Raw genomic sequence first — 72,089 nt, 5'->3', positions numbered from 1 at the left:
TCTGACTCGGACTCGCTCATCATAGATCCTTCGCCCACAGTAATCTTGAACATTTTGCCATTTGGAGCAGAGATTTTGAGATATTTCCTCCAGCTTTTGACCATCTTCTCACTTGGAGTAATCAGCTTAGATGGGTCAAAATCTTCGATTTGAGTGATCATTTGAACCATAGTATCTTCAGGAATGATCGGTGTTACTTCTTGGCCGAACAAGAGACCAAAAGCTGATGAATCAAGGCATTCAGGGGTAGCCTTATTTTGTATCGAAGGGGCATCCTCGAGGAAGTGACAGTCTTGAAAGATCTCGAACCCTGGATAGAGGACCCCTTTTGTAGTATCATAGAAGGGCTCTGGGAATTCAAAGTACAAGTCATCCTCTCCCTCCTTTATGAATTGTCCATTGAGTGTACGCTGATAGGGAGGTATTTTTAATTGATCATTACCAGCTCGACGGGCTCTTAGCTTAGCCTCTTGCTGCTTGTTGTCGTGCTTAGTCGATTTGTACCCCAGACCGCAACAGTTAGTCTGGCCATGGGTCTTGAAAGGAGACTCGGTAGGCGGTGCCAGAGTAGTGCCCAAGAAGCGCCTGCGCTTGATCATCATGCGCCTTGCCATGGGATTCATTTTTGACTCAATGGCCCCTACTTCAGCACTGAACCCCCAAAGGTCTTCATCGTTGTCATCGTGTTCTATCAATATCAGAGCCTTGTCGGCTATCTTGGTTCTTAGATGGGATGCATTTATAGTAATGACATTTCCTTGGACCTCCATTCGGACTTTCTGATGGAGTCAGGATGGCACCGCTTTGAGGTCATGGATCCAAGGTCTCCCCAAAAGGAGATTGAAGCTTGCTTTGATGTTGAGCACTTGAAAGCTCACTTTGCGCTCGATTGGGCCTGTTCGGAGTAGAAGAGTGAGAGTTCCCATTGCTTCCCGACGAGTGTTGTCATAGGCACGAACACCTTGGAAGGAACTAGAAAAGTCACTAGGAGTGAAACCCAAATTCTCAGCAGTGCGAAGAGGACACACATTGATAGCTGACCCATTATCCACTAGAGTCATGGGGATGATTTTGTCTTTGTATTCAAGGTTCAGATAGTGAGCCTTGTGATGGCTTACCCCCTCAGGTGGGAGGTCTTCATTTGTAAAGGTAATTCCTTCTTCCAGATTTGTAAGTAACCCGATCAGCTCGTCGGGAGTGACTTCTGGGGTGACATTCAACTTGACAAGAGCATTGATTAGAGCAGTGCGATGTTCCACGGAGGAAGCCATGAGTTGCCAAATGTTGACCTCTGCCTTTGTGCGCCTTAATCGCTTGATCAAAGGATTCTCCTCAGTGGGTAGAGGGATATTAGTTGCGGGTGTCGTCCTGCTGACTAGCTCTTGAATTTGACCGGATCTAGTCATGACCTGAACACTGTTTTCTGCCTTAGAGTCCAAGTACCAGTCGGCATTCACAATTTCTTGGCATTCATCGTCAGAGATGTTCTCAATGGGAGGGTCTTGATATGTGTCTTCATCGTCGCTGGCCCACATCCCACAAATGTCTTCTTGAGGCAATCCGGTAACAATCCCAGACTCCGAACCTTCACTTGGTTTCACAAGGTGCGGCACAGGCCTTTGATTATAAAAGATCTCCTCTACCTCGAAAGGACCCATAGCATGGAAAAGAGTTTCTTGATTGTCTTCTAGAGCCCTTATGCGAGCCTCAGCTTCTTCAACACGTTCATAGAGTTCCGCTACAGCCGTTGCTAGTGAAGTCATCTTGGATAGGGTTTTGAGAGAATGAGTCCGAGCCCCTAGTTACCACATGATTTGAATTTTAGAACTTGGACTTCCCGACACATGATATGATATGCATGCAATGAATGAGCCTAGACTTGACTCTAAGTGCCACTCCGAAGATTCGAGATTTTGGATTTTGTATTTGTATTCGGGATTTGCGACCCATTGGAAATATTTGAGAGGAGCTTCATTCTTTTTTGGAAGTTATCTCCTTGTAATAGGACTTGGAATATCGAGGAAGAAGATTCTGATCTATTGGAACTTGGACTATTTTAGGGGAATTTCAACCCATTTGAAAATTGGACTTGTAATATTTCAAGGGATTTTCAACCCATTGGAAATTTTTTAGGAGATTGGATTTTGTAGTATTTCAAGGGAGTTTCAACCCGAGAGATAGGCAATTGAATTTTGTACTATTTCAGGGGGATTTCAACCCGATCAAAATGGAATTGGATTTTGTATTATTTCAAGGGAATTTCAACCCGTCAATAGTTTAGGGGAATTTCAACCCATTGGATCTCGAAGTATTTTAGGGGGATTTCAACCCATAGTAGAATTTGGAATATTTTAGGGGAGTTTCAACCTGATAGAAAGGAAATTGGATTTTGTACTATTTTGGGGGATTTTCAACCTATTGGAATTTGAAAATTGGAATTTTATCATTTCAGGGGATTTTCAACCCGTGATAGAATGTAGAATTTGAATTTGCACTATTTCAAGGGATTTTCAACCCATTGGAAGTATTTTCGAATTTCGTATTTGGGAGTAATGGAAGGCAAGGATTTTTGATAGCTTGAAGATGAATTTGAAATTTGAATTTGACTCAGAGTTTGAACCTTGAAATGGGAAAGACACATTTTTGTATAGGGTATGAGGCTTTGAATTTTGAAAATCCCGACATTACGCCGCCATGGATTTGAGACATTGGATTTTGAATTTTGAAAGTCCGGCATCATGCCACCGTGGACTCGGAATTTTGAAGTGTTTAGTGATGGAATTTTGAACTTGAAATTGAATGAGGAAAATTTCGGCATTACGCCATCATGGATTTGGAATTTGAAGCTTTTGAGTATAGGACTTGAGATTTGAAAGATTGAATTTAGAATTTCGAACTTGAGGTTTGAAATATGGAAAGGAAAAGTCGGCATTAGGACGACATGAGTTTGGACATTTGTACTTGAGGTTTTGAGATTGAAATTGGCAACTTGAATTTGAGGTTTGAAGGATGGAATTGGACATTTGAATGCTTCGAACTAGAATTGAATTTTTGAACTTGGAAATTGAACGCTTGAACTAGAAAATCCGGCATTATAACGCCGTTGAATTGAATTTTGAATATGGAAATTGGAATTTGGACTAGAAAATCCGGCATTATGACGCTATTGGATTGAATTTTTGGACTTGGAATTTGAAATTTGGACTAGAAAATCCGGCATGATGACGCCGTTGGATTGAATTTTTGAATTTGGAATTTGAAATTTGGACTAGAAAATCCGGCTTTATGACGCCGTTGGTTTGAATGTGCGTGAGGCGTGTTTGAGGGTTTTGAATCAAATGGAGTGGCACTCCTAAAAGACCTTAAATGCATGAGATTTGAATGATGCTCCTAGGGGTTTGGTTTCCTAGTTGGAGGCTAATGGTTTTGGCAAAGCTAGAACTCGAGGTTAGCCATTCACGCGTGCAAAGACGCCCACACAATGCACAAATAGCACGTTTTCTCACTAGCATGGATATGAAATGTGACATGCAAAGTTCTCGACCTAAGGTCAGTCTAAGTTTTGTATGATGTCAGTGGTCGGCTTTGGGTGTCAAAAGGTATTCGACTAAGAGGCGGACCCGGAAAAACCTTGCACATCCACCCAAGGGACGTGTGTGTCGGCAGACGACTTCCATACTTGACATCGGGAATGTCAAGAAAATGCCAAGTTTCGGTAGGCGCGGAAATGGTCACACACTTTGGTCGGGAATCATATGGAGAGTCACCATTTCGTTGCCCCCGGGGCTAGCCCGCATGTAGAACACATCCGTATTGGGCGAGGTAGAAATTCGTTTTGCATAAATATGGTTTTCGAAAAATGCATGAAATGCCTAGAAATTGAAAATTGAAAATCGCATTTGAATATTGTATTTGAAAAGCTCGTTTTTCGACATTCGTTCTTTAGGTTTGGGAGCGTCCTTCAAATTCAAAACAGACTGACTCCCACTTGAAAACTTGAGCAACATGGGCAACAAGCCAATGTGAGCCAGTGTACTGGATGCAGGCAGTGGCATTTGGCGCAGGGGCCTGCGCCTGGCGCCCGTGGTGGCATCCAGAACTTAAGCAGATTAGTGGCTTACTTCTCAAAGTGTGCTCGTATTTTCGAAGTTGAAATCAGGAACTCCCCAGTGGAGTTGCCAGAATTGTAGGGGGTTTTTTCGTACTTTTTCCCGTAGTGCATTTCCCTTACGAGGGCGGTTTTTAGAAACCTTTGTATTTTTGGATTTTGTAGGAGTCGCCACCAAACATTTTTAAGGGTCCCGTTTGGAAAGACCAAAAAGTGACTCTATTAGGATAAGGCATTGAATCTTTGAAACGGATGGGTGAGATTCGGGCAAGGGAACGAGATGCTTATTCCGCGAGCTTTAGAAATAATTCAAATGCGTGGCATAACATTTTCGAAAATACCCTAGTTTAGACTATGTGGGTTTGAATTTAGAACAAATAGAATTTCAACTTTGTATCGTGGCCACTTTTCTTTAAAGTTAATTTAAAGGAACCTATGATCGGTTTGTCCAAGATATTATCTTCGTTAAGCGTGGTGTAACCTTGTATTTTGTATTTAGCATGTGAGGTGATGAAAGCAATAAACAAGTAGAGCAACATCACAATAGCAAATGAGTGCATAATTAGTAAAGTACAAGACCACCTAGAAATGTACTAGGTGGTGAAACTACATTGCCTAGAAGGACTAGGCAAGTAAAGTTTCGTAATTGAAAATGCGGAATTGAAATTGCATAATTGAAAGGCGTTATTGAAATTGCATAATTGAAAGTGCATAATTGAAAGGCATTATTGAAATTGCAATATTGAAGTGCGATATTGAACTTGAACATTAGCACCTGAGATCCGAACACCACGACTCCTTAAGAATAAGTGCGTCCGACACGGATTCAAAGCAAAAATCTCTTCTTTAGGTCAAGTTGCTCGACCTAAAGTGTCTTGGATTTTGAATATAGAAATATTGAACTTGAAATATAGAACTTGAAATGTTGAACTTGAAATATTAATCTTGAAATGTTGAACTTGAAATATTGAACTTGAAATGTTGAACTTGTATATTGAAAAATGGAGTCTTGAATCTCAAAGATTGGACCTTTTAATGTTGAAAAGGCTTCATCTTTAATTACTCCATATTTTGAAATGATCATAGTTTAGGGAAGTGATTACAAACAACCCTAAACATCATTGAATCTTGAAATTTGGAAACTTGAACTTGTATATTGAAAAATGGAGTCTTGAATCTCAAAGATTGGACCTTTAAACATTAGAAAGGCCTCATCTTTGATTACTCCATATTTTGAAGATGATTCTAGTTTAAGGAAGTGATTACAAACAACCTTAAACATCATTGAATCTTAGAACTTTGTATTTGTATCACATAAAGTGAGGATTTTGCAAAAGTTTATGATTGTTGTAAGTGACACTTTTAATAATAAAAGTGTCAACTTTACTAATCATATTGAAATAGAAATCATGAAAACATTGTAGATTAGGTTGGGATTCGGAAATACCTAGTTAGGTTTAGGCTAGAATTCCTTTCAGAGCTCTCAATTGCTTAGAACTTTGAAATTGTATGAGATTTTTGGAGAGTTTTTGTATTTTGATTTGAGTGACAATTTTTGTATTACGACGTTCTGTTTTCGATTTTCCCTCTCTAAATGCTCAGAATTAAGGGGTTTAAATAGGAAAATTTGTAGCTAAACGCCAGCTGACGCCAGCGTCCAGCGCAGCAACCAGCGACAAGCGCTGCGGACGTGGCGCAGAAGCTGCCAAACAAGGACGAAGATGCCGTCCATTTGTTTGGCTTGTAATGGTGTACCTTTGTACGAATTGTACAAAGTTGGCACGTAGTGTTTTCTTGGTGATTAAGGCTTGGTTTGCGTCTAAGAACAAGTCGTTTCGGGTTTTTGAATTCGGTTTTACGGGACGAGGACCGGCTTGCTCGGTTTTGTGGGTCGGCGCCCGAATTTGGATTGCTTAGTGTCATTTTGACTGGAAAAGGCCTTGTAAAACCAATGAAATGGTCCATTGGGCGAGATTGTACTTGGATTTTGAAATTGATTTTTGGAATTGTATTTTGTACCGAGTTCCGGAATGGGAACGGCCTCGGGTATTGGACTTTGGCTCTTGGACTATTGGAATGTGTTCTTAGAAATTGGTACTTCGCACGAAGTTGCTCCAACCACCTAACAAGGATAATGGTATCGTTATCATCCCAACGGGGAGACACGATTTAGGTGTCTACACATCCAAGGAAAATAATACACGTAAAAATTCACTCTACAAATTCCAAGGAAAAGGGTTCAACATGGTTTGTTTCCACAAACTCAAACACTTATGTTCTAGGGGGTCATCACAACCTTATGATAACATGCTCCAATGGGTACACAAAAAACTCCAAGGAATATTAATTATGCATATTTCCAACAATGCATAAGAAACCATTAACTATTATGTTACATACACAATATTCATGGTAATAAACAAGAACTTAGAATCATACATATACACCAATATTACCATGACAAGTTAGCGCTTGAAATGAAAACGTACAACGCTAATAATCTAATCACCATTAGAATAAAACTACTTACTAAATACCCTTAGTAAAGCAAGTACACAAAGTCACAAGCCCAAAATTCCTCCACCAAGGAAAATATGACAATGCACAAATAATTCACATTAGTCTTTAAAAGACTAAAAACATAAGTCTAATAAAACTAAGGTCTCCTCATGAAATTAAACATGCATAAAACCAAAGTAAACTAGAGAGTGCAATAACATGTTCATACATCATAAATAGTTCAAATCCTCTATTTTCTAGTAATCATTCCAACAAACATCATTTGACAATATAAAAATCAATTTTAATATTGTCTACTTCACAAAATATAATTTGCTGAAATGACTATTAGAATTGAACAAGTTAGAATAATAACTTATTAAAAGAAGTAGTTTAGAATGAACCTCCCTTGATATTAAATCAAGTATGTGTATTGTATGACATTCCAAAATCTTCAATCAATCCTCCATCACGATATCATGACCACCATTCATCAATCATCTTCCACAAGACATTACTTCTGACTTTTCTTATCCAGAAAAATCAGGTTCGTTCTTATAGTTGTAACAGGAGACCAAGATCATCAATTTACAATCCGACCGTTGAGAATAAAGACCATGATGTTCCGGACATTGTGTCAAAAGTTCAGGATAATTGGACCAAGGATGACCCTCGATCAGGGTCAATTTTTGAGACTTCTCCCAGAAAAACGTGAATGAAAAATATCTTTGGAAACCCTCTGACTTCCCTTTATCTTTCACTCAAACTCACTAATATAAATTTCCTCACAAATCATAAGAAATATTTAGCCATTAAAATATGTCTCGTTTTTAAATTTTTATAATAATTGGGTTTTCAAGTCAAAATACTAGAATAAGAATAAGAACATATTTAGGAAATCGTTGTGCCGTAGTAACCAAACCACTGCCTTGAAAACGAGATTCAGTGCAACCGGGGTGCACAATTGTATTTACCGATTCGTTCCCTAAGTTTTACACAACTCTCATCACACAAAGCCACTTTTGGATGATGAGATGGAGCCACATAAACTTATGCCCAAAAGAAGGAAAGGAGAGGAAAGGAATAGATGACAAATATGTATATCTCTTATATATGATTTTTCCAAGAATGAAAGAACATATATAATACTCCAATCAAGAAGTGATGGAAGCTATAAGTTTTTAGTAAAACCAACCACTAAAGGAAGTCCAAAGATCTAAAGAGATCAATGACAATAAAGAATAAAATAGTGACTCATAATCATGAGAGATTTAATTATCTCCATAAACATGGAGAATAACCACAAAGAACAATTCATCAAAATCAGTAAAAGGGAGGTTACATATGACTTAGTGGAGGAATCAAAACAATCCAAGGAAGCCAAAGGATTCAAAGGAACCAATGACCATCATCAATAGACTTAAGTATGATTATGAAGAGTTTAATAACCTTCTTAATCAAGGGGATCATCAAACAACTTAACTCAACATAATTGGAACAATTAAGTCACTCAACAAAAAGGTTGTTTACAAATGGAATCACAAGGAACCAAATCCAACGTCCAAAAGACGTCTTTTGGTATCCGCCCGGTCGTCCGCCCGATCGGGCGCCAACCGCCTGATCGGGCGAATTACTCGCCCATTTTCATATTATACGCGCGCCGGATCGAGCGCCATCCGTCCGATGACCATCGGGAGGACTTCTTTTTCAAGCTTTACTTCCAACACTTAGAACTCGTAGGAACTGACTCAAAAACGTGGAATGAAAAACATATTCTTCTATAACATTATTCCACAGCAAACCCTTATGGAATGCACAAGTCAGACACTTTTGAATGAAGATATAAGCCTCTATTTATAGCATGTACAAGACTTAACCACAATCCCACTTATTCCTCCACTAACAGTAAGTTTCCTAGATTATAGGCATTACCCATGATCAGTTAGTTGGGGTGAAACTTGAGGAGAAAGCAGCCAAAGTCTTGGGCACAACTTATACCAAATTTACAGTAAAACAGTTAGAGTAAAAATAGGAAGCATAAAGAAAATTAATAGTTGGAGAAAAAGGAACGCTTTATCAAACTATATTCCAAAAGATATTTTTTCAAAACTTACTTTTAATTTATTTTCTTGTGCAAAAAGATTTTACTGGAAACCTGTTCATAAATGTGACATAAATACATGACTTCACGTTTGTACAGGAACTTGGGTCTACAAGTTCCACCACTCACAAACTCATTATACGTAATTTAAAGTTTGACTCTTTATTTTCCAAAAGAAGGTAAGATAAAAATAAATACAAGATATAATTAAAATCAGAATCCTAAGTTAAAGTTGATTTAATTAAAAACTTATCTTTTATTTAAAAATAAATCTTATCTTAAAATAACTAGTGCATATTATCTAAAACACTTAACCAAGTAGAGATTTATTAAGAAACAAAACTCTAAATAAATCCCTACAGCTTACGATAATAATATGCAACATATTCAATTACTCTTTTTACTCCAAGTTCCATGAGTTTCTTTTGACACCTTGGTCCATTACCTTTCACGTTTCCATATACTTACATGAATCCTAGAAAATAAACTCATATTTCTTGTCTCCATGTTCCATGCTGCTCCGCATGTTGGTTGTTCTGACTCTGGAACTTCTCGTTGTTGTTCCTACTCAGGAACTCAGCAGTGTTCCCTTCAGGAACTTCTCTGTGCTCCAGCTTGTCTGGAGTTCCTCATTAGGAACTATTGTGCAGTTCCAGATCTGGAAGTTTATGCTTTTTTGCTATAAGCATCTCACAATCATCAACTTCCAATAAGATCTATTATTGATGACTTGGTCATAACCATTTATTAATGATCCTTGCACACATGTAACTTGAAAACCACGTTAGTTGATTACTTTAGTTTGTCATCATCAAAACCATATTGGCTCAACAAATTCCCCATTCTGGGTGATGACAAACCAAGGCCAAGTAATAATAAAAACTAACAGGAACTTAGTAGAAATATCATTATTTAGTAGAGAATAAAACATAAATAAACAACAATCATCTTATAAAGGTAGGAAATAAGTATCTTTGCTTTTTCTCTTCCCCCTTTGACATCATCAAAAAGTGTATTTTATTTCAAGGATTTATAAACAGTCTTCAAAACTTATTATGACACCACACCACCAAAAGCATATAGTTTATAGTCAAACACGGGTCAAAAGAAAATATTAATTTGCTCAAACGTCAATCAAGTAATATTAGTCATCCTCACGCATACATCAATAAATCACTCCAAGAAGCTAAAGTGTAGTTGTTAACAAGTGTAATCTCATTTTCACAAAAGTGCATCACATTAAAAAAATAAGTCAAATGTGCAATGAGTTCCAAAAGAAGTAGATAATTGACGGAGAAATTTATGAAGAGATAGACAGGCTAATGGGATGAATAGATTTATTCCTTTGTCATTTGTTTCTCAAGCATGCCTCCCTTTTCTTTCTTCTTATATTCTTCTTTAGCAGTACACAGTTTTCTTTTCTTCGTATAATTTCTTTGAAGCTTTTTGATAGTTCCTTTAATCAATTTTTCTGTAGGAACTTACGTTTATGGTGTAAGTTCCCTTGTGTATCATTAAAGAACTCGATATTTTTGAAAGATAATTCTTTGAGATACTAATAACTTCATTTTCATTTCAACTTGGAAACTTAACTGCTTGTATGAACTTGTTATCCCTTCTATTTCTTCCTTCACATAACTCTCCTTTTATTCCCTCTTTTTTCATTTTGATTTCTTTTTTCTTCTGTCTCCTTTTTTTTCATCTCTTTTAATTTTTCCTTTCCAAAATATACATGATAGCTCTATTAATCACCTGGCTCATTAGTTCACCCTCAACTATGTCTATATCAATTAAGTGACAAAGGAGGAATATTTCGTAGAGGATTTTTGTATAGTGATGAATTTTTTAGAATGTTTTGAAAAGAAAAAAAAAATCAATGTGCGATATGAATTGATTTTGTGATCTCTAATATGTAATAGAGATATGGTAGGAAAAGTGTAGGAAACATTTTTGTGAGGAACATGAGTTTAATTTGTGTATATCATGAAATAAATAAATTATCACAAATTTTTAGGTTTTGGACATTCTTAAGAGTGCACATGCTTCGAATGAAAAACCTTGTTTTGTTCCATAAGAAAATGGAACTTAACTTTTGCTTCTTTTTCCTTTTTATTAACGGATAAGTAGTTTGGAAACTAAGGATAAATTACAAAGACATTAGTGAGTCCTTAATTTAATTCTAGCTCATGACTACGTACAAGCATAGAAAAATTGCGGTGTCAATTTTATAAGAAAGACTATTCACATAAACTCTACACGTATAATACACAATTCAATGAGTTTTAAGGGAAATTCAAGGAAACTTTAACGAATTTCAAACTTATATAAGATTTTCCTACATTATTAATAAGCCTTTTAGGCCCTGTTTAGTTCACCTTATTTCAGGACCTTATTACTTATTTCAGATTTAATCAGATCAGATCAGACCAGACCAGAGCAGACCAGATCAGATCAGATCAGAAAAAATAAGTTCAGATCAGATCAGATTATACCAGATTATTATTATTATTATTATTATTATTATTATTATTATTATTATTATTATTATTATTATTATTATTATTACTATTATTGTTTTAATAAAAAAGAATGTTGTTGTCGGTGCAATTAAAATCTACTCCATCCATATTTATTTAAGGGATACACTTGCCTTTTTCAGCCGTATTTGTTTAAAAGATACACTTGCCATTTTTAGTAACTTATCAACACCACCATCTAATTAAATAATCTATCTAATATATCCTATGTCCCACCAACCTATTAAATTCAGAACCACACCCCACCTCCCACACCCTAAAATGGCATGGTCCCCACTTATTTTACCTATTAAAATATCTACCCAACCTCACTTGTTTTATTACTTTATTTCATTCAATTGTTCTTCTTAATACCCGTGCCCGGCCAAGTCTATCCCTTAAATAAATACGAAGGGAGTATTACTTAAGGCATAAAAAAACATTAACAAAACATTCAAATTCATCATGTCCAAATTAAAACCATTAAGTGCAGATCAGAAACGATATAATCTGGTCATGTCCATATCAAATCCGATTTTATAGATCAGAACCATTATATATCTAGACCAAAAATGATAGTATCAGATAATATCCAGATCATGTCCAGATCATGTTCAAATCTGCAAAGATCTTGTCTACATCAGAACCGATCCTTACATAACAAATATATTCAGATCAAAACTGATTTGTACAGATCATGTCCAAATCAGAATCGATATGTCCCGATTATAACTGGTCTAGATATCGACTCTGTACAGATTATGTTCAGATCAGAATTGATCTGCAAAGATCATATATGTCCATATCAGAATTGATTTGTACTGATCATGACCAGATCAGAACTGGTCTGTACAGATCATAACCAAATTAAAACTAATCTATACAGATCATGTCCAGATCAGAAATGATTTGTACAGATCATGTCCAGAATAGAACTGATCTGTCCAGAACAGAACTGATCTGTACATATCATCTCTAGATCAGAATTGATCTGTACATATCATGTCCAAATCAGAACTGAAATGTACAAACATGTCCTGATCAGAATTGGTATGTACAGATAATGTCCAGATCAAAACTGAACTATACAGATCATATCCAGATCAGAACTGATCATGTACAGAACATAACATATATGTACAAATCATGTCCAGATCAGAACCGATATGTACAGATCATATCCAGATCAGAACTTATATGTCTAGACCACAACCGATCTATCTAGATCATGTCTAGGTCTATCAAAATAAGGAATAGTTAAATCATGAGCAAAGTCAAATAAATAATAACAATATTATAAATTTGTGTAACATTTTTTTACACGTAAGTCGTTTAATATTAATAAATGTAGATTTTGTTTAAACTTAATTATGAAGAATCAGATCAAAACAGACCAGACCAGGCCAGATCAGACAATACCAGATCAGATCAGACCAGACCAGATCAGAAAAAATAAGATCAGATCAGAAAAAATAAGTTCTAATCAGATCAGACCAGACCAGATCAAATCAGGAGAAATAAGGTGAAATAAGGTGAATTTTTAAATTTTAGGCAACGTTATATACTGCATATTTGTTAGAGAATAAATTATATTGTTAATGAATTACTAGAAACAACTAGTGCCATGCTTTGTTCCCCCTCACTTAGGCATTCATAAAGTCTAGTTATTAGATCTAGGAACACTACTTTGCTTGGGTTTCATATTGAAATAAATAATAGATTGCTGAAATAAACATACCTCATATTCGACTGAAAGTCAAAATTTTCCATTAAACATAGTTGAGAATCTTGAGGTGTTCATTTTTCCAAAAAGTTCCTCTTCGGATTTTGATTCTTGTTCTCATGTATGGCGTTGAAGTAATGTGTTATCTAAAATTCCGCACCCTTGTGAGTTCCTAAGTATAACTCGTGGTCATAAATGATCCAACGAGTTCCTCGATGTGGAACCTAAATTCACAGTAACTAGGAAACAAACAGGTACGTCAAGTCTTTGACAGATTAGTGTGCACCTTTGTTTATTCATGTACCAATTTTTTAGTCAAGGGAACCAAACATGATTTGAGTCCCTTCTTGTTATTAGTAACAGTTAACAATATAATTAACACAACTACTACTAACAAGATATCAATATGCATTCATATAAATGATATTCAATGTATTCATGAAGCATATAAAATAATAATTCTTAGGCAGAAAAAATATGCAGTATATAACGTTGCCTAAAATTTAAAAATTTCAAGTTCCACAGATTCTTGTGTGCAGTTTCCCAAAATTCATTTCCTTGAATTAATTTTAATATACTGGAGTTTTAAAAATAAATGGAAAAATTGTCTATTAAAAATAGAGTTTAGATTTTTCAAATTCTATTTTAAAACAAAACAAAACAATAGTTTAATTAGGAACAGTGCAAGGAACACGTTAGAAATCAATGTATGCACACAAAGAAGATCTCAAGGATGAGATACATACCTCAAATATTTTGCCGTATATCCTAGCTTGAGTCACTAGTAGAAAAAACCCTTATTGCAGCGGGCTTTTAGACCCCTGTTGCAGCGTACATCGTATGCTGCAACTGGGGGGCCTGCAACAAGTCTGAACTTGTTGCAGCGTACAATGTTCGCTGCTAAAAGGGGTTTTTTGCAGCGTACATATGTATGTACGCTGCAACAAGTGCCAAAAAATTGGCAAAAATTTGGACTTGTTGCAGCGTACATATATATGTACGCTGCAAAAGACTCAACTTTTTGCAGCGTACATTTATTTGTACGCTGCAACAAGTCTGGAATTTTGCGAAATTTTTTTCCCTTGTTGCAGCTTACAATATATATGTACGCTGCAACAAAGCACTTTTGGCGGGAAAATTCTAATTTTGTTTAGGGATACCTAGAGTGCCTTGCACCAAATATAGAAACCTGTCAAAACAATAATAGAATAACGAAACCTGTATAACAAATATAAAAACAACAACTGGAGTTTTGTATACTATATATCCCAAAACCAAAGTGCACATATTACATTTAAATATATGTTCCAATTTCAACATAACATACATTTTAATATAAAATTTATTCTATAACAACTAAACTAACTCGATCAAGCGCGCTAAAGCCAATAATAAATACTTGCTGGTAAAAAACTTAGCCCATTGCTCACGAACCACATCAAATTCCTCGCATATGGCGCAATCCTCGGAGTGTAGACCTTTACAAAAACAGAAATTTAAATTAAACATTAGATTAAATACAAATTAAATATCACATTTTAACATTCAAGAAACTAATGACAATGTCCTAATAGTCTAAAATGAGTCCTTAGGTTCTTTAGTTCAAAGTTGGGAGCGAAAATGTCATTTTAGCCTAAATATGACCTATAACGACCCAATGACCCTATAGGTGCATAAATAGACTGGAACGAGTTTTAGATCGTTAAAATTATGCATATTAAACATGTAATAAGTTTTAAATGAGTCCTTAGGTTCTTTATTTTAAAGTTGGGAGTGAAAATGCCTTATTTTAGCCTAGATATGACCTATAACGATCAAACAAGCATTAAATGGGTATAAGTAGATTAGAATAAGTCCTAGAAACTCAAAACTAAGCTTATTAATCATATAATAATTTAAAAATGAGTCCTTAGGTTCTTAAGTTCAAAGTTGGGAGCGAAAATGTCATTTTAGCCTAAATATGACCTAAAACGACACAATGAGCCTTAAATGGGCATAAATGAATTGGAATAAGTCCTAGAAAGTTAAAACTAGAATATAAAACATTTAGTAGGTTTAAAATGAGTCCTTAGGTTCTTTAGTTCATAGTTGGGAGCGAAAATGTCATTTTAGCCTAAATATGACCTACAACGACCTAATGAGCCTTAAAGGTGCATAAATAGATTGGAACGAGTCTTATAAAGTTGAAATTATGCATATTAAACATGTATTAAGTTTAAAATGAGTGCTTAGGTTCTTTATTTTAAAGTTAGGAGCGAAAATGCCTCATTTTAGCCTAAATATGACCTATAACTATCAAACAAGCATTAAATGTGCATAAACAGATTAGAATAAGTCTTAGAAACTTAAAACTAAGCATATTAATCATATAATAAGTTTAAAATGAGTCATTAGGTTCTTAAGTTCAAAGTTGGGAGCGAAAATGGCACTTTAGCCTAAATATGATCTATAACGACACAATGAGCCTTAAATATGCATAAATGGATTGGAATGAGTTCTAGAAATTCAAAACTAAGCATATAAAACATTTAGTAAGTTTAAAATGAGTCCTTGGGTTCTTTAGTTCATAGTTTGGAGCGAAAATGTTATTTTAGCCTAAATATGTCCTATAACGACCAAACAAGCCTTAAATGTGTATAAGTAGTTAGAATAAGTCTTAGAAACTTAAAACTAAGCATATTAATCATGTAATAAGTTTAAAATGAGTCCTTAGGTTCTTTAGTTCAAAGTTAGGAGCGCAAATGCCTCATTTTAGCCTAAATATGACCTATAACGATAAAACAAACATTAAATGTGCATAAATAGATTAGAATAAGTCTTAGAAACTTAAACTAAGCATATTTATCATATAATAAGTTTAAAATGAGTCATTAGGTTCTTAAGTTCAAAGTTGGGAACGAAAATGTCATTTTAGCCTAAATATGACCTATAACGACACAATGAGCCTTAAATGTGCATAAATGGATTGGAATGAGTACTAGAAAGTTAAAAATAAGCATATAAAACATTTAGTAAGTTTAAAATGAGTCCTTAGGTTCTTTGGTTCATAGTTGGGAGCGAAAATGTCATTTTAGCCTAAATATGTCCTATAACGACCAAACAAGCCTTAAATGTGTATAAGTAGTTAGAATAAGTCTTAGAAACTTAAAACTAAGCATATTAAACATGTAATAAGTTTAAAATAAGTCCTTAGGTTCTTTATTTTAAAGTTGGGAGCGAAAATGCCTTATTTTATCCTAAATATGACCTACAACGATAAAACAAGTATTAAATGTGCATAAATAGATTAGAATAAGTCTTAGAAACTTAAAACTAAGCATATTTATCATATAATAAGTTTAAAATGAGCTATTAGGTTCTTAGGTTCAAAGTTGGGAGCGAAAATGTCATTTTAGCCTGGGGTTGGATAATTTTAAACACATACTAATTCCAAAATATGCTACATTTTGTCAAGAAATGATCAAAAATAGTTTTAACGATCCCACGACACCTCTCGGACACTCCTGCAAACTTGGAAATAGCTTTGGGCAACTCAAATGAAAGGGAATCGACAATAGCCTGTTAGAAACCATCAGAAGCCACACAGTTAAATTTATAAAGCTAGTTGTAATTTATAAAATGGTTGTTTTCTTTAGCACCATTGACCAAACCCATCAAAATCCAAAAAACAAACCCACAACAAAATTGGGTGCTTCAATCTTCAAAATTACACAAAACCCTATTCACACAAATTCACAAACAACCCTAAAAACCCCAAACTAGAGAGAATATAGTGAGATAAATACCTGATCAAGAGAAGGGTTTCAAAGGAAAGAGTGAATATGAGAGAGAACAACGATTGAATTGTTCTGGGTTTCTTTATCGTCAAAATCTGAAACAGCAGCATCATAAATTGAGCTGAGAAACTCAACAATCCCAGAAATTACTTATTCCGATTGACGAAAATCACCAGCTTCAACTGCCTGCAACAAAAACTCAGTAAAGTGTACATAGTAAACATTGTTAAAAGAGTTTTATTCAGTCATTTGCATAAATTTGATCATAAATTTTAGAAGTTTGAAAGAATTGCGGGAGGGGACCTTGGAGCAGGAGACGAGGGATTGTTGAAGGCGAAGAATGAAGGGTTGCGGAGTTTGCTCCACTGCTGCTGACATTGTTGAAGTTGTGTGGAAAAGAGGTTCCAGTATGCTAGTTTTAGCGCGATTTTGTTGCTCCTGGGTCTGGGTGGAGCAAAGAGGGATGAGTAACTAAGATATAAAAATAACAAGAAACAATTGCAAAAAAAAAAACATTTTCCATACCTTCTGCATCTCTGAAGCTTAAGCTCTCGCAATCTGAATACAGCAGACTCCAGCTGCTTAAGTGTATCAGTAATTATGCTATGTGATTCTTCAGACTACGACAAACTTGGATGAAGTTCTCTAACAGTTTCCTTAAAGTACAGAACACAATGAGCTCAAATCCTTCAAGTGTACGATGACCAGGTTTAGATGATCACTCTGCAAGTTCAAAGATTAAATTAATGAAAGTTTCAGAAAGAAAGGTTTCCTGATAGATAAATAACCTTAACTGAAGTTCTGATTCCTAAGAAAAGGGATGAAAGTTCTGATTCCCCAATAGACAGCTCTGACAGATATTTCAGTTCAATGTTTGTGCTTGGATTGGCATGAAACCTCTTCATGATCCAAGTCTGTATCTCCTTGAAGAGATATGGAGTCCGATTTTCCACCTTCCCATTGAAGAAGAACACAGTGTTTGTTTCTCAATTGAATGAATATTTTTCCAGGAAAACCAACCTTGAAAGGAACAAACAATTATTGTATCAATAAATGGAATTCCTAATATATATACATTTGGAGAACATTCTATTTCGTTCCAAAATTTGCTAGTGCAATCATGTCAAACATATGGGATTTCGAACATCTACTACAGCCAAACATGAAACAATTACAATGATACATCTTGAATGAGAAAACCAAACCAAAATACCAGCAGATCCCAGAGAAACTATTTATTACTGTTGGGTAACCAATTCAGATCCCAGAGAGAAAATTCAACAAAAGCAAATCAACCTAAGAAAAATCCCAGAAACATATGCAAAAAAGGGGGGAAATGCCTGAGAACCCAATAAAAACGGGAATATTCCAGCATTTTGAATATAATTTCCCTCAATATAATGAACAATATATATGACCATGGCAGAGGTGTTGATAGTGCTAAAATACTTTGTAACACAACTGCTCTAGCTTCCATACAAGAAAACTCTGAAGGGGAGAGAGTGGAAAAGCAAAGAAATTCAGAACCAAAACAAATATGGCTGATACTAATCCAGTAATCCCTACTGATTCATCAAAACTAGGTACTCTAACTTGTAAGTTTTCTACCATGATCACAAACGCAAAATAACCCAAGAATAACCCCACAGCATACTGAACATACTGAGTATTCGCAGCCATTTCAACAACATACTGAGCCTACCATCTACATCTTGCTAGAGAATCCAATCCTCGACCAGATATCATGAATCTTCAGGTTGCTGCGAATCTTAAGAACAGGAAAAGAATTTTCAGATATCAAAAGAAGATAAAATCTGAACACCAAAAACCCCTAAAAGTACCTAGACTTAGAAAATTCGTAAATTGACAGAAGGTAGGAATTTGAAACAACTAAAACCCCTAAAATTCGAATTTAAAATACCAAGACCCTAGACAATGCAGAAATTGAGAGAAGCGAATCTGAAACACCAAAAACCCTAAAAAAATCGAAAATTCTAAAAATCAAATTCAGCCCCAAATTATAGAAAAGAAAACCCTAATATACAATTAAATTCATCGAAAATTTTTAGTCACTAAGCCAATAATGGAACAACTTGTATAAATTCAAATTCTACAGAGAAAAAGGAGATGTAAAATTTGAAGAACTTACCTAGTACATATGGTGAGAGGTTGAGAGCATAACTGCAGGAAGGAGAGAGGAAATCATAAAGAAACGAAGTTCGTAGGAGGAGGAGGGAGTGAGGAAGTTCGTAGGAGGAGGGACTCGTCAGTGAATTTCGTAGGAGGAAAGAAAAGGATAGAGAGGAGGATAGAGAGGAAAGAAAAGAAAAACCAATATTGCAGCAAACTAATTTTTTACCCGGGCTATTGCAGGGGGCTTTTACTATGTACGCTGCAAAATGAAAGGTCTATTGCAGGGGGCTTTTACTATGTACGCTGCAACAAACTCTTTTGCAGGGGGCAATTAATTTGTACGCTGCAATAACCCTTTAAAGGGTTTGACCCGCGTTGACCTACAGGTTGTTGAAGCGTATTAATCTTTGTACGCTACAACAAGGGGGCTGCAAAAGGGGGTTTTTCTACTAGTGAGTGACTTTTATTTATCAAGAAAAAGTTTGCCTTTGTTTTTTCCTTGTTCCGGAACAAGATTGGGCTGGGTTCCTTTCTTCATGTTTCTTATTAGTGTTCCTCCTTCTCCCAGGAACTTTACTCAGCAGGGTTGCCTGCTTATCAGCGAGTTTCGGCTCTGATACCAACTGTTATTCGGATGGAACACTACAACAGGGGGGTGAATTGTAATATGGAATTTGCTAGCCAATTTTGCGGAATTATAAAGGAACTTAAAGCAATTAGAGAAACAATGAAGAGAGATTTTACGAGAAAACTTTCTAGGCCCAACTAGAGAGAAAACCTTGATCCACTAGGGATTTCAACTAAAAACCTTTTCACTATAAGGAAACAACTCAGTTACAATCCTATAAGAAACTCGGCAATTACTTGAGTTCCTCTAAGAACTCAAGTTCTAATAGTTGTTCCCTCAAATAACTACGCTCTCACTGTCTTCACTAGAAGTCTCTCTTGACTCTTTGGCTTCACCAAAAGTCTCTCTGATTCTCTCTTATAGACTTCACTCAAAGCCTACCCAACTACTTCATGAACTCACTCAAGTTCCTACCCCATACACATCGGGAACTCACTCAAGTTCCTGCCCAAAACTTGATACAAGAATTTACTCAAAGCCTTGACCAATTCCCTATTACAAGAGTTCACTCAACCCTTGACCAACTCTCAAAATATTGATGATTGATAGTTGATTAGTATTCCTCTAGTATATAGCACGTGAAAGAACAATAGGGAACATGTCACTCGTAGGAACTTGGAACTCGTAGGAACTGGCTCTAAAATGTGGAATGAAAAACATATTCTTCTATAACATTATTCCACAGCTAACCCTTATGGAGTCACACAAGTCAGACACTTTTGAATGAAGATATAAGCCACTATTTATAGCATGCACAAGACTTAACCATAATCCCACTTATTCCTCCACTAATAGCAAGTTTCCTAACTTCTAGGCATTTACCCATGATCAGTTAGTTGGGGAGACACTTGGGGAGAAAGCATTCAAAGTCTTGGTGTAATACCTCATGTTTTTCGAAATTTATAATTATATTTTAATGTATTTATAAAGTATTTTTACGAATTTTAGAAACTTAACTGCATTTAATAATATTTTAAATGTATTTTTATTTCAATAAAATAATTATTATCTTTATTAAACCCGAAACGAATTAAATGAATTTATTATTTTAATTCAGGAATTTATTGGTCCGTATTTTAAATAATTTAAATTAATTCCAAGCCCGATTTATTCGGTTGGTGAACCCAACAAAGTTTTTAAACATTAAATTCCAAAGCAAACCCAATTGTGCAAAGCCCAATGTCAAACCCTTAAACATATGGCCACTAGGGATTAGGAACCTATAAACACAACCCGTCTCATTAAATGATCCCCACTTAATTCATAATTTTCTCTCTCCTTTTGCTCTCTCTTTCTTTCGGCTCTCTCCTTGCCCGTCTCCCTTGGTCGTGCCAGACAACCCTTGCTGTTGCACTGTGCCTCGCAGCCCCTCACGCTGTTGCTGCCTCTCGCGCACAGCCCGCACACCCAAACAAACTCCCTCGCTCTCTCGTCTCGCCTCTCTCCCTCCCTCGCTCTGTCGCACAGCACTCGCCCTCGCTGAGTGTTGTTGTGCTGCTACTTGTTGTTGTGTGGTTGTTGTTGTCCCTCGATGCAAGCCCCCACTCACTCGCCTCCCTCCTTCACTCGTGCTCGTTCGAGCATCCTTGCTTCCCCTGCTTGCCTTGTTGTTATCCGTACCCGCACCGCACACAACCCACACGCACACAATTTTATGTTGTGTGTATTAATACAACACATTCTAGAGGCCGGTTAATTCTTTTTGTGAGTATAAGAAATATTGTTCTTGTTCCGATTAATTTTTTTTGTGCCCAATCACATTCAATTTGTGATTGTATCGTTCTAGAGGCCGGTTTGGTATAATTCTCTTCTTCCTTTCCTATTCTATTTCAATTCCGTATTTTAAAATTATATTATTATTATTATTGATTTTGGATTATTAAACCGCTGGGAACGATTATGAACACCGTATTGCGATGTTTTATGTGTCTAGATTCATGAGGAATGTTTTAATTTAAAGAATCATAATTTTCAGATTTAATAAAGTAATAAAGTGTTCATTTTTAATGTTTTAAAGTGATTTTTATTATTAAATAGGGTTAGGGTTTTAATTCCAATTTAACGATTGATTGATTTAAATAATGTAACGCTAGTTTGAATTATGAAAATCAAGTATAATTTTCAGATTTAATTCAAAGCTTAAAAGTGTTGTTTTTAATGATTTTAAAGGCGAACTATTAATATTTTCGTACTAGGTCTTTAAATTTTCAAGTAAGACTATTATTTTAATTAGGAAAATTTGGTAATATTAATCCAACTTTTGACCGATTTTCTTTTATTAAGCTCACTTATGACATATTTTTTAATAATCCCACATTTACTACAAGGTAACTTTTATTGGACTCAACAGGTCATAAACCTGTTGTAGGCGGTGATATGTCCCTACGTGGCAATACTCTCTCTTTCTCTTATCCCTCAATTTATTCATTCATCCATTCATCACCATCTCGTTGAGTTTTTCACCGGTTACCGGTCACTTAAGCCCAATAAAAGTCGTTGGGTAGTAAAGGTAGGATTATTGAAAAAATATGTAGTAGGTGGGACTAATAAAAGAAAAGCAGCCAAAGGTTGGATTAATATTACCAAAATTTCCTTTTAATTATGGGCAACCTATTTCTAATATTAAATCAAAGGTATTAGAATTTATAAAAGTTGCTGGAAATTTAGTAAGCATGGATAATGACTAAGTTTTATTATTTTAATTATAGGAGGTGATTTCTAGCCTTGAGTCGTGATTCGCAAAGTGGCCCGCGAACTTAGATATTCGAGGTACGTACATGCCTAGGGTGATCACCAATTGCATGAGGACTACATGATGTTTATTATTTGTGAATCATGTGACTTGTATTATTATTGGATTCATGTTAGATGTCGTGAACAAGAATGTTATTGGATATTGTTGAATTATTAATCCTATGTGAACAATCATGTTGTGATTATGTATAATCGTTGAATTGTGTCAAGCATGTTTTTCAAGTTTATATGCATGTATGGATGTTTCACATGCAAGGATTATGTTTATGATATTGTACTTGATGTCTAGCATACTTTGAGCCAAGTATTCGTGCCTTGTTGCACTATATATACTGCCCCAATTGAACTAAGGTCTATTCGTGCATTGTGCACACCCGATTTGTTAACTGGCAATGTCGGGTTATCTCAATAGTATATTGATAAGAAACAATGAGAGTAATATCACTTGAGTCATGTGCTTGATCACAAGTCCTAAAGAATTAAAATGAAGTGTCATTGTTTGGTTGCGTGTATTTTATGTTTTGTTGTGTGTCTTGAGTTCACCTTGTAGATAAAATATTAATTAACGTAAAGTGCAACCAGAACGAGCTTCAAAACTCTTGGAACGTATATACCTTGAGTATGAACAATGGGGGGAGTCTTGCCGGAAAACTTGTACTCCTTGAATGATACAAGACGTTGTTTCATTATTTCTTTCAAGCGCGGGACGACAATCGATATGGCCCGACAATCGGTATGGCCCGACACTTATTTATTATTTTGGTGTTTGGTGGGATCCCAACACGCTTCCTTTTATGGATATTTTCTTTTACCCGTTTGAAGCTAATTCTTAATTAATATGTGAGTCAAGAGTTGTGTCAAGTGTCGAGTCTTGTCTCCATGATTACTTGTTTATTAAATGGCTTTTGCATGTGGATTCTTTAATTGTTTGAGTGAAGGATTTTAGCCTAGGATTTCATTCTAGCTTATTCGTACTCAGCTTTCGTTGACTTCGTGCTTCATGTTTCCTTTGGTCATGAACTTTGCCTTAATGACCCTATGATGGCCCATTGTTGCATTTGCATTGTTGGGGAGTAGATTTTAATAACACGTTTGTAGAGATAACATGCGAGGGAAGTTATCGAGCATGGGATTGTGTTTGAGAGATGTTTTCCCTTCCGCATTTATAAACTCTATTATTTTTATAGTCATGACTACTTAAACTATTTTAATTGTTAGTTAATGGATTTTTAAATGTTTTAGTGTGGGCGGTAATGGTTCCGGTTTGTATGGAGGCCATTAATTATTTATATGTTTGAAAGTTAGTTACATTCCGCTGCGTAATTCTGGTAATTAGCCTTAACCGTTATAACGGTGGCAGTAATATCTTAGTAATTCCTTTATTTTAAGTTGGAAAATAGTTTATAAAAGAAATGAATTATTAGGGTGTTACACTTGGACACAACTTATACCACGTTTACAGTAAAACAATAAGAGTAAAAATAGATAAAGAAAATAACTACTTGGAGAAAAAGAAACGCTTTATCAAAATATAATTCAAAAGATATTTTCCAAAACTTACGTTTTATTTATTTTTTATGCAAAAATATTTTACTAAAAGCCTTTTCATAAACGTGACATAAATACATGAGTTCCCATTCGAACAGGAACTTGCGTCTTCAAGTTCCTACACTCACAAACTCATTATACGTATTTTATATTTTGACTCTTTATTTTCCAAAAGAAGGTAAGATAAAAATAAATAAAAGTTACAATTAAAATCAGAATCCTAAGTTACATTTGATTTAATTAAAAACTTATCTTTTATTTAACACTAAATCTTATGCTAAATTAACTAGTGCATATTATCTAAAACACTTAACCAAGTAGAGATTTATTAAGAAACAAAACTCTAAATAAATCCCTACAGATTACGATAATAATATGCAACATATTCAATGACTCTTAGATGCTTTTTACTCTAAGTTTCACGAGTTCCTTTTGACACCTCACTACTACAAAAAATGGAATAGAGAACTGTTGAAATAGGCTTTAGAGGACGCCTGAGGACCGTTCTCATGCTAAGCGATCTCTATAGTTTAGAGGACGGTTGGGATAGGCGTTCTATATAGATATGAATAGACGACGGTGGTCTCCTCTAACCGTCATCTATTCCCTTCCTTAAATCAGAAAATAAAGAAGGAATAGAGAACGGTTGGTACACTTAAATGTTATCTATTTAATAAAATAGAGGACAACTTGCTTAGATAGGCGTACTCTATTCTTCTTTTCTACATAAACATAGAGGACATTTGTCTTAGATAATCACCTTTATTTTTAATTTTTTTTTTTTTGCATAAACAAGTATTAAGTATATTAAAAAATAATGTATCTTTTACAAGTTACTTTTATGCGTTTACAAAATGGAAATGGAAAAAAATAAAAAAATTGCAACAATACCATTCCCCTTCTTCGTACTGGTTCAGTAAAAAAGCAAAGAAAATCAGTTTGTAGTGTTCTTGAATGAGCCAGCTGCACATCAGTAGGAGCAGCACTTCAGCTTGCACCGCGGAATATATTCCCTGCAATTCTTCTTGCTCAAGTGCACTTGAATTTCAATAATTCGAAAAAGAACTTTGCAGACCAAAGTACGACAAAACTCCAGATTCAACTCCACCCTCTAAAGGTAAGATGCATGGTTTAAAGTACGACAAAAATTTGTCAGATTCAAAACCCTGGAGCTCCCTATGCTGCACAGCCTTCCCTCCAAAAGCTGCATCTAGCTCGACTGTTTTAATAGCTGTTGTTCCAGCCTCATCTCTATTAATTTAAACACACAAGAAATGTCAACTCCACGGTAACCCAAAAATGAGATTACAATAAATAGAAAGATTAATACCTACGCAGTTGATGCTGCCAGTGTGTGTTCACTGGTGTCTTCTTGAGGAGATGAGCTTATGTGGTTTCATTCAGCACATCTCTAGCTCCTCTCTGTTGCCTGTGTGAATATCAGGACAAAGCATGTTTTCAGTTCAATGCTAGAGCTCAAGGATAACATCTGCAGGAGTACATAGATACTAACACACATCACATCTGAATTTGATTTTAGACTAGAAAAGAAACTAGCCCTGATACTTAGAAACCCCAAGAAGTTTAAATCACACTCAACACATTAAGTTTGCACAACTAAATGCCTAAATGCGGTAACCAAAAACACTTGTCAAAGGAGGAATCATTTTGAACAAATTTCATCTAAATTTTTGATATCTGATTCTAACAATTCGTATAGATCAAACATCCAATCTTCAACTGATTTCTCTAGACTGCAATGCAAAATTCACTTACAGCCACTATGAGTGTTGAACTATTTGTAGAAATCACTTTACACGTATCCGAAATCGGCACCACATCATATCTATAGCACCAAATTAGGTAGCAACATGAATAATGCAAAACATCATATCTACTAATCACATATACTGTCTGACCGACATCATATCTATCATGAAGTCGGTTTTTTCTAGCTCCACTTACATTGTATACCCTAAATACTTACATTACGCACAAGGAATTCATGTTACATCACTTTATTCAACCACCATACAATGGGTAACCTTCTGCTAACATTTTCACTAGGGCAGGTTTGATTGTACTTATTGAACATAATTAACTCTCTATGATTTTTTATCAGATGCTGCTATAGATACTACAATCCTTGACCCCACACAAAATTCTCTCCTATCCTAAATGGCAATAATTCCTTCCATGAAATTCATGTCTCTTGTGGTTTTTGCATGATACTGGCCTCAAAAGCTCATTCAAAAGCCCATCATCCTCTACGTAAATGATAAGTGAAACATCACCTGAATGGTCTGCTCCTATATGTGTAGCTGCTACCTTGCTGAAACTAAGTGCCACAGATTATTATGCCACCAATTCTAGAAAAAGCATGAGGTCTATTCTTGACCTCAGGAATAGAATTTTAACACCATGTAGAAATTGAGCAAGAGCAGGACAGTCCAATCTTTTAAAACATGACTTTACAAATGGAAAATCTGAGAATCTCACCTCACATATTGGGGTGTTTCTGGAGCATCTTTGTCCACAAGAAGCAACCTTTTCAGTCAGCTTCGAGATGGGTGAGGGTACTCCTTGACGAAGACAGAACTCCTTGTGTACACTGATATATTATTAGAAAATAATCAAGAACATAAGAGACAATCACTCATATATAGTCAATGTAAATAAACTAGAGCTCTAGCTAGAAAGAAGAAAAACCTTATCAAGAATCTCAATGTCATTGAAAACAAAGGACCATGCGCCTGCTTGTGAAGAGTATCAACCATGGCTTCCACTCCAATCTAAGACATCTATTTCTTTCTGTAACCATCATAAGAATAGAGTAATCTTGGAAAAGGCGGTAATAACAAATGAGAAACCTACATTAGTAGTTTAGTACTTATTAGTTGGCCTGAAATATGCATTGTGGGAGTAGAATGAAAGAAAAAATTATTAGCTCTATAGACCATACGTCCATACATCCACACACACACACACAAACATATACTTAGATGTTAGGATTTGAGTGAGCATTGTAAGGTACAACATTTAGTTTCAACATCTAAATTTCTTGGATGTTAGGATTTGTTTATTCATTCCGACTTCCGAGTTACAACAATCTGAAAACGCGTCTTTCAACCTTCAGTGTACTTAATTTCTTTCTTTTTCCTCTTCCTTAGGTATTTACAAGAATGTTAGGATTTGAGTGAGCATTATAAGGTACAACATTCAGTTTCAGCATCTAAATCCATAACAGAATCTAAGGGCAATGAATACGAAGGTAATTAACTATTAAGCATAATGAATACAAAATTTTCACATGACCGAAACTTTAAAATAGGTCTGCTCCAACAATATGCTTCAGTAGGAAGATCTATGTCTATCTAAAAACATGCAACTAAAGAAAAGGGGTAAATTTGCAATTATGAACTTAGGCTAATCTGCCAATTTATAAGCAAGCTAATAAATTTACTTTGACATAGTAATCTTTACCAATGCGACGGGAGATCTGAAGTCCTCCCAAAACGAAGCCCTTGAATTTGATGTTCCTAATGCTCAATTCTTCAGATGTTGGATAGTGAGTTTGCTGATGTTGTGCCAATCTATATCAGTGAATAATCAATGGAAATAAAAACCCCACTTCAAAATCACAAATTATATAAACAAAATTGTTAAAAGCTTAGCTTAATTTACTAATATAAATCAGAATTGTAGCAAAATTTTGGGCCACACACCCTGATTCAAATATAGACGAACAATATTAAAATTCTCACTCTGAATTGCGAATTAATAATGAAAGCAGAAAATGGGAAACAAACCTCATATTCGAACATATAAGGCAAGGTGATTTTCAAACATTATCGATATATAAAAACAAAATGAAGATGTAAAGTAGTTCGCCAATCTTAAAAGCTGCACCTTCATTGGAGAGACCATATTACTTAACTAGGATTCTTTTCTGATTCTATTTAGTATAAAATTCAAAAGCGATATAAGGCAAGAAGCAAGATAATAGGATCGTCGTGGATTTCAAAATAATATTTTTGACAACGATAAAAAAATCAACAACTTCCCAATAATACCTGAAAACAAAAGACACATTCTCTAACAGTTCAATGCTTACTAATAGATGAGACTGAACTGTTGAAATCAAATTACGAGACCAATTTTTCACTAACTTAAAATGATCAGCAAGTGAGCCAGTGAGGGAGGTAACAGTTGGAAATACAGTCACATAACCAAATTTTTTGTACAGTTTTTACAGGTCTAACATTTCAAACGTGACCTAAAACAGAAACAGAAGAACATAAATGGTGAATACCAAATAGAAAAATCGAGAAATTATTTGAATAAGAGAAACAATAATTTACTAATTCCATTGAACCATTTGCTGCTCTAACGTGTTACTTGTATCCAGTACCATTATAGTTTTCAGTTTCCTGTAATCAACAACCATAGGATGTGATAGTGTCTTTTATCAGTGAATCTCTATTTTTCTATTTATAACAGTTCTTAAATTCACTATATCTGTCTTTGTGTAGTTTGTATATCCTTTTAGTGCATACTCTATTTATCTTTATTTTAATCTTATATCATATTATCGGATATTACAAAGAAGGTCATGAGGTGAACTCAAATTTTTAAATATATGTGTTTCCTGTTTTTGTATTTTCTCTCCATTAACCTTTCTATTAGTAGCACAGAGAAATCATCTTTCTCCATAGGCTTACAACAATTCTACAGCAATTCATCAAGCAATTCGACAACAATTCTACAGCAATTCGTCAACAAATTCATCAAGCAATTCTACAGCAATTCGACTATAATTCCACTATAATTCGACCAAAAGAATTCCTTACTCTTTTATTTTTGCAATTAACAAGCTAGAATTCTTTAATTCATAATCCTAGGTTATTAGTTGAAATAATATTATGAAAAACAACAATAACCACACTAACTTAGAATTGGGAAGCCAGCGCTCAGTTGAGGTCGGAAGTAGACGGAAGGCGAACGACGCAATGGAGCGGTGGTGCAGATGTGTAGCGGCGGTGGTGGGTGTCGAACTGCTTGTGGGTTTTTTCGGGAGTTTTTGCGAGATGAGTATAATGGTTTCAGTATAGAATGTTAAGGGTTTTGGAACTTACTTTTTGGATCTGGCGCAACTCTCTAAATTTTAGAATTCAATTGCCGCCTACCTTGGTAAAATATAGTTCTTTAAAAAATTGTCTAATTTTGTTAAATGATCAAGGATAATGATTTTCAAAATAATTTCTTTACTCAATTAAAAAAAAGAAGTTTTAAATTAAGGTTTTTTTTTATTGTAAAACAGTTTTGTACGTAAAAGAATACAAAACAGTGATGTTGGACACAGCTTTATATTTCACTGAGTATTTTAATTTAATTAATTCTTTTTTTTATGGGAAAGAATACAAGACGGTTAAGTAAGGTAACTGTTCTCTATTCTTTTCTTCATACAACTGTTAAGAGAAAAAAGCGTTCTCTATACTCCTAGAAAACGTTTAGCAAACTTAATTGTTCTCTATTTGGCGTTTTCTATTCCCTTTTTTGTAGTAGTGCCTTGTTCCATTACCTTTCACGTTTCCACATACTTACATGAATCCTAGAAAATAACTCATATTTCTTGTATTCATGTTCCATGCTGCTCCGCATGTTAGTTGTTCCGCCTCTAGAACTTCTCGTTGTTGTTCCCACTCAGGAACTGGGCAGTGTTGCCTTCAGGAACTTCTCTGTGCTCCAGCTTGTCTGGAGTTCCTTCTTAATTAGGAACTTTTGTGCAGTTCTAGATCTGGAAGATTATGCTTCTTTCCTATAAGCATCTCACAATCATCAACATACAGTAAGCTCTATTATTGATGACTTGGTCACAACCATTTATTAATGATCCTTGCACACATACAACTTGAAAACTACGTTTCTTGATTACTTTAGTTTGTCATCATCAAAACCATATTAGCTCAACAAATATATAGTATCAGTTAACAAAGTTACGAGTATATCTAGAGTAAGGTGTAAATGTGTAAACAAATGGTTTTTTTCTCATCCTTTGATTAGTTATTCTCATTTAAAGAATTTAAAATGAATAGCCAAACTCATAATATATAAGCAAACAAGCAACTCTTAACTTCTTCAGTAAGCATAGATTGGTTAGCTATAACTTATAGAGGGCTGAACTTGTTCCAATGTTGCTTGATTTAAGGAATGCAGTCGCGACTGCTTAAGCGAATCTTTCGAAATGAAGTCGCTAAAACGAAGTTTTGTAATGGTCTTGTCTCGTAAATTGTTTCGGTGAATTCTGTCTCTCGTCTGAAGGAACAAAGGTGGAAAACAAAATATGATGTCCAAATCTACCATACTTGAAACAAACTTGCCGGAAACCCTTCTATTTCTCACATTGCTATTCACCAATATCCGATAACAAATGAAACCAATACGGGATTAACTACTCATCAAGGATCAGTGGCGGAGCCAGGAATTTTTTTTTGGGTGTCGGCAGTGGCGTTCCCAAGATTTTTAGAGTGTTGTGTCCGGTGATCTTTCACAACACACAATATATTACTAAAAAAAAGTATCTTCCTAAAATTAATCTATATTCATATTATAATCGCACAAAATTATTTCAATTATTCTCTACGGTTTTCATAGGTGTGGTGAAAACTGTAAAGAATAACTTAATTTAAGAGGGCGGGTGTGTAAATTCAAAACTCTAAGAGACCAGTTATATATAAACACTGGTCTCTTATGCCCGATGTCTTACGGGCGGGGTAGGTGTTTTTCCATATAACCTAAGAGATCGGTTTTATATAATAACAGGTCTCTTATATTTCAGCTATAAGTTTTTTTTGGGGGGGTCGGTGGACTCCCCATGCACCTACTTGGCTCCGCCACTGTCAAGGATTAGGGGTGTGCAAAAATCCGGAAAACCGAAACCGAACACCAATATCGAAATAACCGAACCGAAAAAGCGGGTAACCGAACCGAAATAATAGGGTTAGGGTCGGATTTTTTTGCTTTTAAAAAATATCCGAACCGAACATGCAGGTAACCGACCCGAAAAGCGGGTACCAAACTGACCGAAATTATAAAATTTTATTTAAAAAAATAAAAAATATATAATTTATCTATTTTTTTTCCAATCATTTTTGTTTACAGTATTGAAAAAATAAGTTACTCAAGCTGATGTATGCATTCTGCTGACTCTTGCAGTCTTGCTAACCTGACGATAATGTTAAATGTTGGGTATTCTTATGTTATTGAATGTATGAAAATATATAGAAATTGCTACTCTAGTAAGATTTGCTAAGCTAATGTGTGGCAGGTTGTATGCAAATGATTTGATAAGTTGATGTACGTCAGGTTGTATGCAAATTTTTGCTAAGCTAATGATGATGTTTAACGTTGCATATTCTTACGTGATTGAATTAGTTATTGTGTACTACGTAAATTAGATATTAATTTGAACTATTACCCGACCGAGCCGACCGGAAAAAACCCGATACCCGAAAAAGCGGATACCGATAGTTATGGATACGGTTTAGGTTCGGCATTCTTGTAACCCGAAACTAACGGTTACCCAAAATAAATTTAAACCGAACCCGCATTTGCACACCCCTATCAAGAATCATATACTTAAATAAAGAGTGCACTTTATTGTGTTATGAGATGTACATATCATATCATATGATTCAACTATGACTTTAATCCATATGAATGAATGAAAGGTGGTCCTGAACCGGTCCTTATTCTTCCTTAAAGCTCCTTTCCATCATTGTATCATCGGTGGCGACAGCCGACAACAAATCTCTGCCGTTTAATCCCCTAATTCTTGTTTATTATTAGTTAATTTGTTTTTATTTTTGATTAGCAATATTGTAATACATCTGCCAACAAAGGTCCGATCAAGGTCATTTACGAAGGAAATTGTCGGGCTTCCTTTGACAACTAGTACACAATATTTCTTGCAAAATTTTGACACTAATGACTCTATTGTGTACAGTTTAATAACAATAATTCCCTTGCAAAATTATTTTCAGTTTTGATAAATAAAAAATACAAAGTAATATAAATGCGCAAAATCATTATAATAAGGAAAATTTGGTAATATTAATTCAGCCTTTGACCGATTTTCTTTTATTAATTCCACTTACGACATATTTTTTAATAATCCCACATTTACTACCCAACGACTTTTATTGGGCTAAATGACCGATAATCGGTGAAAAAATGAACAAAATGGTGATGAATTGATGATGATAACTGAATATATCGAGAGAGTACTGCCACGTAATGACATATTACCAACTATAATAGGTTTATGACCTAAATTGAGCCCAATAAAGTCATTGGGTAGTAAAGGTGAGATTTTTAAAAAATATGTCGTAGGTGGTATTAATTTAAGAAAATCGGACAAAGGTTGGATTAATATTACCAAATTTTCACAATAATATGTACTCATTTTATAGATACAGTTTATACGGTTGCAACACGCGTATGAACATTATTAGTAATCATTATTTTAGGAATGTGTAACGAAATCATGTGTTAATCAGCATTATTAATGTTTGATTTTGATTAATATTTTCACCTTTTAATTCTTTAAGGTTTGAATTAGTTACTTTAATCCCTCCGCCTCATTTTACTTGTTCCGTTTGACAAATTTTTGTTAGAGCTTTTTGGTCAAAATTGGGCAAGTAAAATGTTACGGATGGAGAATCTTTCTCCATGTAAGTGCTTTATAGTGCTTTAATTTGAATAAATTTTTGGAAAATTTGTAAAAAATAATCCAACTTTTGCCCACTCTTCAAAAATCAGTCCCACATTTGAATAATCTAGAAATAATCTAAGGTTTAGGGGCATCTTCTGTAAAATAAAGTGTTTTAGGAAAATATTTTTTAAATGTCGTTGGATTATTCTTGAACTACTTAAATCTGAGATTGTTTTTAGAAGAAGGGGCCAAAAGTTGCTTATTTTTTACAAACTTTCCTAAATTATTTTCAACATTACTTGAAAGATATTCAGCAGAATTCATCACAATGTCAAGATTATGGAAACAACTTATATACTTCTTTTAGGCTCCGTTTATTCAGACAAGAAATATTATTTTATAGAAAAAAATATTTTCCTACTTTTCATAGTTTTTTATTATTATTATTTGGTTGGTAAGGAGTGACAAACAATTTTCCTAAAGGTTGATAGCAATTCCAAATGGTATTCGACTGTCTAATGCCAATGAGCTCAAAAGGGTTTGTCCGGTGGTGGTAAGGAGCTGATTAGTAGTTGTTGCAGGTGGGCGGTGCTGGCGGCTATGGTGGATTCAAGTGAGGAAGGGAGAGACAGATCAGGGGAAGGGAGAAGGATTTTTTTTAATATGAAAATAAACAACTAACCAATAAGAATGGACCATTTGACATTCTTAATTTTTAAAGATAAATTTGACTTGTTACTAGAGTTGTAGGTAAAATAAAGTGTTTTAGGAAGATATTTTATAAATGTTGGATTATTCTTGAAATACTTAAAACTGAGATTGTTTTTAGAAGAACGGCCAGATGTTGCTTATTTTTTTTACAAACTTTCCTAAATTATTTTCAACATTACTTGAAAGATATTTAGCAGAATTCATCACAATGTCAAGATTATGGAAACAACTTATATACTTCTTTGAGGCTCCGTTTATTCAGACAATAAATATTATTTTATAGAAAAAAAAAATTCCTACTTTCCATAGTTTTTTTTATTATTATTATTATTTGGTTGGTAAGGAGTGACAAATAATTTTCCTAAAGGTTGATAGCAATCCCAAAAGGTATTCGATTGTCTAATGCCAATCAGCTCAAAAGGATTTCTCCTCTCACTAATTTATGATATTTTTCATTAACAAATGGAAAATTTGTCAAATACAACACAAAAAAGTTGACTCTTTGCCAATTACCACCTTTAAATTTGTAAATTACAACCTTAAACTTACATCTCCAATTTAAATTACAATTTATGGTCATTTTTCTGCGAAAATAAACGGATTGTGATGTCATTAATCTCATTAAAACACAATTACATAATTTCCTAAAAAAAACTAATAATTTATGATTACTTTGTTTTTTTGGAATTACTTAATTTCTATTGTGGGGTTTTTTGGAATATTTTTATTGGATTATTTTATTAATTATATCATATTCCGATTGTTTTTGACCGAAAATGACTCGGGGTTGTAATTTAAAGTGAGGTATAACGTTCAAGGTTATAATTTGCAAATTTAAAAGTTTGAGATTGTAATTGGAAAAGAGACAACTTCATTGAGTTGAATTTGGAAGATTCTCCTTACAAATTGAAAAATGATATAACAAAGACAGTGGCTATGTTAGGCAATTAGTGCTTAACTGATTTGACTAGGTGTTAGTTGTTTGTACTTCGTATTAGTTTGTTTGGCTAACTGATTGAATTGGCTGCTTATTTAAAGTGTTTGATAAATTGGTTGTTAGTTTTTAATATGTAAATTACCCATTAAGGACAATGATATAAAATGATTTAGTTGTTTAAAGTTTGTAATTTTTTATTCAATAATATAACAAAGTTGTTATTTACAACTCTTTATTCAAATATCTAATTGAAAAAGTTAAAATTACATTGAGCTTTTTAAAAATTAACTTTTTTTGTCCCAAAATTCTATTCCAAACCGCACCTAACCAAACATACCCATTAGATTTTTGAAATGGCAAAACCTCTTTTATTTTTTCAAAACTCACCTATGCAAACACCACCATTAAGAAATGTTTACTAATGGATGCGTTTTATTAACATGATTTTCACTTTTTTTTCTCTAAATTTATCTTATCGGAACTTATCTTGACATATTTAAACTTATTTAATTTAGTTATAAAGTATACTCCTCCATCCCATATTTATATCCCCGTTAAAATAAAAACACGGATTTTATGAAAAGTGGAATATATTACATTGATGTTTGATTTTTATTAAGTGGAATGTAGCACATGGAAAAAAGGTATATAATACATGGAAAAGTGGAATATAGTATATGGGAGAAGTTTTGTTGTGTTTTCAATGCATTTTCAATTAATAAAGCACATGGAAAAGTAGGGAACTTAAAAGCTGAAAATAGAAACATGACTGTAATTTTGTAACGCCCGATTTGAAAAACAGGACTATAAAGTTATTTTATCTTATGGGACGGAGGGAGTACATAGATAACCCTTACTTTTCCTGAAATAAATCTTATGGGACGGAGAGAGTACATAGGTAACCCTTCTCCGACCCTTACTGCCCAACCAAGTTATCTTACTACAAGAAATTATTCCATTAACAATGGGAAATTCCGTCGATAAAGGCCAATAGTGACGAAATTTCCTGTTGCGAATCCGTCACAAAAGGGGCCGTCATTGATGAAGAATCTCGCCGTTACTCCGTCGTAAAAGACATTTGCGAGGGTTGTTTCCGTCTTTATTTAGTTGTTATTCCCGTCATCAAACACATTTGCGACGGATTTTTGACCCGTCGTTATTGGGTTAACATTATAATTCAAATTCTAATAGTGTTTTTTTTTTTAAACAAATGAAAATAAGGTGAACAAAATATAAACAGATTTCCTATTTTTTTTTTAAGATGAAGAACCCTACTGCACTAATTAAGGGGGATTATGATTGGAAGTGAGGGGATTATAGGGGAAATCCTCACCTCCAAAGCCCTTAAGTAGGGTTTAATTCCATAACCTTGACGGCCCGTTTGGTAGCCGGCCAAAAATGGTGTAAATGGGAATGAATTTGTATGTAAATTTGTAAGGAAAATCGAATATCCATTCCCATGGTAATGCTAATTCACTCAAAATTATATTTTTTTCTTTATAAATTTTCATTACCATCAATTACCATTCGGAGAGTGGTATTAGGTGGGAATGCAAATTTATGAAGAAAAATACAAAGTTTGAGAGAAAATTTCATTACCATGGTCATCGTGATTTTAATTTCTTGCCAAACAACATTAGGATTTATTCCCATTCCCACCGTTTATTACCGGCTTACAAACAGACCGTGAAGTTATGAGGCCAAACTTTTCCCATTAGACCAGCCTTGCTTGGTAACAGTTCCTAATTTCATAATGTAAAATTGTAATGATTTACAGGATATACGTATGATGTAATGTTGTGCTTTATATTTATGCATGTACCCACTTTTGGGAACATTAGATCTGTTCTATTGAGATTGAAAAAATTTAGTCCTTTTCTTTCACTACTTTCTTTATTCGTGTGAAGCCATGTGCTTGGTTAGTTGGTAAGTAACTCAAATTTTCTCAACTCTCAATTCTCGACCAACCAATCGTTGAGAGAAAACTGATACTACCTCTGGGTTCTTTTCTAAACCCTTGCAACTTACACGTGGCAACTTATAACCTTACCCACCTTCCTGTTGCCTCTCACACTCTCTCAATCTCTCTCCCCACGTTGCCCCTCTTTCTTCATTCTCTCGCTTTCTGTATCTCCTCAATTGCTTTCATGAACAAAAATTTCTAAGCAAATTCAATGAAGAAAATCCGGTAAAAATTCTTGATTTGAACTCATCAAATCGAAGGGTGTACCTAGTTTAGTGCTTGCAAAGAATTTTGGAAAATAACGAACGACATTCAAGATATAACAAATTCATGGTAGAATTATCATAAATCGTCTTCGATTTGAAACCCTAATTATTTCCTATATTTCTATCTCTGGGTATGATATCTTCCCTCCTTTTCTCTTGTGGTTCATTTGATTTCGTTGTTGTTCTTCAATTACAATCAGTTAAATTTAATTTTGAGTTTTTTTTATTCATTTCGCTAAAATAAATTATATCAATATTTTGTGATTGATCTTTTACCGATTATGGTGGTATTTTACTTAAATTTTGATGAATTAACTAATTTTCTAGATCTGGCGATATTTGATTCTTTTCGGCATGTTTGTTTTTGGTTTACTTTTTTAATTTTTGATGCACTATGCAACAAATAAAGGTAACTATACTTGTAAACAAAAATACTATAGAGCAACTAGATGATATTGATCAATTGGAGTTTGATTTTTTGTATATTCCTTCATTCCCATGGTTCTAAATTTGGCTAGTAGATAATATGACAGTGAACAATATGTCATCTTAAACCAGTGCCCTATTTATTTCATATAGTTACGTATTTACTCAATTTATTTTAGTAGCAACCCTCTAAGTTACCAATTTTTTTAAACTATGGGTACATATATTTTATGTATAGTCACCCTTCTTTATATTTATACAAGTAGTTACCGTTTTAGATCAAGTGACGCCTTTTAACATATATATAGTGACTACGCATAGTGCCCCTTATGAAATGTTTCCTTCTTTAAATTGTGGTTGCCTTTTGAAACATATAGTGACCCTTTTTAACATATAGTGTCCTTCTTTGAAATATATATACTTCTTTTATTTTTAGTTACCCCTTTTAACATATAGTGACCTCTTTTCCATTTAATTTTGTTAAATGAACAAAATAACAAGAACCAAAGATCAATAGTTTGATAGTCTATGTAGGATTCGAACCTACACCATCATGCAATTGCATAATAGCTCTACCAGTTGAGCTAATAGAATTTACAATTACAAATTCATTTTCATTAAAAAAAATTGGACAGATTAGTGTTAGGTTTGAAGGAAATAATGCCCTTGGTCCAAGTATGCATTTAATGTTAAGTCTAATAAATGCGGTTCAGTATTAATTATACAAGTTAAATAATTCAGTGAGATCAAGTGAACTGTATGCCTAGCTAGAGGCCGCTTCAGTTCAAGTGGAATTAACAATATTAATCCACAGCTTACTCTTGACTGAACCCGTAGGGTCACACAAATAGTACGTAAACGGATCAAGGTTTTAATGGAATTAAATACTCCATCTATGGATATTCGAAATCGACGGATCTTGGTTCCAGTGGGAGCTGAGATCGTCAAAGGCAAATTATGAATACTCTGGAAACGATGATATTGCCGGAAACAGAAATATGGATCGTATCGGAAATATAAATATTATCCAAGTCGTAGATGTTGCCGGAAACGGAAACATGGTACGTATCGGAAAATATTATCGGGAATGGAAATATTGCCAGAATCTGAAATATTGCCAGAAACGGAAATATTGTCGGAATCGGAAATATTATCGGAATCGGAAAATAATTTCGGAAACGGAAATATTAAATATTTGTTCGAAACGGAAATTTATTCCGGAATCGGAAATATTAAATATTGTTCGAATCGGAAATGAATTCCGGAATCATAAAATTAGTCGGAAGCGCGACGTACGAAATAAACATCGGACGAGCTTGCTAGACGCAAGGCCCAACACGAAGCTAGGCCCAACGCCTAGGAAAGCCCGCGCGCACAAGCAAGCGTATAGGCGCAACCCACTACGACCAAGCAAGCAAGCCCAGCCAAGCAAGAAGCAAGGCCAGGCCCCCGAGCAAGGCCAGCGTGCTGGCGCGCCCTTCTTAGGTTGCGATCAGCTGCTGGGCCGAGCTACGCGCGCGCGCACAGCGCCCTTCGTGGGATGTGCGTGTGTGTTTGTGTTTGTGTACGAAGCCTTGATCGATTAGGATTCGTTTAGATTAATTTCCTAAATCTACTAGAAATTAGGTGATTGAATTTAAGTTAAATTCAGATTAGCTAAATTGATTCCTAGTAGGATTCTAATATCCGATTTACCTACCCTATAAATAGGTGATCATAATCACAATTTATATACATCACATTAAAGTATTCATACAAGTTTTAGGCTTAAAACTCAGATTTTTATTTGCTATAAAAACCGAAAATTACATAGAACCTTAGGTGCAATTCTAGTTAATTAAATCTAAGGCGGATCCGAGCGTGCTGTGGACTATCTACGGAGGGACAACATTTGGAGTCCTAGGCTTGTTCTTGTTCGGTTCGGGCGCAGCTAGGGAGGGTACGCTACAAAGTGTATGTGTCCTAAATTATGCTAATTGTTATGTGGTAATTAATTTGGATTCCTGGCTTTATGGTTTTTCCGCATGATTTATATTCAGTTATATGTATAATAACCTTACAGTGGTATCACGAGCCTCTAACTATTTCAATAATAATTAGTTAACATGGTTAAATTTTATAAATTTGTAAGGAATTAAAAGGGGTGATTAATTTTGTAATTGTAATTAATTGCAAATTTGCGAATTTTTTATTTTTTTTTGCAAGCAAGCAAAGGGCAATATATTAAGCTCAAACAAACAATATTACAACCTAAGCAAGAGAAACCAAGGGAACAACCTAAGGCAACTCAACAACACCAACAGATTCCAACAGGAATCAAACCAACCTAGAGAGTTACAAAGCTACTAACCACTCTCTATCTAAATCACTGAGTTTTTTTGCTACTGATGCTTAGGACTCTATGCTTAATATCAAACTGCAAAGAATACAACAAGCTCTCAATAGTAGGAACTGAGTGATCCCACACTGCAGAATTCCTAGCTTTCCATGCAGCATAGAAGACTTTCCTTTTGAAAACTGATTTACAGTTCCTTCTGATCCAGTGCATGATCAAGCCCACAGAGGTTCTGTGGGTGTTAATCCCCGGCCAAGCCACGAGGTCAACCAAGAATCTTCTATTGTAGACACAATCAAAGAATAAGTGTGCACATGTCTCAACAGTGTTGCCACAGAAAGGACATAAGTTATCAGCACACACCCCATACTGGAATAGTCTATCTCTGGTTTTGAGTCTCTCCAAAAAGAGCACCCATAAGGTAAACCTGTGCTTAGGAATGGTGATCCTATTCCACACATATCTTGCCCATTGAACCTTTTCTGTTTGGGCCTTGATCAAGTTGTTCACTTCCTTAATAGAGAATCTGCTTTTTGTAAGCCAAGTAGAAGAGCTCATAGCATTACTACATGCCTGCTTTTCCTTGCATATGCATTTAACAGCCCAACTGGCTGCAAGTGGAGCCTGGTATTGCAGCCAGATCCTGTTTTTGATGTAGACTATATGCATCCACATCACCCAGAGATTATCTTGCTTTTGTTAAATGGCCCAAGCCAATTTTCCCACAGCTGCCTGATTCCACAAAGCCAAATTTCTGAACCCAAGACCCCCCTGATCCTTGTCCATACACAAGTTATCCCATTTGACACTTCCTGGTCTACTATCATCATATACTCCATACCAAAGGTAAGCTCTACATATTGCATTAATTTTCTTGATGATTGAATGGGGAATAAGGAAGATTTGCCCCCAATAAACACTAATACTCATCAGGACAGAGTTGATGTGTTGCATTCTGCCTACAAATGACAAGTGTCTAGAACTCCACACTTTGATTTTAGCCACCATTTTTTCCACTAACATACTGCAGTCACCTGCTTTTATCTTTCCAGTACTGATGGGCACTCCAAGGTACTTGAAAGGAAGTTGACCAAATTTGAAACCAGATAAGGTAGCTATTTCCTCCTTGGTGTGTTGATCAAGCCCACAACTATAGATGGAAGATTTGCCTGGGTTAACTTGCAACCTAGTAGTGGTAGAGAACAAGTTCAAGCCCTCAAGAAGAAGCTTCACAGAGGCAGTGTCACCATTGCATAACAACAGTAGATCATAAGCAAAAACTAAGTGGTTTAGAGCCATAAGTCTGCACCTGGTGTGGAATTTGAAGGATTCATGTGAGGCAATCAGTTTCATAGTTCTGGAAAAATATTCCATACAGAGTGTGAACAATAGGGGAGAAAGGGAATCACCTTGTCTCAACCCCCTCCTTGGATGGATTATGGAAGAAGGAACCCCATTGATTATGATAGTGTACTGAGTAGTGGATAGGCAAGTCATCACCAACTGAATGAAGTGAGCAGGGAATCCCAACTCCACCATTATCTCCTCAATAAAGCTCCATTCTACTGTATCATAAGCCTTCCTTAATCCAGTTTCATAAAACAAGAAGGTCTAGCCAAACCCCTATTGTACAATTTGATAATATCTTGGCACAGAAGAACATTGTGAAGAATTGATCTACCAGCAACAAAGGCACCCTGATTGGGGGAAATGATGTCAGGTAGTACCAGTTTAAGCTTTGAGCATATCAATTTGGAGATGCACTTGTACAAAACAGAACAACAGGCAATAGGCCTGAAGTCACCCACTGAAACAGGAACAGGAAGTTTAGGCACCAGAGAAATTGAGGTGACATTGATTTCTTTCAATAGTTTCCAGTGGTGAAGAAATCTTTGATAGCAAGACAGAAATCATCTTTGACAATGGGCCAAGCTGACTTGAAGAACTGGCTATTAAAGCCATCTAACCCAGGAGCTTTGGTTACAAGGATAGAATCTTACATTTGTTTAATATCTGCATCTTACAAGCTGCACTGCAGAATGTTCTTATGAGCCAAAGAGAGTCTAGGCCCTTGATCAATTATAACAGGTTTGACTGGTGTTCTATTCTCTATTGTAGCCCCAAAAAGAGAAGAATAAAACTGGTTGAAGGCTTGTTGGACCTGTCAGAATTAGGTGTTGCACTCCAACATAAATCCTAAATGAGATAGAAAACTACGAGAATCCTATTCCTAATATGATTCGGAAACAAGAGTTACGTATTAATTAAAATCATAACGAGCCTAGAGTTCGTAACGGGCCCAGACGCATTCCGTCATGAAATTGATACGCACTAAAAGACTCGATTAAGTCTCAAACACTACGGATTTCAGGAATCCGAATCTGACCAAGAAAACAGCCCAAACCCTATTTTCAACGCCTGGCTCTGGGCGCCGAAGCCTGGGCGCTGGAATTGTTAGGTTATGATACATATGATATTACATAAATCATGCGGAAACAACCATTAACCCAGGAATACATATTATTTACACATAATCATATAGCATAATTTAGATGCATACTCTTTGTTGCGTGCCCTCCCTAGCTGCGCCCGAACCGAACAAGAACAAGTCTTTAGGACTCCAAGTGTCGTCCCTCCGTAGATAGTCCACAGCACGTCCGGATCCGCCTTAAGATTGACCAACTAGAATCGCCCTTAAGGTACTAGAATTTTCGGCACTTTTGAGCAAGATGTGTGACTGAATTTTTCTCTCAAAAACTCACTTTGAATACTTTGAAACTCGTTATAAATTGTGAACCCAGGCCACATGTTTATAGGGGTATGGAAAGAGAATTGGAATCCTATTAGGATACGAATTAATTAAACTTAGAATCCTACAAGAACTCTAATTAATTAATTTATCAAATAGAATTAGGAATTTAATCATTAACCGAACTCTGCACGTTTTAGGAATCGTGCATGAACAAAAACACTTACGCACACACACACGGCAGCCACGATGGGCCGCCCATGCGCGTGCGTGCGAGCAGCAGCCCACGCAGCGAGGCCTACGCGAGCTACAAGCCCACGCAAGCACCTGCGCGCGCTGCGCGCGCTGTGCGCGCTGCCACGGCCTGCTGGGCCTGGCCTTGCGCTGGGCCTGGCGTGGCCTTGGCTGTTCGTGTGGCGCGCTTGGCTTGCTGGGCGATGGCCTGGCTTCGTGCTGGGCCCTCGTCCGGCAGGCCTCGTCCGATGCTTATTCGTACGATACGCTTCCGATTAAATTTCCGATTCCGGAATTCATTTCCGATACGAACAATATTTAACATTTCCGATTCCGGAATTAATTTCCGTTTCGAACAAATATTTAATATTTCCGTTTCCGGAATTATTTTCCGATTCCGATAATATTTCCGTTTCTGGACAATATTTCCGTTTCCGGCAATATTTCCATTTCCGATAATATTTTCCGATACGTACCATGTTTCCGTTTCCGGCAACATCTACGACTTGGATAATATTTATATTTCCGATACGATCCATATTTCCGTTTCCGGCAATATCATCGTTTCCGGAGTATTCATTTCTTGCCTGTGACGATCTCAGCTCCCACTGAAACCAAGATCCGTCGATTCCGAATATCCATAGATAGAGTATCTAATGCCATTAGATACTTGATCCGTTTACGTACTATTTGTGTGACCCTACGGGTTCAGTCAAGAGTAAGCTGTGGATTAATATCATTAATTCCACTTGAACTGAAGCGGCCTCTAGCTAGGCATTCAGCTCACTTGATCTCACTGAATTATTAACTTGTTAATTAATACTGAACCGCATTTATTAGACTTAACATAGAATGCATACTTGGACCAAGGGCATTATTTCTTTCAGTCTCCCACTTGTCCTTAGGGACAAGTGTGCATTTCCTAATTCCTTTGTCGCTCGATGCTTGCTCTTGAACATAAGGTAAGAGTTGTCATCCTTATTATGTCCAGAGGTGTTCCTCGGTTTCAGAGTTCAACTGATCAAATAAACAGATAATCATAGCCTATGATTCATCCGAGCACGGCCATGCATTTCACAGTTTCTAGCTCTCCGAGTGGCCTTGTACAACTTTTAAGCATCTCATCCCGATTTATGGGAGGACAATCCCAATCTTGCGAACTTGAGATTAGACTTCGTTTGATAGGTGATTACCTGAGCGTTGACTTTATAGCCTCCTTTTACGGTGCGACGGTTGGTCAACGTCAAAGCAACCAGTTCTCAAACAAGTAATCTCAAATCACTCAGGTATTGAGGATTTAGTGTCTAATAATTTTAATGAAATTTACTTATGACAGATTTTCATCTCTTACAGTAAAGTTTCATAGGTCTTGTCCGATACTAGTCTTCCCAAAGTAAGTATCTATGCAAATGATTATGACATTGCCATGTCCACATAGTTCAAGAAACAGAACTACTGGTCATCTTGCATTCTAATCGTCTAACGTTTTCTATGCGTCCAATTTTATAGAAAACTCCGACTAGGGACCATTTTCAACCTTTGACATTCAAGTTCACTTGATAGACATTTCTTAGTCACAGGACTGGTCTTGACAGTCTATCTTGAATATATCGTCAAATTGAAGGGACTCATCATTTAATACTAAACCAAGATTAAATGGAATATGAAAATACATTTCATATATGATAAATGTTCAACCCCAATGTTTTATAACCATGGGCTTCAAACCCATCTTCTAAAACAATTCATGGAATTCAAAGCTATGCTTGATTTCCAGTGCTACAACGTGAGTGTTGCTTCTCACTTGTTGCATAGGTTTAGTTATCATGCTTTGCCAATCTTAATATCCTTTTCATTGAATGTTCTTCGAGATATGAGGATAAGATCTTTTCGAGTTTGTTTATTATGTGATCTAGTCTTTCTTACTTCGATGGTGGTTTTACTCATTTTTCAATGAAGAACCATCAAGTTAGCAGACGTTTTTCTTGCTTCAAGAGTGGTTCTACGCATTTTCAAATGAAGAACCATCAAGCCAGCAGATAGGTGATCTACCCAAGTTCAGTGAAGAACTTTAAACAACCCTGTTTTATTGCTTCTTAGGCAATAATTACTTTTACTTCAACTGTTTAGGTTGCTAGTGATGCTTTGTTTGGATTTGCTTATCCAAGCAGTTCACAGATATGTGGAAGACTTTCCAGCTGTATCTTAGAACATAGAAATTAATATTTTAATTTCCCACGCAACAACGCATGGTCTCCAATCCATGTTGCCATTTCGAAACACGATGCTCTTTAGCTCGTCCTTGTCAATGGTTAACTCCAAAGGGTCTTGCTTGATCCTTTGCCAGTGTTTATGCGTGTAGCATCAATATTTAGCATATCTTTATTTCCTTGAATCAAGAACTATTCCTATGTACCTTTTCAAGTACCATAAGTGTTCTTGATCTCAATCCAGTTGATCTTCACTTAGATCAATAGAGATTGGTATATGTTCGTCATGCCTAAAGTCATACAATACGTTTTTGGCGATCCTCATATTATATCATACATGATAAATTCTTTTGCAGAATGATTCCCAATTGAATTCTATTCATGTAACCTTAGCTCATTCAATTTCAGCAGATACTGAATCCAGCTAAATTCTTTGACATATAATATAGGTTTAAGAATCTCATTTAGACTCTTTGATGTTTAACTTAGTAAATGCTTATACATAGTTCAAACATCATTTACTTAGATTTATTCATATGGGTCGAATATCTCCAATGGAGTCTTTCGTGTTTGATTTAGTAAATTTCATTACTTAATCTAAAACAACATTATAAGATCTTTGTAACCAGATCTTAATACCCAGTATGCACTAAGTTTCGCCATGGTCCATCATTGATGAATAATTTCAAATCTAAGTCATTAGCATTTGAATGTTTATTTCACAATAGAGAGATATGTGTGTGATACACATAGGACCAAATAAGTTTTTATGTACTCCCAATAAACTTCTTATACATCTATAAGAATCATGTATATTTTATGAAACTAAAATGCTTATTAGCTTCACTTAAAGTACAGTTCCAATTCCCAATTGCTTGCTTAAATCTGTACTTAGATTTTATAAGCTAGCTTCCTTTTCAAGCATTACTTGGATCCACAAATCCTATGACATGTCATGTGCATAGTTTCTTCCAACATTTGATTGAGGAATACGTTTTGTCATCCAATTGAATATGTACCAATATGCAATCATTGCTTGATTTATAGACTTGAGCATTACGATTATGCATGAGGTTTCAACACAATCCACGCCGTGAATTTGCTTGTAACCTTTAGCAACTAATCTAGCTTTGTGTGTGAACACAATTTCATGTTTGATGGTTTATTTTTTTTTTCTTAAAACAAACTTGCAACCAATAGGTGTGAACCTATTCTTGCAAATCAACAAAATTTCAATTTTGTCATCAAAACATTGAGTATGTTTTATGGCCTTTAACCATTTAAAACATTTGAGTCTATATATGGCCTCTAACCATTTTAGGGAATCTGGGTTTCGTCATAGCTTTCTTACAAGTCACAAACTCATTAATCTACATGATAATAGTTTGACTGCAAGTTGTAGGTTTCTTCACTATTTAATAGAAGAATCTCATAGTTTCATTGACCTGATCTCTATGTTTCTTCACTATCTAATAGAAGAATCTCATAGTTTCAGTGACTTGAATTCTATGCCTACTTGGGTATAGAACATCAAACAATAGAATATCAATAGCCACTTGAAAGTCCTTTGAATATTCTGTTCTCCTTGAAGCACTTGTAAAGTCTTCTAAGAGATGTCTATTCTTTAAAGCCACTTGTAAAGTCCTTACAGAATAAGTTCGGATTTTCTGAAGCACTTTGAAAAGCCTCCGGAATGTCCGTTTATGTTTGTTGTTCGCCTCGAAGACTTTCGAGGTCTATTTTCTCCCACTTGTCATTTTGGAAACGAATCTCCAAAAGGACATTATTTCGAGCAAACAAACATTATGTTCTCAAAAATTCATGGTAGAAACAATACCCTTGTGTTTCATTTGAATAAATCATAATGAAACATATATCTATACTTGAGCCTTAGTTTGTCGAATGACAAACACTAAGCTCCCACTGAGTTTTGCAACTCTCTAGATATATTTTATGAAAAGTTATTCTGAAATTACTTTTCAATAGCTTTGACGAATTTGGTTTAGTTTGGTGGTAGTTGAGCATTTTGTTTTAGAAATTATAGGAAAAGTCTTTATGATTCATCATTAATCGAATCAAGTACTAATTGACTTCGATTATCCCAACTAAGATATGCTATATCTTATGGACCTAGATTGTGAACACACAATCATTGATGATCATATTTGGTCTCAAGTAATCATGAACATGATCTAACCTAGATCTTTATGATTTCTTGCCAAGTGGATTTTATACTTCTGAATCTTTGAACTAGCCAAACAGATTCAAATTTATATCACATTTGAGTAAATAAACCTATATTCACTCAAATCCATGTGAAATAATAAAGTCATAAAATCTTTCTTTAGCTTTGAACTCTATTGTCTAGGCGTTCTAACAATAGTTCATATCTTTTGTTACTTTCAACAAGTAAGACTAGTTGTCTTAAATTGATCTAGAAATCAATCAATTTTCAAAAGTCTATCAAAATAGAGCTTTTGAATGTTTAACTTGTTGATATGGTCTAAGCAACAGTGCCAAAGATTAGTGGAACTCAAATCAAGGGGTTGATTTGAACCTAGTAAAGTTCTTTAAAGAGTTGTTTGTTTTAATCAACCATATTGACTCAACCTGTAATTGACCATTTCATTCAAATAAACAAACAAACATTGTTTTTGTTTTTCTTGAATGTGAGTCTTTCTGTGTTTGAAAACAGAAATTTAGGTATGTTGATTATGGAACAAAATAGCCATTAAGTTCCAGCCTTTGAAAGGACTTAAAACAAACTAGATGACCCTACAACTAATGTAGCATTGCCATGCTTCATTTCCCACTTGTAGGAGTGTATCCTAGCTTCCATTGTTTGAGTTATTACCGAAGTAAGAACCTCAAGCGGTATATGATACCAAGGAAGTTTGATTGCTAGGTCACTTCTCTTTAAACATAAACTTATAGGTAGAAACGGAATCGTAAATTCCTTTCATTTGTTCCTCGTTTTCCTATTTCTTGTACCCTTTCTTATAGTCTTAAGAATTGAATTCTTTAGTGTTGACTTTTATACTTTGTTAGACATGTCCAATGTCACCAACAAGGTTCTTTCCATTTAATTTATGTTGAACATTCTGTTTCAACTAGATGATCTTACCAGAAGCTTCTAAAGTTCTCTAAGCATTGATTTATTCGAATGTCTAGGGACTAGACTCATTCGAGAATTAAATCGACAAAGATATTAGGTTGTTAACCATTGGTAAAGCTGAGCGTATTAAACTCAATGCTTTATGATCTCAAAACTACAATGTATTTTGAATTCACAAGCACCAATTGGTTTTCCATTCGACTTTGATGTTCGAAAACAACCATAAAAGTCGCTATAAGAAACGTACATTTTAAATTGCTCACTTTCTCTCATTTCCGTGAATCGTTCTTGGATTCACTACCAATCGAGGAAATTTACTGTTACCTTTCTAAAAGGATTTATTGCAGTGCAAGATATTTAATTATAAACAATAATTAAAACATACATTGAAGCATGCAAAGTCTAAACATTTATCATGAATAATAACTTGAAATTAAAGCAACCATGCAATTCAAACAAGTTATTAGCATTTTATTCGATTTTATTGTTCCGGCAGGTGTGAATAAAATGATTCCAAGACCCTAAAACTATTGAAGAATTAAGCACAGTTTGTCGACTCAATTCTAAAACATTTTAGGTAAGCAAAAGCCTTTTGCTAATAGTCTAGAAACTACTCTTGGTTGATAGGTACGTCTAAGAACTTATTAGGTAAACCTATCGATTTTGCCACGACATAAAAGGACTCCTTACTTATATCGTTGAGTTTCACCAAAACTAACATGTACTCACAATTATTTGTGTACCTTGCCCCTTTAGGACCAATAAGTAACACCTCGCTGAGCGAAAACTATTACTAGATTGATATAAAGGATATCCAAGCAAGTGTATATTTTGGCATGGCACCTTTTAACTCAATTTTTAAGTTTGGAACTTAAGGCTCTTACTATGTTGGTTAGATTTTAAGTGAACTAAAATCCTTAATCATGCAACATAATCAAGCTTTTGATCTCATGCATTTTAAGACATATTTAAAAGCAATAAATAACTTAAAACATGCATAAGATTAAATGTGATCTAGTATGGCCCGACTTCATCTTGAAGCTTTGACTTCAAAGTCCGTCTTGAAAATCTCCGTGGGAGGCACCATTTTCTTAAAATAGGATAAGCTATAACTAATTACAACTATTTGATGGTTCGCAGACCATATTTGAATTGAAAAATAACTTTGGTACTTTAGACCAATTACATTCAAATTAATGGTACGCAGACCATATTATCTATCCTATTTGGGCCATACTAGTCACTTCATAACCTGCAAAACAGTACATATACAATATATACCATTCACCCATTCATTATCATGAATGGCCCACATAGCTGGTTAGTAAAACACATTATGCATCACGTAAACATTTGCAGCAATTAATCAAGGGCACCAATAATCTACCAATTATTCAGTCCTTATTAATTCTAATCAAGTTGTTTTAACCTTAAGGATTTGTAGACCTAATCAAGAGTTTATGACTAAAAGGCGCTCCCACTTAAACCAATAAATTCATATGCTTTACTAATTTTAAACATAAAAATGTATTTCTAGTCTAACCGGAAACATACAAATTTAATTAAAATTTAAAGCTCATATAAATTTATAATTGAATCCAAAAAATTTAATTTAATTTCAGTCGTTATTTAAATTAATTCATGATTTTAATTTTAGTAAAATAATTAGAATAAATAAAATTTATTATAATTACAATATTCAAAATTAAAATCCAAGAAAATAATTTAAATTATTAATTTTAAAATTAATTAAAATTACGTGAACTGAAATTTTCAAATTAAACATTCAAAACGATCTAATCGTAACGCAAACACCCTACGCATTGCACGCCCATGGGCCGCACGCACACAGCCATTGCTGGCCATGTGCGCGCAGCCCATGCGCTCGTCGCATAGCTGCTGCATCTCCATCGCAAGCCATCGCACGCTGTGGTGCTCGCTGCGCGCGCGCCAGCGCTCATCGCACGCGAGCCATCGCTCGCAGTGCGCGCTCGCCAGCGCTCGCCGTGCGCGCGAGCCATTGCTCGTTGTGCGCGCGAGCCATCGCTCGCTGTGCACGCGACATCGCTCGCTGGGCGCGCGACATCGCTCGCTGTGCGCGCGAGCAACGCTGGGCGCAGCGCTCGTGGCACGCGAGCTTGCGCTCGCTGCGCGCGAGGCTGCGCGCTCTTGCGCGAGGCAGTGCGCGTTGTGGCGCAGCTCGCTTGCTGCCCACACGCGACTGCCTTGGCTTGCCTTTCGCCCATGCCCATTTGTTCATAGCTCGTGGCCCACGACACAAGGCAGGGCTGCTGCCTTGTGCTCGTGCACCACGCCTTGCTCATTGCATTGGTGCCGCACGGGCGACGAGCTCCCTTGCTCGTCGTCGCATGCCCGCACTATACAACACCCCTTAAGGGTAACACGAAGCGTCCATTGCTTTGTGCGTGCAAGTTATATGAACGAATCGCATTAAAATTTAAAATTTATATTTAAAATTAATGACAAATTAATAAATAATATTAATTTCATAATTTTAGGGCGAAAAATCGAAAATTTATTATTCAATTGATTTCCGATTGTTATGGATTCAAGTCTAGGTCATAAAAATTTAAAATTTATCATAAATTTACAATTTTTATGGTGGTTTTAATCATAGGTTTCTAATTAAATTATAATTAATTATGAAAATCAAATTAATTCTAAATTATTCTAATTTTCAACAAATTAATCATAATTACAAATCAGATTGCATAATTAACAAGGCTAGGCATTCAAACTTGTTAAACATATACAGTAGGTCAATCAAAAATTCAAGATTTATCAACAAGAATCGCAAATATTTAATTTAACATCTTAAATTTACGAAATTTTGCATTCGAAAAACTAAAACCTTCGAAAAGTCATAGTTAGGCTTCGAATTTGAGAATTCTGGGTGAGTAACGAAGAAACTGCCGAAAAACTGCGTACGTATAATTAAATAAACGCAATTTGCAATTAATTAACAATTACGAAAATTAATCACCCCTTTTAATTCTTGCAAATTTGTAATATTTAACCATGTTCATGCAATTTAGATTATGAAAATAATAAGGGGCTCGTGATACCACGGTTAGGTTATGATACATATGATATTACATAAATCATGCGGAAACAACCATTAACCCAGGAATACATATTATTTACACATAATCATATAGCATAATTTAGATGCATACTCTTTGTTGCGTGCCCTCCCTAGCTGCGCCCGAACCGAACAAGAACAAGTCTTTAGGACTCCAAGTGTCGTCCCTCCGTAGATAGTCCACATCACGTCCGGATCCGCCTTAAGATTGACCAACTAGAATCGCCCTTAAGGTACTAGAATTTTCGGCACTTTTGAGCAAGATGTGTGACTGAATTTTTCTCTCAAAAACTCACTTTGAATACTTTGAAACTCGTTATAAATTGTGAACCCAGGCCACATATTTATAGGGGTATGGAAAGAGAATTGGAATCCTATTAGGATACGAATTAATTAAACTTAGAATCCTACAAGAACTCTAATTAATTAATTTATCAAATAGAATTAGGAATTTAATCATTAACCGAACTCTGCACGTTTTAGGAATCGTGCATGAACACAAACACTTACGCACACACACACGGCAGCCACGATGGGCCGCCCATGCGCGTGCGTGCGAGCAGCAGCCCACGCAGCGAGGCCTACGCGAGCTACAAGCCCACGCAAGCACCTGCGCGCGCTGCCACGGCCTGCTGGGCCTGGCCTTGCGCTGGGCCTGGCGTGGCCTTGGCTGTTCGTGTGGCGCGCTTGGCTTGCTGGGCGATGGCCTGGCTTCGTGCTGGGCCCTCGTCCGGCAGGCCTCGTCTGATGCTTATTCGTACGATACGCTTCCGATTAAATTTCCGATTCCGGAATTCATTTCCGATACGAACAATATTTAACATTTCCGATTCCGGAATTAATTTCCGTTTCGAACAAATATTTAATATTTCCGTTTCCGGAATTATTTTCCGATTCCGATAATATTTCCGTTTCTGACAATATTTCCGTTTCCGGCAATATTTCCGATTCCGGCAATATTTCCATTTCCGATAATATTTTCCGATACGTACCATGTTTCCGTTTCCGGCAACATCTACGACTTGGATAATATTTATATTTCCGATACGATCCATATTTCCGTTTCCGGCAATATCATCGTTTCCGGAGTATTCATTTCTTGCCTGTGACGATCTCAGCTCCCACTGAAACCAAGATCCGTCGATTCCGAATATCCATAGATAGAGTATCTAATGCCATTAGATACTTGATCCGTTTACGTACTATTTGTGTGACCCTACGGTTTCAGTCAAGAGTAAGCTGTGGATTAATATCATTAATTCCACTTGAACTGAAGCGGCCTCTAGTTAGGCATTCAGCTCACTTGATCTCACTGAATTATTAACTTGTTAATTAATACTGAACCGCATTTATTAGACTTAACATAGAATGCATACTTGGACCAAGGGCATTATTTCCTTCAGGAATTACCTGGGTACGTGTTTTTTCCTAATTCTTTGTGGATTAGAACTCTGCAATTCTATCTTTCCACGAACTCTTCCCTATAAATACCGCCCCAAATTCGACGTGAAACACACAATTCATATTCTGAGTATTGACTCCAACCCTTAGCCTAAGCCTCTCGCTGCGAAATTGTTCACGCGTTCTATCGCAATCGATCCATAAATCGAATAGAACGTATCCTGTCCCATAATTTGAGATTCGTTAAATAAAAAGGAGAAATAGCAAAGTCAAAGTAATGTGTCCCTTTTCGATGATTTAATTGCTTTCCTCGCCCTTTTTATGAACTGTTAAACTAACTAAATCTGATTGTTCTACCACGCCTAACAAATATAATATTTTTGGGAAATTGGATTATCATGCTAGGTCCCTTAATGCTATTTAAATCAGATAATCGCGATCGATCTAGTATTATATGTTGCATATTGGTAAAATCAACTCAGATTAGTTTAATAGTTAACGCATGTCCCTTCAATTATTTATGCTGAGCTAGTAAGGATATCCTGCCTCTGGAGTTATCGACGAGCGAGTACTCCTCTCGGTAGTTACAGTCCCCCGAACCCTCAATCTCTACCTTGCGGGTGTATGTTGAGAGATCCCCACACCAGGGATCACAAGGGAACCTACGGCCGTCGTGGTCAAATATAATTGCACTCCCTTTATGTCACGATAACCGGGTTTTTTCAGTTTTTCTCATTGTCGTTAAAAAATGAATGGCGACTCCTATATTACTAGTCAATTGGGTTTAAACTCACAGGAAATCCAATTACACTTGATTGAATAAAAAGAATCATCACACCCACGAGGGACGAGGTCACGCATTAGCCTCGTGCTTTTTCGACCCCCTCACAGTGGCGACTCCACTGGGGATAGTGAAGGAAATACTCGTGCTTGTAGGTAATCAAAATAGCCGAAGGGTGAAACGATCCTACCCCGCGTTTATTTCCCCATCAAGTTGGGACGACCTGAAAATCAGCGTATTAATGTGAACGGGCAGAACAGCATAACGAATCTCGGCTCCCTCGGGAGTTGGGACTAAGGATACCTTTTTTCGCCAATAGGGGGGTGCATACGCCGCGCATGTTTCCCACTCGGTACTTGTGCAGGTAGTACACCTATCCCGAACCCAATCGCTCGCTCATTAGGTCCCTCTCGCCTGCATGCCCCCTTGGCTTGCACTTGCGGGTTGGCCTCTTGAGCGAAATTCGTCTGTTGAAGACACTACCTCGACCGGGGCATGTGTTGGATCTACGATAGAAGGGTTACCAAGCCAGGGGCAAATAACTACCCATAGAAGCCTATCATTAACTACATGACATATTATTATTGCCTCATGATGGAATGTTAGTTATGTGTAGCGAAATATATGATTGTGTGTGACAAACTGTCCTAGAAAAACCAACGACCTTAAAAATTGCCCAAACATTCATAAACCAATTTGCCAAAGAGTTATATCGAAATACGTGTTCCGCAAACCCGAATGATCGCCACAAAAAAAGCGACGCTCGGGATGGCCTATAACGAATCCCACAAACGCTGCACAACGCGTAAAGGACGTTATTAGGCACGCACACAAATCGAAGTCGCATAAACAGAAGTAAACGCAAACAGAAAACGAGAACCAGCCAGGGATGCATTTTCAACGCCCCTGGCTGGGCGCCAGAATTTCTCACGCCCGACGCTGGGCGCTGAAGTTGCTGCTTGGCCTTTTGGTCAAGCGCAGCAGCCTCGGTGCCCGCAAAAAAAAAATACGTAGCACAAAAAATGTTCGTAAAAAGAATTGCTACGAGGGCGTAAGAAAAGCACTCGATTTCAAAAGCGACTCATAAAAAATTAATAACTCTTTGCGTCGTTGTTAGGCCTCCTACGACGACAATGCTCGGCACTAAAAATCGAACATGCAAATAATTATGAATGTCACACGGGCAAGTGTTTCGAAAATTCAAAGAATGACCAAAAAAAACCAAAAAATGTACCAATAAAAGAAAAAGCAAAAAACCAATAGAGAGAGTCGAAGTCTAGACTAAGTAATGCTTGAAACTTTGGGAACCTAAACTTTAGCTTATCTTATGCCTAGGACTGGTCCTGCCACTTGGTGCCGATCAGGGAATCAACGGTTAGTGCGTCTCGAAGATACATCGCCAACATCAGGTTTAGTGACTCCAAGCTCCGTCCGTCGTCCCTCATTTCAAGGATCTCCGCTTCCCCAACATCGATTCGCACCTTCAAACATGTCCATCGATGATTTGCGAGACCAGATGGTCCAAATGACCCAACTTATGGGCCAATTGAAAATGAAAAATGAAGCTTTAGCGAACCATGGGGAGCAAATAATTCTCCCTCGATCCTGAACCTTTTCCTGGCAAACTACCAGAAAAGTTCAGTTCATCTGACTTACCAAAGTTCAAGGCCACGGACAATCCCCGTGATCATCTACTGATCTTTGTGAATGCCATGAACTTGAAAGGCGTGGATAAGTCCATGTATTTACCTGCCTTTCCTTTGTCCTTGGAACCTGTGCCGCTTAAATGGTACTATCACCAGGACCCTAAGCTCTTCCCCACTTGGGAAGACTTTGTCAATGTCTTCATCAAGCAATACTCGTCGAACATGGATTTCCAAGTCACCATGCGCGAGCTGGAAGTTCTCTTCCAAAAGAAAAATGAGGGTTTCACAACCTACTTTGCTAGATGGAGGGACCAGGCGGCCCAGCTAATCAATAGGCCTCCCGAAACAGAATTGGTCCAAAAATTCATTGACAACCTGGACCCGACTTACAGACAACACCTTAGGTACCTGGGACTTGACACTTTCAAAAGAGTTTATGATGTGGGAATAAAAATCGAGGATGATCTCGCAAAAACCATACAAAGCAAACCCACATATAAAAACAACACCTATAATCGGGGTAACACATCCCAAGCCCAAGAAGTCCGTGCTGTAGAAGAGACTCCCGCCCGAAGAAGCCCTGTAAGATGGGTCCGAGACCGAAAGTTTGCCCCACTCAGGTCGACTTTGGTACAAGCCTTTGAAAGATTAACCAATCAAGGAAAGTTGAGACCTATAGGCCCCACCCGTGACCCTCCTGTCAAAAGCAAATATTGGGTCGAAGGTACTTACTGCAAATTCCATCAAGGAAATGGGCATGACACTGAAAACTGCTGGAACCTAAAGAATACCATCCAGGACATGATAGAGGATGAAGTGATACCTCTCCCTAACATTGGCAAACCCAACAAAAACAAGAGCCCACTCGGCTCTTGTCACATCTCTCTCGACCAACCCGAAAATGAGAACTTCGACCCTACGGTGTACATTACACCTCAAGGTGCACCACTCGCTGTGGTCCCTATGGATCAAATTGAGAGAGAAGTGTGCGGTGTGTGGGATGATGATGCTGAAGATATCTACCTATCTCAAGTGTCGGGCCAAGACCTCTTTACTGAAACTTGGCCCGGGTATGCTCTCATCGACACCACCACTCAAGAACCCGAAGTCGACAACCTCACCAGATTAGGAAGAATATACCAACCTGATATTCGCCCACCTCCTATGGACGATATCCCAGTCAGACAAGCTCCTGAGAATAGACGGCACACCACCGTCGCAGAAGTCATTGAAAATCCTCTTTTAAAACAATTGAAAAGAACCAAGGCCGAAATTACCATATGGGATCTCATGTGTACCTCAAAAGAACATCGCGAAAAGCTTATTCGCTCACTTGACCTCATCTCAGTGCCTACATATATCACACCTGACTCATTGGTTAACCACGTCACGAGAGACGCTGGAGAAAAGGCCATAGTTTTCACTGACAAAGATTTACCCAAAGAGGGGGGTGCCCATAACAAAGCCCTCTATCTAGTAGTTGGATGCAAAGGGCAAAACATCCCCCTAGCGCTTGTAGATAACGGTTCGGCGGTTAACGTTTGCCCGTTGCGAACCGCCCATTGCTTGGGACTAGGAAGCGATGACTTCCAAACCTCCAGACAAGGGGTACGAGCCTATGATAACTCCCGAAGGCCTGTGTTGGGAAAAATCAACCTTACCATACAAACCGGGCTTGTGGCACGCACCACGGAGTTTCAAATAATCGACATCAAGCCCACTTTCAACCTCCTATTGGGGCGACCTTGGCTCCATGACTTAGGAGGTGTGGCTTCTACCCTGCACCAAATGGTTAAACTTAACCATAACGGGGTGATACTAGAAATCTGCGCCCCTCCTCTCGACATCAGTTGTACTATGGTTGGAACGGCCGAAACTGCAGACGACCTTTATGGGTTTCAAATGGAAGAAGCAATCCAGTTCATTGAAGACTATGATCCAGCATTCCTAGACCCGCATGCATCCCGGGTCATCCCTAGAATGCTGCTAGCTCAAGGTTATTTCCCAGGAACCCCATTGGGCATAAGAAAGAAGGAATGCACATTCCATCCTTTACCCAACTGTGAGGGGGTCGAAAAAGCGCGAGGCTAATGCGTGACCTTGTCCCTCGTGGGTGTGACGATTCTTTTTATTCAATCAAGTGTAATTGGATTTCCTGTGAGTATACACCCAATTGACTAGTAATATAGGAGTCGCCATTCAGTTTTTAACGACAATGAGAAAAACTGACAAAACCCGGTTATCGTGACATAAAGGGAGTGCAATTATGTTTGACCACGATGGCCGTAGGTTCCCTTGTGATCCCTGGTGTGGGGATCTCTCAATATACACCCGCAAGGTAGAGATTGAGGGTTCGGGGGACTGTAACTACCGAGAGGAGTAATTCGCTCGTCGATAACTCCAGAGGCAGGATATCCTTACTAGCCCAGCATAAATAATTGAAGGGACATGCGTCAACTATTAAACTAATCTGAGTTGATTTTAGGAATATGCAACATATAATACTAATTCGATCGTGATTATCTGATTTAAATAGCATTAAGGGACCTAGCATGATAATCCAATTTCCCAAAAATATTATATTTGTTAGGCGTGATAGAACAATCAGATTTAATTAGTTTAACAGTTCATAAAAAGGGCGAGGAAAGCAATTAAATCATCGAAAAGGGACACGTTACGACGCACCCTTGAGAGGTGCGTCACGGTTCTCAAAAAACTAACCACTTTGACTTTGCTATTTCTCCTTTTTATTTAACGAATCTCAATTATGGGACAGGATACGTTCTGTTTGATTTATGGATCGATTGCGACAGAACGCGTGAACAGTTTCGCAGCGAGAGGCTTAGGCTAAGGGGTTTAGAGTCAATACTCAGAATATATTATGTGTCGTTGTGTGTTGTTTCACGTCGAAACTAGGGGCCTATTTATAGGGAAGAGTTCGTGGAAAGATAGAATTGCAGAGTTCTAATCCATAAAGAATTAGGAAAAGAGACGTACCCAGGTATTTTCAGCGCCCAGGCCTGGGCGCCGAAGATTTCGGCGCCCAGAGCCAGGCGTTGAAAATAGGGTCTGGGCAGTTTTGTTTAGTCAGATTCGGATTCCTAAAATCCATAGAGTTTGAGATTAATTCGAGTCTTTTAGCGCGTATCAATTTTGTGACGGAATGCGTCTGGGCCCGTTACGAACTCTAGGTTCGTTAGGATTTTAATTAATACGTAACTCTTATTTCCGAATCCTATTAGGAATAGGATTCTCGCGGTTTTCTATCTCATTTAGGATTTATGTTGGAGTGCAACACCTAATTCTGACAGGTTTCTATCTTTTATGATTTGCCACTTTTAGAAGTTACCTTTTACGGCAGTTACTATTTTTAGCAGGTTTCCATAAATAGCAGGTTTCGGGTAAAATGAAATGGGGAATCGAGATTCGTTTATTTTATAGGAGATGCGTTGTCAAGTGGAGTTTTTATGCTTTCATCATCGAACCTTTCCCTTGCGGGAATGGGGACAAAAGTAGGTGTCTACAGTTAGCCCCCACTTTGACTGAGTCTTGGAGTAAGACGATGGTCAAAGTATTAGACGGAGTGCGTCACACAAGCCATGGTGTATGTGACCTATTTTGCGAGGGTCTCACGAGCCCCCGAGTGATAACATTTGACTTAAGGGTTATCACTTGAAGTGTCGACATATCCCTCACGCGTCATTGGGATTTGTCAACTGATAGTATAGAAACTTCCTCACTTTGTCATTGGAAGTATCTAAAGAGGCGTAGAAACTCCCTCACTTTGTCATTGGGAGTAGCTACAAATGTTTTCGAAATTAAAGCTGTAAAGTGTAATTGGGCCTGGCCAAGCCCAATCACGAGGTAAAACGTTTTTAAAGATTCTCATTTTCAGGGCTAGCTAAACGAGAAAACCCCCTTGTTTTTATAGGACGTAAAACGAAGAAAAATCCAGCACATCGCTCTTTTTTGGAAAAACGAAAAACCAATCCTTTAATTTTTGGAAAAAGGGAAAACCAATCCTTTAATTTTCGGAAAAAGGGAAAACCGATCCTTTGATTTTCGGAAAAAGGGAAAACCGATCCTTTGATTTTCGGAAAAAGAGAAAACCGATAAAAGTTATCGATGCAGCGACTAAGGACCTGCGCTGTTAGTGACGCAGACCCCGCCCGCTGAAGGTGGGCGAGCCTGTCCGCTCAGGGTGGACCCCCCGTCCGATAGAAGTGGACGAATCTGTTTTGATGTTTTTGAAAATAAGGACCTACGCGGTTTGTGACGTAGACCCCGCCGGCTGAAGATGGCGAGCCTGTCCGCTGAGGGTGGACCCCCCGTCCGATAGAAGTGGACGAATCTGTTTTGGAATTTTATTTTGTTTTGTTTTTTGTTTTTTTTTGAAAATAAGGACCTACGTGTTTTGCGCCGTAGACCCCGCCGGCTGAAGATGGCGAGCCTATTTTAAATTTGAAGACTTTATTTTTCGAAACTGAGGACCTGCGCGGGTAGTGACGCAGACCCCGCCCGCTGAGGGTGGGCGAGCCCATTTTGAATTTCTTATTTTGCCTATGTAGAAGAGCTTTTGGTGATTACAACCTGTTAGTGGGTCGTAATATTTCCTGATTAGATGTGTCCTATAAGTGGGTCCACACTGTGTATATTTTTGTTTAACGATATTTTATTTTATTATTTTTATATATTTTTTCAAAATACCGTTTTTTTGGGATAGAAATATCAAGATTATGGATATCTTTACACAAAATAGGGGAGTACGCGTGCCCGACAGCGAATATTCGCTGTCTGGGAAGCATTTTCAGCGCCCAGGCCTGGGCGCGAGAATTTCTAATGCCCATAGCTGGGCGTTGAAAATGCGAAAGGGGGGCTGGTCTTTAAATTCGCGGACCGTCTCCTTCCTTTCCCATTTCCACCATTTTCGCTCAAACTCTTCACTTCTCTCTACTGATCTTTGCTCGTTTCTTTCACTTTTCTTCACGAGTTCTACTCCAAATCACTTCTTAATCTTCCCAATGTAAGTAATTTTCAGTAATTTTGAGCTTTTTTGTCAATATCAGTATTTTTGTCAAGTATTTTTGTGCATGAAATTGATTTGGGGGTTTTTGATTTTGTGCCCCTTTCCTTCAATTAGATAGTTGGAAATGTTCCACATAACATTTTAATTAGTTTGTGCATGTTAATTTTTGCATGTATGTTGATTTTTGCTGAATTTGGGCATTTTCATGCTAGCCCCCAAGTATACCTACGAATCTAGTATTTTCTTATAATGTAGGTGTTCTTGGTGTATTGCTTGCGTTCCTCATAATTCATGAATGACAAATTATGGGAGAATTTTGATTTTGCTGGAGTTAATTTTTACTTAGGGAATTTTGCTAAGTATGAACTTAGTATCATGTTTTTAGGAAACAAAAATTGTATGACTCCATTTCATGAGTGAAATGCACTCTCTTTAGGGATCGGTATGAGTGCCGATTTTGTCAAAGGTATAATGCTTTGTTGTATTGTTGATCAGCATGTCTTACGAGTCGTTACCCCCTCCTGGTGGCCACGAGGTGCGTGGCATGACGCGTCAGTCGACTGGCCCGGGTCCCCTATGGGTGGGCCCTGAGCTTTACGATGGTCGTGATCTGCACTACGACCTAGAGCACCATGTGACTTCCCGCCTTCACGCGAGGAGAGAGACTACGGTTCGCGGCTATGGCGCCGCGACGAGTGAGATCGTTTTTAGCTATCTGAGCTCGGACGCCCAGGCCTTGGGGAGGGCGAGCTCACTGTTTCCGGTGGTTGAGACCTTCTGGGAGATACTGCGGCTCAACATCTCCCTGTCCTTTCTGCGGTCGTTCATGAGGTGGTGGTGGGATACCACCAACACCTTCCATTTTCCTTGGGGCGAGATAACGATCATTCCTGAGGACTACACAGCTTTGTCGGGTTTGACCTTTACAGGGAACCCTGTTCGTCTGAGGTCGGACGACCCATCGCCGACTGTTGCTGAGGGTACCAGGCTCCTGGGCTCGTGGATGGGTAGTAGGTTACCTTCGTACCAGCCCCGTGGGATACCTTTCGCTGACCTGATGTGGGCTTTGGAGCACGGGGTAGAGGAGTCGCCTTCGAGACAGGCTCGGTTGTTCTACCTCCATTTTATTACTTCCACTTTTCTATCGGGTCCGACTGACACCTTTGACCCGAGGTGGATAGGCATGGTAGAGGACGTGTCTACACTAGGTGACTATCGCTGGGGCGATTTGGGCTATGCGACGCTAGTCGGCCAGATGAGTTTGTCGGTGCGCGTCTCGGACCCGAGTATACGTCACTTTGTGATTACATTAGCGGGAGTGTCGCGTTTGATCGAGGTATGTGCCTAGACTTTCTTTTGTTTTTCTCGCTTTTACCCGGCCTCTTTTTTAACGTTCTATTATCCTTTTCTTTTTCGCAGCTGTGGGCCTTTGAGCACTTACCCTGGCTGGCTCCCCGAAAGGGGCAGAGGCCTTTGGAGTTCCCTGCCGGTCGCGGTTGGGGTTGGAAGAAGAAGCTGACAGTGCGTCCACCGCCCGATACCGTGTGGGATCTTATCCGGGACGGGAACCCTGAGCATGTACAGAATCTTATCCTCTATCTCGTATTTCGTCATTCTTTTCATGTGCGAGATCTGACTGCGTTTCGTACGAAAACAGGTGGTTTGGACCCCATGGCTGTCTTTTAGGGGTACCCATGCTTCGGTCAGGGAGAGTTATGCCCTGAGCCAGATGCGGGTCTTGTTCGTTGGCCGCCGGGACCCTGTCTGGTACCTGGGAGAGCGGGTACGTATGCAGACGGTCGGGGTTTTTTCGGTACCCCGGCCTCCGCCTGCGACCATGCTGTCTACTCGCTCGATAGGCGAGTCGTGGAGGGTCCACTCGAGGACTGGTGTGCAGGCGACAGAGTTGGTGATAGAGGGAGCTAGCTATTACCAGTTTATCCAGGATTCTCTTCGTCTCTCGGAGCCTGGCGCTGTAAGTTGCCTTCGCTCTTTGTATTGATTTTAGTGTTTTCATGTTCGTGCCCATGTGTTTATGCCTACTGTGTTTTCTGCAGGAGGGTCCTGACCCTTTGTTGGGGGGATGGGTGCTTCCCGATGCTCGGATCTCGTATACCGGAGAGAGTGGATCCGAGATTGTGGAGACTTTCCCGGAAGACCGGGTTTTCCATGCTCCGCTCCCTGAGGGAGTTGAGGCGGTATGCACCTTTTATTTGTGTACTTTATATTTTTTCTTTCTTTTTTACTGACATTCTTGTTTTAGGTTCCGGCCCGTACGGCCAATGCGATGGTGGGGGTGATCAACCGGTTGAAGTCCGCGTTGGTTCGAGCTCGGTCTGCACTTTCTTGCAGGAGCCCCCACTCTACTCGGGTAATTTGCCCTTTCTTTTTTTTCTTTTGATCTGTACCCTTGGTTTGGCTTTCGGTTATTCACTCTCTTTTTTGTCCCTTTTTGCAGACGGCTACTGGGCGTGCTGGGGCCGACGGCGCGGGTCCCTCGGGCGGGGGACACGGTCGTCGCGAGAGAGAGAGAGCACGGCACTCGCCCCTACGGCATCGCCGTTCTGACGCGGGGGTGAGTTCTTCCGGGGAGAGGTCCGAGCCGGAGCGTAGGCGGCGTTCCGTGTCGGTGGCCCGAGAGCCTAGCCCCTAGTTGCAGTCGCAACCTCATTTTTGGGGTGACTCTGGCTGGGGTCCCTCATACCACGGGGAGTGGAGTGGATGGACCGGCGAGGCTTGGAGACACGGAGCCGATGACGAGTCTTAGGCTTACCTCCTGTTTTATACATATTCATTCTTGTGTTCCGCATGTATATATATATTTTTTGCGATTTTTGGTGCAAGAATGTTTTGAGCCTTCCGTGGGCTTTGTTTTAACATATTATAGCAATATTAGCTTCCTAAACCAACGACGAATTTTGAAAAGGAAATGACTTTCGTAAAAATAATGAGTTCATATAAGAGTGCACATATATTTTTAGACTAACCGACTACTTGGGGTATTACATATGCATGTTCACTATCTTTTGTTTTTTGTCGACTCGTGTCATACTCCTTTGTTGGGCTTGTTCCTGGAAACTCTTGTGGGTTTTTCGTTTTATTTGGTCTTGCCCGTGCATGGGTTAGGGTAGAGTGCCCTTTGCAATATCTTTTCTTTTTGATGCGTTGCATGACTTTATTATTTTCTAATTTTTTTTGGACCGAATCCTTGAGAAGGATTGCCTACGTATCTTGTCAGAATCAGGTCGCGCGTAGTTCTAGCTTTTTGAAATTTTTTTTTTGAAAGGGTGTTCATTACTCGTCTGCTTCCCCCCCAAGTGTTCGTGGTTCTTTTGAGGGTTAGAAAAAGGAGTACGAACACTTTGTAGAAGCGGGAGGGTAGGTGGCAAGAGAGAACGACGCCCGATTTAGGGCGAAGGAAATATCGGCGCCCAGGCATGGGCGTGAGAAATAACAGCGCCCAGTCCTGGGCGTTGAAGTTTTGTCCTTCGCTTTTTCTGCTTTATCGAGTTTTATTCCGTTTGTTTAGAGTAATGCGCAGAATGTTTGCTTATGAGTCTTAATATGTTTTATTAGATGCCTTAACTCCGGACTGAATTTTATTAAATATAGTATTTTTTCAATTGGTCTAAGTTCGTGATGTTGCGAATTCCGCTCCATCTATGTCGGCTAGTTGGACTGCTCCGCCAGGTAGGATGGTCTTTACAAAATATGGTCCTGTCCAGTTAGGCCGGAATTTCCCTCGAGGGTCCGTAGTAGGTGCGCGGACTTCTTTTAATACAAAACCGCCTTCTTTGATGTTTCGAGATTTGACTCTTTTGTTGAATTGCCTTGCGATGCGCTTTTGATACACTTGCACGTGATGTAGAGCTCTCAACCTCCGTTCGTCTAAAAGGACGAGTTCGTCGTACCTAGCTTGAACCCAATCAGCTTCGGGTAGCTTGCTTTCTAGGACGATCCGGAGGGAGGGAATCTCCAACTCGACCGGTTGGACTGCTTCCATTCCGTATACCAAGGAGTAGGGTGTTACTCCAATGGAGGTGCGGATTGAGGTTCGATAGCCCCATAGTGCGAAGTGTAATTTATTGGGCCAATCCTTATAATTTTCGGCCATTTTTTCGATTATGACTTTAATATTTTTGTTGGCCGCCTCTACCGCGCCGTTCATTTGCGGCCTGTAGGGAGAGGATTTATGGTGTTTGACATGATATTTTTTGAGCAGGTCTTGGACTTCGGCCCTGAAGTGGGAACCTTGGTCGCTTATGATTTCATGTGGAACCCCGTATCGACAGAATATGTTCTTTTCTAGGAATCGAGCGACATGTTTGGCTGTTAACTTTGCATAGGAGACTTCCTCTACCCATTTAGTGAAGTAATCCATTGCAACTAAAACGTACTCGTGTCCCCCTACGCCTGTTGGTGTTACCTTGCCGATTATATCTATACCCCAGGTGGAAAAGGGCCATGGAGAAGTGAAGGTGTATAGTTCTGAGGGAGGTAAATGGTTAAGGTTACTGAAGATTTGGCATTTTGGGCAAGTTTTTACAAAGTGATGGCAACCGGTTTCCATAGTGGTCCAATAGTACCCTGAGCGGGATATTTTTCGGGATAGCATTTTTCCGTTCATATGGGGTCCGCACACGTCGTTATGGTATTCTTCCATTATTCTTTGGGCTTGGTTTTGATGGACACAAAGTAACTTGATTTTATTCGGCGTGCATTTGTACAGTTCTCCCAGAATTATGCTATATTGTGAAGCGAGGAGGCGTAGGGCCTTTTGTGCTCGCGGGGAAGTGTTTGGGGGGAATTCCCCACTTGTTTTGTAACGAAGGATGTCCATGTACCATGGCTCTCCTTCGGTGTTTTCAGGTTCGGAGTCTATGGCACAACAATAAGCCGGCTCTTTCCTTCGCTCGACCCGAAGGGTCATTCCGTCCCATTCATTCGGGATGTTGAGCATTGAAGCTAGCTTCGCTAGTGCATCCGCGAATTGGTTGTCGTCTCTTGGCAAGTACGTATACTCGATTTTTTCAAATTGCTCGACTATTTGGTCCAAGTGAGCTTGATATTTTGAGAGACTAGTGCTTCGGACCTTCCATCTTTTGGATATATGGTTGATTATTAGGGAAGAATCTCCGAAGACTTGTAGGTATTTGACTCCGAGGCTAACTGCGGCCTCTAGCCCGACTATGCAGGCCTCGTATTCGGCGGCATTGTTTGTGGCCTCGAAGTCAAGTTTGACGGAAATTGGTATATGGGCTCCTTCGGGACTGACTAGGAGAACTCCGACGCCGCATCCTTTTTGGTTGGACGCGCCATCGAAGTATAGTGTCCAATAGTCGTCTTGTATCATCAGAAGTTCCTCGTCGGGGAGGAGGTAAGCTTCCGGAATTTCCTCATTCGTGGCATGCTCGGCCAGGAATTCGGCTACCGCTCTTCCTTTGATTGTTTTTTCCGGCATGAATTTTAGGTCGAATTCTGAGAGCATGACTAGCCACCTGGACAGGCGACCACTCAGGGCGGGCTTTTCGAACACGTATTTTAAGGGATCTAGTTGTGACACTATATGGACAGTGTGGGCCAATAGGTAATGTCTGAGTTTTTTGGATGCCCAGACGAGGGCGAGACAGGTTTTCTCAAGTTCTGTGTATCTCGTCTCGTACTGTATGAACTTCTTGCTCAAGTAGTAAATGGCTCGCTCGGATCCATGTACACACTGTGAGAGCATAGCTCCTGCTGCAGTATCCGTGACGGTTAGGTATAGGCGTAAAGGGATTCCAGGCAAAGGTGGGGAGAGGACGGGTGGCTTGCTTAGGTATTCTTTGATTTTATCGAAGGCAGTTTGGCATTGTTCATCCCATTCGGCCTTTTCCTGTTTTCTTAATTTTTTGAATATTGGCTCACAAGTCATAGTAAGCTTGGAAATGAACCTACTAATGTATTGCAGCTTTCCTAGGAAGCCCCTTATCTGTTTTTCAGTTTTTGGTGGGGGCATTTCGGTAATGGCTTTGATCTTAGATGGGTCAATCTCGATTCCTCGCATACTAACAACATATCCTAGCAATTTTCCCGAGGTTACCCCGAACACACACTTTTGTGGATTTAGTCTCATGTTATATTTCAAGATTCGAGTGAAGAATTTTTTAAGTGCCGGGAGGTGACCGCGCCGGTCTTTAGATTTGACGATCATGTCGTCCACGTAGACCTCGATTTCTTTATGTATCATGTCATGGAGTAACGTGGTGGCTGTTCTTTGATAGGTGGCCCCCGCGTTCTTCAAACCAAAAGGCATTACAGTGTAACAATATGTTCCCCAAGGGGTAATGAAAGTTGTTTTTTCCATGTCTTCTTCTGCCATTAGTATTTGGTTATATCCGGCGTACCCGTCCATAAAGGAGAGGAGCGCGTGTTCTGCGGTGTTGTCTACTAGTATATCAATGTGAGGTAGGGGGAAGTCATCTTTAGGACTGGCTTTGTTGAGGTCTCGAAAGTCTACGCACATTCGCACTCGTCCATCCTTTTTAGCTACGGGGACAATATTGGCCACCCATTCTGGGTAGTTGGAGACTTTTATAAAGCCGGCCTCTAATTGTTTAGTGACTTCTTCTTTTATTTTCAAGGCTATCTCTGGTTTGAGCCGCCGTAGCTTTTGTTTTACTGGCGTCATTTTGGGATCTAGCGGAATTTTATGCTCAGCGATTTCTCGATCTATTCGCGGCATGTCTTTGTAGGACCAAGCAAAGACACCCTCGAATTCCCGCAACGTGGAGATTAGATCGGCCTTTTCAGTGGGAGTTAAGGTGAGGCCAATTTTAATAATTTTAGGATTTTCTTTTGTTCCAATATTTACCGATTCTGTGTCCTCAATTATAGGAGTTTTGAGTTCTTGTTCATTTACAGCTTTTATTAGTTCGGTATATTCCTCTTCTGGCTCTTTTTCGTGCTCATTAGTGGCGAGACATTCTGCATTATTACTCTGATTTTTAAGCGGCACATACTCAAAAGTTTTGTTTATCTTATTAAAGTCATGAAGCATTACATCAAAAAGATCTCCCGGAGTAGAGATTTCCGGGTCTAAACTATTTTTGGGAGGGGTTACAATTTTGCTAGGTTCGGACTCGGAGTCAGACTCGGATTCAGACTCTAATTCTTCGTACATCGGACCCTCTCCCGCAGATATCTTGAACTTCATCCCACGAGCATTAGTCCATTTGAAAGTCTTGCGCCACCCTCGTTGGATTTGGTCATCTTTTGAGGGTGATGGAGCGATCAATTTAGTAGGATCGAACACTTCATCTTGGAGAGCTAATGCCATAATTTCTGTTTCTTTCTTCGCTCTTTTCTTTTCTAACCCAAACAATAGCCCGAAAGCATGTGAGTTGGAGAGCGTTTTTGGCATAACATGGTTCTTTGGGGCGAGTGGCCTTTGAGAACGTAAAGGGTCGGGTTCCAGAGCATGCATCTCTTGGGTTTGCGCGACCTCTAGGTACAGATGTTCGGGATATGCTTCTTCCATCGCGTTTCTTGATGGCTATCACGGGCAAGTACTCAGGGGCCCTGCATTATTGTTGTGGAGTAGGAGACACATTAGTTTGTTTCGTGGGTCGGTTTTTTAGGCATTCTATGACTACCCTTAAGTCGGACTAGTATATTTGGACTGTTATGTGTGCACTTTGAACTCTTTATGTTTTTGAAAATCTCTGCCCGTGTGACATTCATGATTATTTGCATGGTCGACTTTTAGTGTCGAGCATTGCCGTCGTAGGAGGCCTAACAACGACGCAAAGAGTTATTAATTTTTCGCGACTCGCTTTTGAAATCGAGTGCTTTTCTTACGCCCTCGTAGCAATTCCTTTTTTATGAATATTTTTTGCTACGTATTTTCTTTTTGCTTGGGCACCGAGGCTGCTGCGCCTGACCAGAAAGCCAAGCAGCAACTTCAGCGCCCAGCAGTGGGGGTGAGAAATTTTGGCGCCCAGCCAGGGGCGTTGAAAATGCGTCCCTTGCTGGTTCTCGTTTTTATGTTTTCTGTTTTTGCGACTTCGATTTGCGTGCTTGCCTAATAACGTCCTTTACGCGTAACAGCGTTTGTGGGATTCGTTACAGGCCACCCCGAGCGTCGTTTATTTTGTGGCGATCATTTGGGTTTGCGGAACACGTGTTTCGGTATAACTCTTTGGCAAATTAGTCTATGAATGTTTGGGCAATTTTTAAGGTCATTGGCTTTCTAGGATAGTTTGTCACACACAATCACATATTTCGCTACACATAACTACATTACAAACATGGATTTGAAAATTAAATATGTCATGTAGTTTATGATAGGCTTCTATGGGTAGTTTATCTGCGCATGGCTTGGTACCGCTTCTATCGTAGATCCAACACATGCCCCGGTCGAGGTAGTGTCTTCAACAGACGAATTTCGCTCAAGAGGCCAACTCGCAAGTGCAAGCCAAGGGGGCAGGCAGGCGAGAGGGACCTAATGGGCGAGCGATTGGGTTCGGGATAGGTGTACTACCTGCACAAGTACCGAGTGGGAAACATGCGCGGCGTATGCGCCCCCCTATTGGCGAAAAAAGGTATCCTTAGTCCCAACTCCCGAGGGAGCCGAGATTCGTTATGATGTTCTGCCCGTTCACATTAATATGCTGAATTTCAGGTCGTCCCAACTTGATGGGGAAATAAACGCGGGGTAGGATCGTTTCGCCCTTCGGCTATTTTGATTACCTACAAGCACGAGTATTTCCTTCACTATCCCCAGTGGAGTCGCCACTGTGAGGGGGTCGAAAAAGCGCGAGGCTAATGCGTGACCTTGTCCCTCGTGGGTGTGACGATTCTTTTTATTCAATCAAGTGTAATTGGATTTCCTGTGAGTATACACCCAATTGACTAGTAATATAGGAGTCGCCATTCAGTTTTTAACGTCAATGAGAAAAACTGACAAAACCCAGTTATCGTGACATAAAGGGAGTGCAATTATGTTTGACCACGACGGCCGTAGGTTCCCTTGTGATCCCTGGTGTGGGGATCTCTCAATATACACCCGCAAGGTAGAGATTGAGGGTTCGGGGGACTGTAACTACCGAGAGGAGTAATTCGCTCGTCGATAACTCCAGATGCAGGATATCCTTACTAGCTCAGCATAAATAATTGAAGGGACATGCGTTAACTATTAAACTAATCTGAGTTGATTTTAGCAATATGCAACATATAATACTAATTCGATCGTGATTATCTGATTTAAATAGCATTAAGGGACCTAGCATGATAATCCGATTTCCCAAAAATATTATATTTGTTAGGCGTGATAGAACAATCAGATTAGGTTAGTTTAACAGTTCATAAAAAGGGTGAGGAAAGCAGTTAAATAATCGAAAAGGGACACGTTACGACGCATCCTTGAGAGGTGCGTCACGGTTCTCAGAAAACTAACCACTTTGACTTTGCTATTTCTCCTTTTTATTTAACGAATCTCAATTATGGGACAGGATACGTTCTGTTTGATTTATGGATCGATTGCGACAGAACGCGTGAACAGTTTCGCAGCGAGAGGCTTAGGCTAAGGGGTTTAGAGTCAATACTCAGAATATATTATGTGTCGTTGTGTGTTGTTTCACGTCGAAACTAGGGGCCTATTTATAGGGAAGAGTTCGTGGAAAGATAGAATTGCAGAGTTCTAATCCATAAAGAATTAGGAAAAGAGACATACCCAGGTATTTTCAGCGCCCAGGCCTGGGCGCCGAAGATTTCGGCGCCCAGAGCCAGGCGTTGAAAATAGGGTCTGGGCAGTTTTGTTTAGTCAGATTCGGATTCCTAAAATCCGTAGAGTTTGAGATTAATTCGAGTCTTTTAGCGCGTATCAATTTTGTGACGGAATGCGTCTGGGCCCGTTACGAACTCTAGGTTCGTTAGGATTTTAATTAATACGTAACTCTTATTTCCGAATCCTATTAGGAATAGGATTCTCGCGGTTTTCTATCTCATTTAGGATTTATGTTGGAGTGCAACACCTAATTCTGACAGGTTTCTATCTTTTATGATTTGCCACTTTTAGAAGCTATCTTTTACGACAGTTACTATTTTTAGCAGGTTTCCATAAATAGCAGGTTTCGGGTAAAATGAAATGGGGAATCGAGATTCGTTTATTTTATAGGAGTTTTTATGGCGTTGTCAAGTGGAGTTTTTATGCTTTCATCATCGAACCTTTCCCTTGCGGGAACGGGGACAAAAGTAGGTGTCTACACCAACAAATCTACTCCCTTTGGCTTAGGCTATGAACCAACGGAGAAAGATATTGCAGACCGCCTGTCTAGGCTAAGCCTTAACAAAGCCAAACAAACCACCCTCCTTCCCCCGTATCAAAGAACCCTTAACGGGATGTTCGTTCGGGAAGGAGAAGAACACCCATGCTGCGATTTCCCTGAACCCTTCGTTCAGGATGGCTTGCTAAAACCCGGATTTGAAATTTTCCATGAGTGCCACACCTTGGATGAGGCACCCCACCTCACCAAGACTAAAACAGCTGAAATATTGGATAACCAGGCTCTATGGACATTGTTTAACGAATCGAGGCCTATGGAGAACGAGACTGTGATGACTACCCTAGCTTTACAAGATGAAGGTTTCGATCCAACCCGGTTGATCTCTCCTGCATCAACACTAGAAGAGATCGAGAACGGATGGGTGAAGACATATCAGTGGGTCAATGCAAAAGGAATAGAATTCAAGATGAGTACCGGTGAAGGACCGAAGTTTTATGAGACTAAACCCCAGGCTTGAGCCACATAGAGCACCATTAGAAAAAAGCGCCTAGTAGTTCTTTAGATTGATAGAAAAAAAAATAATAGAGACTTTAGATGGTCCTAAGGCCCCTTAGAATATAGGTCAGTTTTATTTCAGTATGTTTTCCTTACTTTCCGAATCAATAAAGGCATAATATTTCTCCTAAAAATTTTATTCTAACACTAAATAAGCACCAAACGTACTTGCAAAATACAAAAATAAAGAGGCGGCCCACTCTAGGCCCAACAAACAAAGCCCACTCGGTTTTGAAATAGTGCCATGGGAGCCAATTCCCGAAACCCACAAAATAAACCGCACCATCCCATTCATATCCCCAAAACATAAAAGTCAACCAGTGTAAACCATAAAAATCAACCCATACAACCCAAAGAAGTCAAAGGAAATCAAAATCCAAAACGAAAGTAAATGTTGCTTAAAAGGGGAATTAATAAAATATAACCCCCACGAATCCTTCAAAAACGACACGCACCTCAACCCACCTCAATAGCCTACACAAGGATCTTCATAACTTCCGCACCCTAACTCCATTTTCAAAACTGTTTCGAGTCACGAACAGAAAAAACTAATCCGGACAAAAATGCATTTCACGCTAACAGCCAAAAAAGCCTCCAAAATAGCCCTAAAATTGACTTTAAATACGAGCAAAAAATCAAGGCACAAAAAAAGAGAAATAAATGCAAGAACATGTGAAGCAAAGCGTCAAAAATTGACCGCCCAAGTCATTTTCAGCGCCCAGTGCTGGGCGTCGAAATCTTTGACGCCCCAGCCTGGGCGTTGAAACTCTCTGTCTGCCAAAAATTTTCTTTTCAGAAGTGCTCGTCATTTTATCCGCACACAACGGAAAAATAACGAACACTTGGGGGGTACAGTACGTATCCAAATAGGCTTACCAAAAATATAGCCATACAAATTAGTCGAATTTCATTTTGTCGCGACTTGTGGCAAAAAACGGCAGATGAAAATAATGATAATACTTCACTCATTTGACCGATTAAGTAATATGCTTCCACCTCAGGGCGTATCTACCGAAATCCGGCATACTAGAACTTATTCTAAAGCTAGAACTACGCGCGACCTGATTCTAACAAGATACGTAGGCAATCCTTACCAAGGATTCGGTCCAATAAAATAAACATATTCTTTGTGCAAAAAGTGTTAGACATATAAAAACATAAAAAAGAGGAGAGACAAAAATAAATGAAAATGAAAATAAAAATACGCCTTTATTGAAAAAAATAATAAGAAGGAAATCAAAGTGCTAAGAATAAAAACAAACACAACCGAAATAAATAAAGGGCACCTACACCCTAGCAAGAACTACACTACTCTAGTTCTTCCGGATCATTAAATAAAGTCTTGTAGAGGGCAATGTTCGCAGGATCCACCCCCACAGTCTTCTGCGCTGCCCCAATATCAATCTCCATAAGAACCGGCTCCTGGACACTAACTTCCAAAGATGCCAAGGCTTCAGAAACATTCTCAGTTATAGCCCGCTCAGCCTCGAGGGCACAGACAATGGTGGGAGAAGGATTATTATCATCAACTAGACTAGCCACTGTTTCTACAGGCGGCTGAGCCTTCCTAACCCATACATTGTTCCGGCGACGATCTCCGCGAGAGCTTGCATTTCTTTTAGCAACAGCAGGCCCCTTCATGTTAGGCATCTTTTTAGGCCTGAAACTGGAACGGGGAGGAACTTCCTTTCGCTTTCGATCAGGACGAGTTTTCATAGTCTTAATGCTATAGGTACGAGGTTTGGCAGAATCAGGACCCTCATACCTAACATGAATACGAGGTATCAAAAGCTCAGCCGGCTCCCCATTTCGAGCCTCGGTCCTCACATCTTTATCATCGGAGCTCATCCACAACTTGTAGTTTTCAGAA

At 38.0% G+C, this 72,089-nt stretch overlaps 1 protein-coding gene and 2 long non-coding RNA genes across 5 annotated transcripts; 1 reads left to right on the top strand and 2 right to left on the bottom strand.

The window, feature by feature from the left end:
- Positions 1-16,561: 16,561 nt before the first annotated feature.
- On the bottom strand, positions 16,562-18,955 carry LOC130465892 (uncharacterized). Of its 3 annotated transcripts, none has more exons than XR_008925907.1 (5): positions 18,873-18,937; positions 18,426-18,491; positions 17,249-17,743; positions 17,027-17,167; positions 16,562-16,909 (listed from the first exon to the last, which is right to left on the bottom strand). It is a non-coding gene; the product is annotated as an uncharacterized lncRNA (long non-coding RNA). The 3 variants fall into 3 exon arrangements; XR_008925906.1 differs by having other exon boundaries at positions 18,387-18,491; positions 18,873-18,929; XR_008925908.1 differs by lacking the exon at positions 18,426-18,491 and having other exon boundaries at positions 16,563-16,909; positions 18,873-18,955.
- A 5,677-nt stretch (positions 18,956-24,632) lies between these two features.
- LOC110792114 (uncharacterized) lies at positions 24,633-28,946 on the bottom strand. Its single transcript, XR_002534298.2, has 6 exons — positions 28,736-28,946; positions 27,270-27,379; positions 26,496-26,656; positions 26,286-26,397; positions 25,117-25,215; positions 24,633-25,037 (listed from the first exon to the last, which is right to left on the bottom strand). It is a non-coding gene; the product is annotated as an uncharacterized lncRNA (long non-coding RNA).
- Positions 28,947-36,186: 7,240 nt separating this feature from the next.
- LOC130470407 (protein MAINTENANCE OF MERISTEMS-like) lies at positions 36,187-62,325 on the top strand. The gene is made up of 7 exons (XM_056840518.1): positions 36,187-36,507; positions 59,898-60,738; positions 60,822-60,980; positions 61,060-61,377; positions 61,460-61,600; positions 61,666-61,773; positions 61,861-62,325. Exons 2-7 carry the CDS (start codon positions 59,899-59,901, stop codon positions 62,053-62,055), a joined length of 1,761 nt encoding a protein of 586 aa, XP_056696496.1. The 5' UTR covers positions 36,187-36,507; position 59,898; the 3' UTR covers positions 62,056-62,325.
- The last annotated feature ends 9,764 nt before the right edge of the window (positions 62,326-72,089 follow it).

Source organism: Spinacia oleracea, chromosome 1 (genome assembly GCF_020520425.1).
Source record: "Spinacia oleracea cultivar Varoflay chromosome 1, BTI_SOV_V1, whole genome shotgun sequence".
Classification (NCBI taxonomy): Eukaryota; Viridiplantae; Streptophyta; class Magnoliopsida; order Caryophyllales; family Amaranthaceae; genus Spinacia; species Spinacia oleracea.
Note: the sequence above shows the minus strand (reverse complement) of the source record. Positions and strands in the feature narration are given on the sequence as shown.

What these genes read in the sequence shown, in the direction of transcription:
- LOC130470407 (XM_056840518.1), top strand. Translation starts at nt 59,899, where the DNA reads ATGTCTTACGAGTCGTTACCCCCTCCTGGTGGCCACGAGGTGCGTGGC. An exon ending in GAGTGTCGCGTTTGATCGAG is followed by an intron (nt 60,739 to 60,821) that starts GTATGTGCCTAG and finishes TCTTTTTCGCAG; the next exon opens with CTGTGGGCCTTTGAGCACTT. An exon ending in GGAGCCCCCACTCTACTCGG is followed by an intron (nt 61,774 to 61,860) that starts GTAATTTGCCCT and finishes CCCTTTTTGCAG; the next exon opens with ACGGCTACTGGGCGTGCTGG.